The sequence below is a fragment of the Mercurialis annua genome, linkage group LG5, assembly GCF_937616625.2.
Source record: "Mercurialis annua linkage group LG5, ddMerAnnu1.2, whole genome shotgun sequence".
Lineage (NCBI taxonomy): Eukaryota > Viridiplantae > Streptophyta > Magnoliopsida > Malpighiales > Euphorbiaceae > Mercurialis > Mercurialis annua.
The window spans coordinates 47,580,875-47,641,822 of NC_065574.1; the positions used below are offsets into that span (position 1 = coordinate 47,580,875).

The following is a 60,948-nucleotide window of genomic DNA, read 5'->3' on the forward strand; positions in this document are numbered from 1 at the left end:
CCCATACCTAAAGAAGAGAAAGAAGTCCTCGAGAGAAATAAAAGAAGCCATACCATTGGCAGGAGGAACCAACAGGGCAAAATCCCTTGAAAAGAAGAAGACATAGAGCGATGTTGATCTGGAGAAAGATGAAGGCAGAAGCAAGAGGCGGGAGAAAGAAGCAAAAATTAATTCTGAGAGACGATGCAGATGACACAGATGACGCGGATGACGCAGATGACATAAATGACGCGGATGACGCAGATGACGCGAATGATGCAGATGATACAGATGGCGCGAATGACGCGGATGACGCAGATGACGCGAATGATGCAGATGATATAGATGACGCGGATGACCCAAAAAAACTCCCAAAAGGTATGTTTGCTATACATGCCGCCAAAGCTGACATTTGTTTTTTTTTTTTAAAGAAGAAATGGATCCATAAATAGAAAGTGTTCTAAGACTGCGGGCTAGTTCAAATCAAACATAAGTGCCCCAACCACGAAAGAACACTAGAAGTTGTGCCTCAATGGGCATATACAGTATAAAGAAAGCTAGCTAAAGGAAAATAGAAGGTATACGCAACCATGTATATCAAGTATAGTATCATTAAAAGAAGGATCTTTTCAGAAGGAAAGGTCCAATTAACGAAATAGAAAGGTCGTTCCATATGAAGGAACGATCTGATTGATTAGAAGAATTGTTCCAGTTGAGCGATCCATTTGATGAGCAGGAAGGATTATATCCATTTGGCCAATAAAAAGAAATGATGATGCTGTTAGAATATTCACTCTATGAGAAGGAGAAGCTATACCAGACATCATTTCATTAGAAGAAATGATAATCTTGTCATAAGAAGGAGATATAGGTACCAGGCATCAATCCACTGGAACAAAAGAATGGCGCTTTATTAAGAAACTACTATACTAGAAGTCATATCAATAGAAGATATGGACACTACCTCAACGAGAGCATATCGCAATGTACCAGAAATACTGAAGTTGATTGCACAATTCAACAACCATAAATAAGTGAAGCAAGCATTGATGAATGGAATACATCTCTCCTAGAAACATACGTAAAGCCTCCAAGATCAGACTTTGAATACGAAACATGATCTTCTTTATATTAGACACAAGGGCCATAGAATTTGAAGAACCCGTATTCTCCAAAGGCAGTTTAAAAGTAGAAGACATAACGTCTACGCCCTTTGAGGTCGTTATAGTATGGATACAGAAGCATAAGAAGCAATACATTTTAAATTTTTGAATAAGAAGTAGCAAGTGGCGATATTTTATAAGACAACAAGGCAAAGTTTGCCATGTACATCTGGAACCATCCTCTCTCAAATCACACAAGTATCGGATACCAGGCAAACAACCATAAATAGTTGTACAAAGGTTGAATGGAGGGGAGGGACTAATGATGGATACGCAAGTAATCAGACAGCAGACAAATAGACTCAGACACAGATACGCAGACACAGACACCTTATCTGAAGATTAAGCTGTTGTAACTAACTTATTGCCAAAATCCCTATCTTATAGGGATCATCATTATAACTGAATAAGAAGAGTTTAAACAGAACTCTACTACATGAGACCTGAAGCTAAGTCAATATCAAAGTCTATACTTATAAATAGACATGGAAGTTAAGGTAAAAACCCTAATTCATTCTCTTGAAACTATATCATTTATCTTGAACCTCACAAGGTATCTGACTTAAGCATCGGAGTGTAGTCGGACACAACACGTCCGACTCATTCTGACCTTTGTCCGTGATTGCAGGTCATCAAGAGAAGACATTACCGTTCGAAGAACCATCACATAGGTTACAAGAGTTAAAAAAGACTCCATGAATACAAACAGTTTTTGTGTTGTAAAGGATAAAATCAAAAGTTAATAATAGTGCTCGACCAAAACAAACCAAGCCAAGGCTAGCCTAGCCGAGCCAGCCAGCCAGATAGCGTGCGTATGTTGTTAATCGGGAAATTGATATTTTATTTTGAATTTATTAAAAGTTAAAAACACTAAAATCTTCATTAGTTCATTACAATAATCAAGGAGAGGGCTAATTATTGTCTTTTATATTAACTTAACTTAGAAAAGTAGAATTTATCTAATTTTGTTTTAAAAAGATTATGTCATAGTCAAATGAAAATTGGACACTCAATTGTTAGAAAAATAAAATGTAAAAAACGAACAGAAAAATTAAGGCTTAAATAAAATAAAGACAAAAAATAAGACTATATAAGATGTTAGATGTGCCATGAATAAATAGACACAGTATGCTCAATAATTCAATTTTCCATAAATAAAATAATTATGACCATATTTTTCAAAAAATAATAATTATATTAATGATCAGATGCTTTTTGTACATGTATTCATAATCTAAAAGTTAATTATCATATGTGCCATATTATTCACTGATAATAATTATCATTATTTTGGCACATATGATAATAAATTTATAGATTACGAATAAATGGCCAAAATGCATCTGATTATTTTTTTTGATAATTGGAGAAGGGGAGCGCTTGTGGGAGGAATTGAACCCACGACCTTAACAGTTTGCTGTCTAGCGCTTATACCATTTAAACTACAGCTCGTTGGTAAATGCATCTGATTATATATTAGTATATATAATTATTATTATTTTTTAAAAAATGCTTTATAATTAACTCATCTTTTTAATTCAAATATCCATCTTACGTGTTAAGGCTTTATTCGTCCAATTCCCACTTGAAAGTGTATAATACAAAAAAATAAAATTTGATCAATCGATTCTTTGATTGCCACATTAAAAAGTGGATTAAAAATATTAAATTATATATCATTATTTTTTAAAATTTGGAAAATATGATCATAATTATTTTATTTATGGAAAACTGAACTATTGAGCATAAAATCTTGACGTTAGTGTGAGGATTAGTGATTAATTACGACTAATTCAAAACAAATGATAGGTTTAAGTACCAACAGACTCCATCTTTTCTTGCCACGCAAGTAACCGAGTGCTCTGTAACCTTTGACCGTTCTTGCTTTGAACATATAGATTTAAATATTACCCTGCCTAGAAAAAGAAAATCAGGATCGACGGACTTTTTTTATCTGGTCTTTACTCTTTAGTCATTAGTAAGTGATAATGTAAAATAATCTATAATTATAAAATCAGTTTGATGAGTTTTTGTTTTAAAGGAAATTAAAATACAAATGCAGATTAAAATATTATAAAGCAATATAATAGGAAAAAGGTTTGTCTATGACTCTAACGTTTACTTCAAGGCCGAGATTTGCCATCACGTTTGATTTTGGCTGAAATATATTTCTAGTGTTTCAAAACTAGCCTATTTATGCCTTTATTTTTAATGGAATTAAATAATTTAAATTTTCCGTTATTTTTTTCTTACGTGGATGCTGACATTGCTGACATGTCTAGTACACATAAGCATATGTTTATTTATGCTCTTAATGTTTCTCTTAAAGCCCGAATTTGCCCTTAAATTAAATACTAATTTAACTTATTTTTATTTTTTCAATAAAAATTAATAGATTTAAAAAAAAAAAATTACGCTCTGTAGTTCCTGCGAATTTATCGGAAAAAAATTGGATCAAACTAACTCGTATGTTGTGTTTCCGTTTTAAAAAGGCTGTGAATTTTCTAATTTTATTTAATTAATCATAATTAATTCTAATTTAATCTATAATTATAGCCTAATTGAAATACTAATTAATAAAAAAATTATTTTAGTCCCGCCACCACTGCACTCTCGCAATCCGTCCACCACCGCATTTTCTCTCGTACTCCGACTGATTACCACCTACTCCGGACACAACGACAAATACTGAACGGGCACTGATTCTTCCAAAGAGGATGAACAGCTGATTGTTCATGAACAGTCAGTTGTTCATCCGATTGTTCATCGATCCTCTTTGGATGAACAAACAACTCTTTATCCAAAGAGGGATGAATGGTGTTCGTCATTATGACCTGAATAGGTGGTAAGGCTGGAGTGCGAGAGAGAAAGTGACGGTGGTCGGAATGCGGTGGTGGCGGAATAAAAATTAAATTTTTTTGTTAATTAGAATTTCAACTAGGTTAAAATTATAGATTAGAATAGAATTAATAATGATTAATTATATTAATTAAATGAAATTAAATGAAATTAAGAAACTCACATTCTTTGTAATACGAAAACGCAAAATACAGGTTACTTTGATCCAATTTTTATTCCGATGAATTCGCCGGAATTATGGAGTGTAAATATTATTAAAAAAATCTATTAATTGTTATTGCCAAAATAAAAATAAGTTAAATTAGTATTTAATTTAAGGACAAATTCAGGTTATGAGAGAAACATTAAAGGCATAAATAAATCTGTGCTTATGTGTACTAGGCATGTCAGCATCCATATAAGAAAAGATAACGGAAAATTGAATTATTTAACCCCTTAAAAAATAAGAGTATAAATAGGCCAATTTTGAAATGTTAAGGGTACATTTCAGCCAAAATTAAATGTAAGGGCAAATTCCGGCCTTGGGATAAATATGAGGGGCATAATAAACTATGTTTTTTACTAATAATTAATTTCTCTCTTGATGCATCTTTTGTATTGGTATGAATGATAATCATACTTATTTTATATTAAAATTTGGAACAATTAATTTGTTTGAAAATAATTATTTATTTTTATTAGGGATAAAACACTTTTAATTTTAAAATTATTTAGTAAAATAAAAATGACCTATAACTTAAAGCGTGTATTTGTTGGTCTATTAATTTGAGACATTTATAAAGCAACTGCAGGAAATTCCTGGAAATGAAAGATTTTTATAAACTAACACATGGCAGAGACATGTATGCTTCTAGAGTAAATGTCATAGCAACATTGACTAATTGCTGCTTCTATCAAATTTTAATCCTGATTTGATTTGTTGTGACCAGGTTAGTTTATTAATCAATTCTTTCTTACAGTCATTATTCAATTATTTTAATACATGATTATTTTCCAGCAAAAACATTACGTAATTAAATGTAAACATTAACAAAATTAATTTTCTTAACACAATTTATCTTTTACAGTTGGATAAGGAACAAATTATCATTGGGTAAATTACTCTGAATTTCAGCATTTAACATAGTTTATATTTTTATCTCTTCTATTTGGAAATCGCAAGATATAATTTTTCACTTTTATTTTTATCAGTAGTTAATTATTTTTGTTTATTTTTTTACATTAATCAACTAAACCAAAAGACTAAACTAATCAAAAATAAAATTTTAATTTAGTACTTAAACTTATATTTTTAATATGTCTAAATTAGATTCATATTATAATGATATTTGGTGAGTTAACGACTTCAATTAATTTTTGTAATATTTATTTATATTTTTCTTTAAAATAACTTTTTTGGTTTTAATATATTTTAAGTTCTAAAAAATAAGTGAAGTAAGAAAATTAAAACAATTAAAAAAATTTAGAAGTAAAAGATATAAAATAAATAAATTGAATTAGTTACAGGCTTAATATTTTAAAAACTCATGACCTTTTAACCCCTTCTCGATCCCACCCCGACATTAAAAAACTATTAATTTTACCCCAAATATTATTGGTCTAAAAAATAAGTGAAGTAAAAAAACTAAAACAATTAAAGAAATTTAAAAGTAAAAAAATGAAAATAAATAAATTGAATTAATTAAAAGTTTAATATCTTAAAAACTCATGACCTTTTACCCTCTTTTTGATCCCACCCCGACATTGAAAAATCATCAATTATACCGAAAAAATTATTGGTCTGTATTTGTTGCCTACATGGCAGCCATGTCACCTAATTTTTGTGCAATTACTGTTATACATATGCCCAGTCATCATCATCATCTTCACTTCCAATCTCACTCAAAATGTCCACCTCAAATTGTGTTTTGATCTAAAAAGATACATAAAGGATTTCTTTCTTTTTTATTGGTCAATAAATAAAAGAATTCAAAATTCCAGTGTTGCACCAGGAGCCGTTGCACCCGGTGCTCAGGACTCGCCAAAAAATAATAAATCAAAGAGAATTAAGTTCGAGCTGAAGAAGACTGAGTCCTACGAGGCTGATCCACTTAAAGTATAATATATACGGATTTTCCCAAACAAGATGAATATCGACAAACAACTGAAATTGCAAGCCAGTAAAATAACTAATTATACAGAAATAAGAGGTTTATTAGAGGAGAGAAAATTAAAAAAAAAGATGAATATGTAAACATGTAAACATGTAAGTATTTTTAGATTGTTTTCCCTTATCCAAGCAATTATTCACAAATTAAGAGAGTTAAAAAATATTAAAAAACACAAGAAATAGTTATCAAAAGCTTACGCACAATAAAGTCAAGAGTTTAATATTTTTTATATAATTAACTTTAAAGTGTTTTAGATGAGTTTTGATTATGGAACACTATTTTTACTCTTTTTATATTAGTTAATGTTTATTAATTCATATAGATCGTTTACGAAAAATAAAAGTTTAATTCTAAATTTTAACATGAATATGGTTTAAACCGTGACATCATTTAAATTTAAAAATATCTTGCCAATACATACGTCTTCAAGATAAAAAAAAACTACTTTTCTTTAAAAAGATCAAGAAAAATATTCAAGTTGAGGCAGGAGCGGTAATACTTTTAAACATTTTATATTTGAATTAACTTTTTTTTAATTTATATAGACCAATATTTGAATACAAAATTTTAAATTATTATATAAATAAATACGATTTGAACTACAAACCAATCAAAATGAAGGTAATATTTTGCAATTCATATACCCTGTCGAGTTGAAACTACTTTTCTTTAAGGAGGGCGGGTGGGATCAACTATTTCTATTTTTTTATAGTCTAAAAAGGAGGGTGGAAGTTTTTCTGTGGAAGTTAATGCACCCCAGTCGTCATGAAAAAGAAAGAAACAAATAATTGAAATGACTCATTAAAAGAAGAAGAAGAAACGTAATAATTTAAAATTTGACTTGTATTCTTGCTTTTTATTCTTATGAATTCTCTTTCTTTTACTTTGACCCATGAAAATCTGGCCAGTCACTCATTAGTCATTAGTTAATTATAAATCGCTAAAAAAAAAAGGCTTGGATTTGTTTCATAACGTTCGTAAACGTTTGACTTCAATCGTTAAGAAGGACATTGAAGACTATTCACAAAAAAATTCACCTTTCAACCCTTTTCACTTGCACCCTTACGTTATACAATAATCAATCTCGTCTAAATTCATATTTTTTGTTTTTAATTACACCTCAAACTCAATATCTATATATTTTGATTTTAAACACACTTTTAAATATTAAATTAATCTTTTTTCAATACTTCATATATTTTAAATAGTTCTTAATGTCATAATTAAAATAAAAAAACTATCTTTCTTAAAATTTCAAAAACCCCGTCATATTGATTGATAAAAAATAAATTTAAAATATTTATATCAAAACTTTATACTTATCCCGTAAAAAATTAATTCCGAAATTTTGGATGTTTAATTAATATTTTTTAGTTAATTATAATTATAGATTAATTCTAAGTTTTATTAAAAAAAATTAAATTAAATAATCTAAACCCTCGGAATCCACTGTCTCCGTTGAACCCTCACCGACAACCTTCCTCTCCCACCACTTTAATATTTTAAGCGCTAGTTAATGTTAAAATATAAAATATTGATTTAATCTTTTAAGTGAAAAGAGATCAATTTAATGGTTAAGGATAGAATTGAAAATAAAAAATATAAATTTGGATGAAATTGATAATTTTTACAAGGTTAGGGTGCAAGTTAAAAAGTGCAGGTTTATCATACCATTAGCCCTTATAAAAAAAAAGAAGCAATTAGAAAGAAGTTCAAGTGTTTGCTTATACTCCCTCCGGTTCATAATATTTGTCGCATTTGGCCATTTCACATAGATTAAGAAAATAATAAATATGTCTTGATTTGTGTATAATTTTACTAAATTGTCCATATTAATTAACACTAGTTTTATATTTGACTAATTTTTTTAACTTTAAAAGTATTTATTAATAGGGATAATTTTGGAAAAATAGCAATTAATGCTTTCTTAAAACTCTAATGTGACAAATATTATGGATCAAAAGAAATTCTCAAATGCGACAAATATTATGGACCGGAGAAAGTATGCTTTAAAAACAAAGTCCACTTTATTACAACTCATTTTCCTTTAGGTATATGAATATACATAACTAACATTTAATAAAATGCTATGCATGTAAGTAATGTTTATAAGACATGCTATATATATATAATAAGAATAAAAATATTAAATGAAACATTTTATTTTTTTTAATAAATTATTATTAATTATTTTTATTTAAATTGAAATTTCTTTTTAGCTTTCATGATTTTTTTTAAAAAATTAATTGTTTACTTTAGATATTTAAAAAAATTGTTAGTAATTGTTATTAAAATTTATTAATTTTATAGTCACCAATATATAAAAGAGTTAGAAATAATTTATAAAAATCTCATAAATCAAGGTCTACTTAACTAAATTTATCTTCATGTTTTTAAGATATAAACTTTCTTACCTAATGTTTGATCTTAATCACTAATACTCTTCTATCTGTTAAATTTTAATCTGTTGGTTAATTTATCAAATGGTTAAATTATAAAAAAACACAATTTATTTTAAGGTAATAACTAATTTGTTTTTTCTTTCTTACAAAAACTACATAAAAAATTAATACATATTTAAAAAAAAATTATAATAAGCTATAAAACTATAAATTATTTACAATTATTTTAAATTAGACAATTTTAGTAATAATATATTTTATTCTACTATGATACAAGAAATTTTTTAAAAAAATATAACAAAACAAAAAAATTCAATTCATTCAGTCGGTTCGATTAATTTAAATAATTCAAATCTCAATCTAACTGATAACGAAAAATTGAAGTTTTCAAATTTTAAAATCAAACTGGCCGAAGTCATATCTTTCACCAAACCGAACCGATTAAAAATATCAGTCCGATGTCGGATATTTTTCTCACCCCTACAAACTGGAAGACTCTAAGAACAAACTTGAACCATAGGTTAGGGTCTATAGTGATAGGCTTGATCGAGTGAGTTGAATTTTTGACTTATGGAGTGAATGAAATCACTTGGTTTTTGTTTTGATTTGCGCAACATAAAATATGAAGGACTTAAAATGCATTTTCTTCATATATTTCTGGAAGTATACAAGTCCAATCCGACAGAAAAAAAAAAGTATATAAGTCCAATATTTATTCCTTCATCTACACAATTTATTGGTTCAATTCTCACTAGCCAAACAAACTTTTATATCATGTCTCTTCTAACCACAAATGTTCTTACATTGGCAAGTGAACGGAAAATATATCCATTGTTACGTAAGTAATTATCTTATTTAAGTGCATTTTTTTTTTGCTTATTGATCGAGTGAGGAATAGAACTTCAGTTAAGTCAAAGGTTATCGAATTAACATGTTTTCTTGTCAAAAAAATAATTTTTTTTATGAATAATATGTATATTAGCCAAAAATGATAAAAGAATTCAAAACAAAACTTTCACACAAGAAGTGACACAATTTTAATGGCACACTAAAAGTTACGACTTTGAAAGAGGTTTATAAAGAGTCACAATCCATTGAACAAGATTTCATCTACAACTATAGCTCGTTTCGTAATTTATGGATTATATTTTGGATTATAATTATTTTTAAAAGCGAGAAATAGAAGAATATTTTAGGTTGAATATCTTTAGAATTGAATTTTTTAGGTTGAATATATTTAGGAATTCTGATTATATTATATTCTGATGATTTCGTACTCTCCTTTTTTAGAGCTGTAATTTTAAGTGTACATAATCTCTTTAAGTAGTGGAGATTCCTATTTATCTTGTGATATATATATATATATATATATATATATATATATATATATATATATATATATATATTCATCAAAAGAAAAAGATAGCTCATTTCATATATATTACGATCTTTAAATTTTATTAATTTTGTTTTTTTAACACTGGTAAATATATCAATAATCATTGGCAGTTGGTGTGTCGTGATGTTTACGCCAAATAGAATCATTTTTATATATGTAGACGTACACAATATTGCGTCACGTCGTCTCAAAACGAATATTATACACAGAAAAAAGAAATCGTACCGTTAAATGTACAACATCATATCATGTCAGCTCTAAATAAATTTTAAATATATTTGATAATGATCGAAAAGATACTGAACTAAATTTAATTTTTTTTAAGATCATGATATGACAAATAATACGGTATAACTGTTGTTTGATTATAGACGCAAAGTAGAAGTGTCGATAATTTTTTTTAAATTAGATAGTAATTAGTATAATTTATAATTAACTTCCATTTCGTATTTGATATTTTGTTGTAAGCAGAAAAACCTTATAAGTCCGCACGATGTGAGAGAATTGATACAATTCCTTGGGTAAGTTTTAGAATTATATAATTACAGTTATATCAAATATAATTACAATTAAATCTCTCTTACTAACATGATGTTAAATTATTCAGGATGAACCGGAAAAGGCAAGAGAAAGAAGAAGCAAAGTTCTTGAAAAAGCCAAACTATCGGTTTCATCTAATGATACGGCATGGGTGGCTGTGGCCCCTTCTAAAGAATCAAAGGAGAAGCCATTATTTCCAAAATGTTTGGAATGGGTTATGGAAAATCAGCAGCATAATGGATCATGGTGCCGTTATCCATACCACCCATTGCTTTTTAAAGATTATCTCTCTACTACTTTGGCTTGTGTTCTAGCTCTTCACAAATGGAATCTTGGCCCTTCACTCATCAAAAAAGGTAAATATATCTATTTGATTAAATGGTTATTGTTACTGTATATTCTCATCTTTAACGGGTTTTTTCGATTTAAATCAAAAAAACCATTTACCTTACATCTTAACCTTTTAAAACTTTTCAGCTTATAGCCGACTCTGTGAAAATGATTTCGTTTTTAGCCATGTAAATGACTAAAACGATATCATATAAGACACTTAAGCTATATATACCATAAAATAAAAGGTTGGTATATATGGTGTCACGTATTTTAGGTTGTGCTTAGATCCGAAAAAAAAGGTAGGAAATATATAAAAACAGTAACTCTTAATTAAAGAGCGAATTTGCATGCGTCTTTAATCATATTTTTATTTTTAAAGCATTTTATAATAATTTATGAGAGAGAGAGAGAGAGAGAAAATCAAACATGGGATGAAGAGAGTATTTATTTTTTAAATATAAATTTTTCTTATAAATACATTGATTTATATAAGGATTATTTTAATATTATAAGTTATTTACTTGATTTTGATTTGTTATTATTTTTTCATTTATAATTACTTGTTATGTTAATTAAACTTACTATTTATAGTTACATTAAATAATATAGAGAAATATTATAATTTTTATGTTATTTATTTAGCTGTAATTGAAATTAAAAAAATTGAAAAAAATATTTTTCAATATTTTTTTCTAATCAAATTAGTTTTGAAAAATTATTTATTTATGTTATAGCTATCTCTTTCGCATGACTATAAATAAATCTATTGACTTCAATTATAGTTACATAGTTTTATTTTATTTTATTTTTTGTCAAAGAGCTATACAATTTTAAACTTATTAAATTTGTCATATAAAATAATTCAATAACAACCTCATGCTAATTTAAATTAAGTTTAATTAGTTAAATTTTTTACTTTAATTTAATACAAGCTTAATCACTAATATTTTCATGTAAACTTAAATTTCTTTTTAATATGAGCATCATTCTCACCATTGAAAACCATCACACTTCAAAGACTTTAATGCCCTTAGAAAAAAATTCATGGTTTGATTTAAATTTCTACAAGAGATAATCTGAAAATACTAGGAATAATTTAAATGTCTCTTTAAAAAAAAATATTAGATGTCTCACGTCTTACACATTTATAATTCTACCTTAAAAATCATATAGCATGAGTATAGTGAACAATAATTGTTCATGTAGAATTACTAGTATTAATTCTAATTGAATTATACCTTCTAATTGATAAAACTAATTAAATTTTAAATATTTTCAAATAAAATAATAGACATTATTCAAGAAGAAAATGAAAAAAAAATTATGTGTTGATTAAACTCAATTTATATTTCTTCACTTAACTTGATACAGTTATTTGTGATTATATGCATATATGTATTACCTTTTCATATGAATATACATAAATAAATTAATATCAACCTAAATAATTTAAATCTTATAAAAGTTCCACGATAACATAACTTAACAATTAACTCGTGCTAATTGTAACTTAATAATTTTAATTACTAAAAACCTTATTCTAAGAGAGAAACTAACTATTTTACTTTAAAAATAAGTTTCCAATTCTATTAACACTATAAAGTAAACTTTCATTCATTTTGCAGGTTTAGAATTTATTGAGAGTAATTGCCGGGCTGCTATTGATGAGAGACAACTACCACTATTTGGGTTTGATATTACATTTCCTCAAATGATAGAACGTGCAATTGAAAATGGTTTAGAACTTCATTTACCTCATGAGGTACTTGATGTATTGTTACATAATAGAAAAAAAGAAATAATAAGGTATCGTTCGACAAACTTTATAAATTTTTATGTATTATAAACTTTTATTTTACTTAGTATTTAATAAATATTTTGTATTTAAATAGTCATTTGATTATTTATTTTGTATATTCATAGTCTTTTTATGGACGGAATTACAGAAAACAATATCGTTTTGATGTGTTTCATGGGAAAAAAATCACTATAAAAATAAATAATTGAAGGACACTTTAAATATAAAATATGCGTTAAAGATCAAATGAAATAAAATCTAATAGTACATAAATTTTAGAATGAGTTTAGCTTTGTTTGAGATGTAGCATCACATGCATTATATATTTTTGTTTCCGACATAAATATTTTTTAACTCTTTTGCTTAATGATATGAAAATTCACAAGTACACGGAGTCACAAATTTCGCAAGAATTATATTTAGAATCAAATTAAACTAGTTTTCTTATTATTCTAACAATAAATCAACAATAATTTAATTGATTTATTATAACATTTAATTTATTATTTCCTATAAAATAGCTTTCTTATAATTCTAACAGTCAAGTTATAGTTTATGATAAATTGTAATCTAAACTAAAGAAAAAAAATTAAGGATATGGATAAGACAACAATAATTTTATTGATTTAATATATCATTTAATTTATCTATTTCCTATCAATTAAGTAATTTAATCAATAGAGAATGATTCTATGATACTAATATTCCCAAGTTATATTAGCCTATTATTTATAATCATAACATAATTGACAATTTATAATCAGTGTTTTAAGATCTAGATAACATGATTTTTTATAACCACGATCAATTTTTAAAATATAATTTGGACATTCTGATACGATTTTACGAATTAGTACAAATATAAAATTCCCATTTTTGGTATTTTTATAAAAAAAAATTATCTAATGAATGATTATTTCACATAGTTGACTTTTAATTTCAATTTAGGAAGGGTTATTTTGATTTAAAATGAAGATTATGTGCTTAAAGTAGGTTTAAATTGATGATTAAATATATTTGTTCCAATTCATAAAATAATAGACGAAAAGCTTTAAATTATTATTTAATAATAAATTTAATAAAATAATCAAAATTATGAATAAAAAAAACATTTTGCCTAACATCTAAATATAATTAACAAACATTTCCTTATTGCGACTCCTCTTGAGTACTCAGACAATTTTTATCATTGATGTTGCATTTGAAAAGTGCAATACATCTTCTTGATATTTTAACGCAAATTTTTTATTTAATAATTGTGCAGATGTGAATTGGAAGGAAGCAAACCTCATCAAGCATACATAGCAGAAGAAAATAAATATAAATGGGAAGAGATAATTAAATATCAAAGAAATAATATGTCATTTTGCAATTCACCAACAGCAATTGCAGGTGCTTTATTTTACAACCATAATGAACAATCTTATGATTACTTGACCTCCCTCTTACAACATTCTGAAACTACAGGTAAAAAAAATTATATGTTCATTGAGAAAATTGATAATTCCTGTCATTTTAATAATTAATTATTTCTATATTGTAATTTTTCAGTTTCGGAAATGTATCCCTTGGAAATCTATGGCCAGCTTTGTGTAGTAGATAATCTCCAGAAATTAGGAATTGACGACAGATATTGCAGAGCTGAAATAGATAATGTTTTGGATAATATATACAGGTTTTTAATTAATATCATTTTAAAGCCCTTAAATATATTAATGTCGAGTAAATGAATTTGAGAGCTATCGTACTCTTCTCAATTTGCATTTTGGTTACAGAATTTAAAACGTTTTAAATTTATTACCATGGTATTCTTGTAGCGATTCGGCAAGTTTTTAACAAAATGCTGCCAACTTATGTCTATGTGGCAACCATTTTGTACTTCAATTTTCTCTCATCTGATCCGTATCAGCCACGTAAGCATAAAGTGGCCGAATTTTATTTAAAAACCAGTCGGATCGCTAAAAAACTTAATATGGCAACCAATTTATAACGTTTGAAATTCGGTAATCAAACTGCAAATTTAAAAGTGTACGATAATCCTCACGATCAACTGTCTGATAATTCATACTTGTAAATATAAATATTTCTTTTTGTAGTTTATGGATGCAGAGAGATGAAGAGATATATTTAGATGTCAGATGTTGCGCTTTGGGATTTCGTCTACTGCGATTAAATGGATATGATGTTTCTTCTGGTACATACTTGATGTCTAATCTTTAATTTTGCTAATAAATTTAAGAACAATACTAAAAATATTGACTCTCTTGTAGATGCACTAGCAAAAATTTCGGAAGAAAAATATTTTTTCAATTTTGTGAGTCCACAATTCAGAGGTACAAGTACAATTTTAGAATTGTTCAAGGCCTCAAAGCTGATGATATACGAAAATGAACATGTTCTTGAAAAGTTAGAAGTTTGGACAAGCTCTTTCTTGAAACAACAACTACTCACTTGTGCTGTTAAAGATCTTAAACTCCGTGAAGAGGTAAGTACAATATTTAATAATAGCCAATTAATATAAATTTTAATAAGTATATGGCATACTTTAATCCAAATTTTGAAATTTTACCCATTTTTATGAAACGTAGGCTATCGAAGCAATTTGTTGTAAAGGAACTTTATTTTTTTAATTTGATTAATATATGAAATGATGCAGGTTGGTCGTGCTCTAAGATATAATTATGATAATTTGGATTTTGTTGAGATGAGGTGGGAAATACAACAACAAAAAGAAAATAATGTTCAACTTCTAAAAACATCTTATAGGTAAGTAAAAGTTGTTAATTAATAATAGGCTAATTAATACTTAAAAAAGTCAAACCTTTCCAAATTTTCATACATATATTCAAATTTTAGAAGTTTACAAATCTATTTCAATTTGATAATTTTTCCATGATTTTATCCATTTTTTCAATCAATTTAATTATTCAAATTTATAATTGAATTTCTATGCTAACTCCTTAGTTATTAAACCCCGTTTTTTAAAATTATAAAAATTTAAGTCGCAATCCAAAAAAATAGTAATTGTATTTTTTAAATTAAATTCCTTTCAGTGGTTTAAGTAAGAAATAAGAAAGTTTAAAGCTCAAAGACATGAAAAAAGGCAAACTTATTGAGGCGCAAAAATTTATATTGTTAAATTGATTAAGAACATTAGATAGCTTTTCAACAAAATTATCAAATTGGAATACATTTACAAATTTTGAAATCTTTGGATAAATTTATAAAAAGTTGAAAAGATTTGACTTTTTAGTACCAACAGGCCTCTGAAGATATCATGTTAAGGATATCAATCTAACACATCTGCAACAATCTTAATGATAATAATAGAGATTTATTGGTGCTGGCAATTCAAGAATATAACATATGTCAAACGTTATATCAAAAAGAATACAAAAATCTTGAGAGGTACATACTTACTTAAAGGTTCATGAAACTTTCTTGAAAAAATGACGATTGTATTTGTTGATACATCTAAATATTATGTGCAGATGGGTTAAGATTTGCAGATTTGATGAACTGAAATTTGCAAGGGTTAAACTACATTTTTCCTATTTCCTCAACACTGCAGTTCTTATTGAGCCTGAATTGGCAGATGCTCGACTATCGTTCACTAAAAATTGTATTTTAGCTACTGTAGTCGATGACTTCTTTGACATTGATGGTTCGAAGGAAGAATTGGAAAACCTAGTTCAGTTAGTTGAAAGGTACCCGTTTTACTTCATTTAGTTTTCTCTTTAATTTCTTGTTTAACAATTTATTGATAAGTGATTAAATTAAGCAAACTGTATTTATTAACCCATAATGTTTGACCTATTTTCCATATGTACAATGATTTCTAAATTTTGTCATGTATACCGTTATCTTTTTGGCCTTACAGATTTAGAGTTGACATGGGGCGGTGTTAGATGTATGTGTGTACAAAATTAGTCCTTCTTATATACATTGTGTCACATCTGGCCTTACAGATTTAGAGTTGACATGGGGCGGTGTTAGATGTATGTGTGTACAAAATTAGTCCTTCTTATATACATTGTGTCACATCACCTCTAAACAGATTATGGGTGTATTAAGCAAATGTTTAAAAAAAATGGTACATATAATATAGTTGAAAGAAGATGGTGTATTTGGCTAAGGTTGTGGATAAATAAATGTATTTTTCCTTTTATATATATTTAAAGTAGCTTAATTTAATATTTTATAATTGGATCACTAATTACAGGTGGGGGGAAACTTCAACCATTGAATACATTTCAGAGAAAGTTGAAATCATTTTTTCAGCTCTTGCAGACATGATAAAAGAGCTTGACGACATTGCTTTCAAACATCATGGAAGAAGTATTGAGCATCATTTGGTCCAAATAGTAAGATATATTTTGATTTGTAAAATTTCAGTTTGGGTTAAATACTTTGCGTTTAGTGAATGATGGCTTTTTAATAAAATTGTTATCGAATTATAAAAATTATAAACCATTATCAAACAATAGTTTTTTACAAAACGATTATCAAATTATAAAAAATTATAAAACTTTTACCGCTCTATAGCTTTTCCACAAAATGATTACTAACTTGCTTGTAGACTGTATATCTTTCTCTTGTCCATATTTATAATTAGGTAAGTTCTTTTGTAAAAAAAACAATAGTTTGGAACTGTTTTGTAACGTTTTATAATTTTGATAACCATTTTGCGGAAATACTATAATTCAATTACTAATTTGTAATTTTATATAATTGGTAACCGTTTTGTCAAAAAATTATAGTTCGATAACTACAAAAATATTTTGCCCATTTTAGTTTATATATAACAAATCTTGTGATTTTATTGGCGTTTCAGTGGCAAGAATTAGTCAAATCTATGATGAAAGAAGCTGAATGGGCTCGAGAAAATGTAAAACCATCGCTAAATGAATACATGGAACATGGATGCATTTCTTTAGCCTTAGGACCACTTTGTCACATAACAACATATTTTCTTGGGATAACATTACCTGAGGAAGTAATGGCAGGGCCACAAATATGTAATTTGTTAAAGCATGTCAATTTGGTAGGACGACTTCTCAATGATATGATGTCTTTCAAGGTAAAACAAAACATTTCCTTGCTCTTTCTTTTTTAATCTTAGAGTCTAATGCGGTTTAAAAAATAATTAAATTTTCAATTTTTTCATTTTGACAATCCAATATTTATTTTTTCAACAATAGAAGCTAACTAAACAATTTCGGTGATATATTGCTTGTGCCAACAATGTAAAAACTTTATCTTTTTTTATTTTATCATATCATTTAAATTTCGATATTTATCATGAAATAATATTTATAGTTTGATGACTTTAAGTAAATTAAAGGGTTAATTGCAAATGCATACACGAACTTTACCCTAATTTACAATTACAACATAAACTTTGAAACTTGGCAATGTCAGTAACCAACTTTCATTTTTTGGCAAATTGGTATACCGACCAATCATGCAACGACATATGGCGGTATATTACAATGTCCACGTTAGTGTTTTTCGTGTTTGGTATATCGATTTGCCAAAAGTGTAAAGTTGGTTACTAACATTGTCAAGTTTCAAAGTTTATATTGTAATTGCAAATTAGGGTAAAGTTCGTGTATGAATTTACAATTAACCCTAAATTAAATAGGCAAAATATTTTTTTAAATTCATATTCTGATCATTTTATTAAATATATCCTTAAAAAATAATTTGGATATTCTACTCTGTTAATTTTACAAATTGAAACAAGTCTATTTAACCTTTAATTTAAATCAATTCTCAAATACATTATTCTTATTTGAAACCCAAATAATTATTCTTAAGCTGAAACAAATATCAATTATGTAAAATAATTATTTTTAAGTTAAAAATTTATAAAAATATATTTCAAAAGTAGGCTTAAATTGAGTTGAATATATTTATCATACTTTATAAAATTGACAGACCAAAATGTCCGAAGTATGTTTTAGGGATATATTTGAACAAATGGTCAAAGTTGTGGATATAAAAAGCACTACGCCAATAAATACGGTAAATATTCTATTTTTATTGACCAAATACGCTGAAATGCACCAAAAATTATTTGGTAATCTCAAATTATTAGAAAAGTAGATGTATGACTTACTAAAATAAAAAATCACCGTTTGTAAAAATACTATATTTTGATTACCGCACAAAAATCTAATCTAGTATAATGCAAATGCATGTTACATTTGCAGAGAGAGCGCGAACAAGGCAAACATAATAGTGTATCGTTACGGATACTTCATAGTGAAGGGAGTATGACGGAGGAAGAAGCTATTAAAGCCACACAAAAAGAAATTGACAGATATAGAAAAGAATTACTACAATTGGTTTTGCAAAACAAAGAGAGTTTGCTTCCAAAACCGTTAAGGGACTACTTCTGGAAGACCAGCAAAATGATGCATTATGTCTACAAGGATAATGATGGCTATTCAAATACAAAAAATGAAATGGCGAATGATGCAAAACTTTTATTATGGGAACCACTTTCTCTTTCTTAATCTAGTACTCGGTTAACTAAGGGTTAGATCACTTGTGTTAAAGAAATAATACTGATTGTGTTTTACTTCTTACATAACTTTACAATTCATACTTTTAACTAGTTATTACATATTTATTTAGGAAAAATACATTTTTCTATCTAAATTATGTCTTATTTGCTAACTATAAGGTTAAAACATTTTGTGAATAATGAACTATAGGCTTTTTACACTTTGACAGTTTCATTTGTTATATTTTGGTGATCTAACTTTTATTTTTTTTAAAACAGAACGTTACTCATCAATTTCAGGTGAAGTTTTGCTTACACGACAACGTAAAATTGTTTTCTAACCCAATTATGCCATGTAAGAACGCCACATTAGCAAAACTATAAAAGTTTGACACACAAAAGATCTTACCATTGAAAAAAAATGCACACAGAGGATTATAAATTAAAAAAAAAACTCATGAAGGATCATATATTAAAAACAAATGTCATACAAAGGATCATATTGCAGTTCTTCTTACGAAACAAATGAAAACGTCCTTTAAATTTAAGTCTGATCTTATATGTATAATCATTACATATTACAATAAAAACGTTAGCACGACAAAAACAAAATCTGAGTCTTGGAAGTTCAGGTGAAAGTTTATTAGACTAGTTCTGTTAAGATGTTGGGGAAACTTACTTCCGAGAGAGTTGGGTTTTCTTTATCATGTAAGAAAAATTTCGCCCGGAGTGAATGATTAACCTCTTGTTAACGGAAATAAAAGTTGGATGACTAAAATATAACAAATAAAACATTTGTTACCAAAATGTAAAAATTCTATTTTTGGTAATCGCAAAATATTTTGGCCTCTAAATTTACCATGATTTCAAATATTTTATCAGTTCGGCCTATCAGATTTTTGACTTTTCAACATGTTTAGAGATGATATGGCACAATATTAAGCGTCCACGTATAGATAATTTATCTTGTTTGGTATATACAACATAACATCACCTCATCTAAAAACTAAATATAAACATATTTGGAACATAAGAAAAAATGATGGACCAAACTAATAAACTTCTAAAATTATATATTTATTTGGAAAATTAGGCATAGTTATAGATAGATGAGTTTATTTTTGCCAATTATTTATGACGTTTGTGGTAAAATGGTTCCACCTTGTAATACCCCGTACTTTTCTGGCTAGTTTCGATGAACTTTCGGATGTCGTTGTGCTTGATTTTGTGTTCTAAAGTCTCGGGTGACTTATTTTCCTTATGGTTTGAATCCTCAAAATTGTGGTTGAACCGTGTGACCTTCTGTGTGTTTCTTTGGTCTTATTTTATGTGCCTTGCGCCAAGGGGAAGGAGGAACCCAGGTGGCACGTCGCGCCAGCCTCCGCCGTCTGTTTTAGTAGGGGTCCATAAATAGAGCCCCTATCACGTGGTATTCCGCCTCCATTCGACTCTAAACCCTAAAAACAACCTAACACACTAAAAATACATCATTTCACCTTTCTCTCATGTCCATGTGTGATTCAATCAATGAAAACGTGATTTTACATTCCTTTTGCAAGATCTAAGTGATTTCTACGTACGTGTTCTTCACGGTTGCTTTGTGGTTGTCACGGCCCAAATTCACAGATCACGAACGGCGCTAGGGTGTGGGTATGGTTATGGTTGTATCGAAATTCGTAGTTAGCCTCGCGGACAACCAAACACACATATAAACCTGCAAGAAAACCACTGCTCGAGGGGCAAACGAGACTCCAACCTAAGTCTAACTTATTAACAGTATATAATAAAATGCTCGGCTCAAACCCGAGACTCCAAAAACATACGTAATGTAAATATAATAGAATTCAAGGTATAAATTGCCATCAATATAAATAAACAGTTAGACTAATCCGACAAATCAAAGTATAACTAATCATAAAAGACTAACTAGTTCTACTGCGGTTTAAAAGTATAAAACAGTTGACTAGTTTTATTTAAAACAGATGAACCTTCAAGGAAATCAAGAAAATCAAAGATCAACCAACGTTTTCAAATCATAGACCTAGAAAATTGGTGTAATACCCCGTATTTTATAAGCTACCTGTAAGCTTTTATTAGCCGGGAATACGTAAATTAAATTTAAGCGTAAATTTAATTTATAAGTATTCCTAAAAATATATTGTAATAATAGAAGTTTAAAATTTAAATCAGGGATTTAAATTTTAATAAAAGAATATGAACGGGACTAATCGAATAAGCAATACGACTGGAGTCGTAAGATAAACATATATTGATAATTAATATATCAATATACCACTCTAAGTGGAGAGTTTAATATTTCGGAATAAACCCCGAAATTAAAATGTTGAAACTCGGAAGTTTTGACGTGTAATTAACGAATATAAATTAAGATATATATAAATATATATATATATATATATATAAATATATATATATATATATATTAAAAAGAAAAAAAAGAGATGATAAGAGGAAGGATGAGCGGTGAGAAGTGGAGGGCAAGTTTGAAAAAGGGCAATTTTTATCCCTAAACTTTTACTTCAATTAGTTTTCAATTATTAACTAATTAAGTATAATTCGTTAGTCCAAATTAAAATAAAATAATTTATAAGTCCCGAGCGAATAATTTTGGTGTCATTATTCGCGAAATAATTTGACGAAGCTATCGTCAAAGTTTCATGAAATTTGGACGTAAAAAGTTTAATCAAGTGGGACTGATTTGGACCTAATAAATCTTGAGAGATTTATTAAGAATAAAATATAAGTCGGATAAGAATAAAAATTATATATTTATTCTTGTTATATTTTATTAGATTTTTGGGTAAATTTTCACAAAATTTGAAAGTCGTTTCCGTTTGGACTACGGACGACTAGTTTAGAAGTTGGTTTAAAGTGCATGATTGAGCTAGTACTAAACGGCACTTTAATCAAACCTATATATATGTTATAACATGAATAGAAAACGGGCTCAGCAACCATTTTTATTCATTTGAAATTTTGATAGAGCTGCTTGTGCTCTCAGAGGTGCGAGGCATTAGGGTTTCGAGCGGTTCCGTCCGTTTTTCGATTCTAACTCCGTTTCTTCGACGATTACTCAAATAATTGAGGTACTAAACCCGTATTAAACGTTTATTTCAATATATTTGGAATATATATTCGTTTATAAACAGTTACCATATCGAACGATTAAAATATACGTTCAAATTGTGATTGGATTGTGTATATGTGAACTAGGACGTTAAAATAATGTTTTTGCAGCATTTTGAAATTCAATAGCACGTCGGAATGGCCCGGGAATCGATTTTCCCCGGGACTGGCCTGCTGTGCGCCCGCACAGCAGTGGCTGTGCGAATGCACAGCTGGCTGTGCGAACGCACAGCCAGTCACGTGCGGACGCACAGTGACTTAGCGGGACGTGTGCGTAGGGACTTTTCCGGACTTTTTCGGCGGACTTTCGAGGGGCGATTCTGAAATGTTTTCGCCTAGTAACTCGATGTGTTGTCTGACCGAAACTAAAATATTTTAAATAAATATTTTTAAACCTAAACTAAAGACTTTTAAAATATGATTTTAAAAGTAAAGTTAAACGTTTAAAAAGGACTTTAAAAGAGTTAAAGTCGACGTTTAACCGGTTTAAAAGATTTAGCAAACGATGTTGCTAAATAATTAGTAGTCGACTGTGAATGGCTTTGGCAATCAAATCTATACTATTAAATGATTTTAATTAGGCATTGTTATACCTAAAAGGACTTCTAGAGTGAAGTCTAAACGTTTTCTCGAGGTGAAAACGGTTTAAATAGTTTTTAAAGAGAAAGAGACCATACGTGTTATGTGTTATGTGAATTGCATGATTTGATTAAACATAGGTTTCAGGACATAGATATTTATACCAGAAATGGGTATTGATGTGTTGTCTTGTGTGTTTTGTATGTTTGATCCGACTAGCTGTCCAGCAGTCAGACAAGGACTCCAGTGAGTCTGTCACACATACGGCAGGGCTAAGTAGTTACTTAGCAGTACTGTGAGTTTACGTGCTTACTTTTGAATATCATTATTCAACTGTTTTAAATCCATAAATCTCAGTAGTATAACGTAGCCAAGAAAGGTCCATTGGAACGAGCTACCTATTGGGCAGCAATAGGGTTGCATGATCACCAACACCGATTTTTAGATGTACTTTTGTCGAGGTATAGAGGTATGCATGTCGTGTAAGTCATTGGGAAAGTAGATGCCCTGACTTCACGGGTAAACCCTGAGACGGCAGTAATACAGTTACGGTCCCGGAATAAGCCGCGAAGGCAGTTTCTGATTACGGTCCAGGTACCAGAGATACAGAATTGGACGGCAGTGATTCAGTTCACGGTCTTTATTCTGTTGTCCATAAGCTCGTAAGATGAGTGTGTCTGTTAGGACATTTGTGAACTAGGGTTTCATATGGATCGACGTAATTGGTCATATTTTATATATAACTGTTTTATATATATAATGCGATTTTGGTATTTATCTGTAAACTGTTTACTCACTCAGAAATATTTATATTTCTGACCCCGTTGTTATCCCATTTTCAGGAAACGAACTTTGAGGTCAGTCGAGCTTCCACATCCCTACTTCAGGAAAGCTCTTCTTTGGTAATGTACATAGGATTTTGTACTCTTAGTATGCTGCAATAGTATAAGTGTGATGTGCCAGCTGCCGTGCCACTAGTCCTCTGTTTAGACACTCTGATAGGATCTTGTGCAGGTGTATACCTATTGGGTGGCTGCTTAGTGGCATATTGTATCTAGTTACCGAGTCGGCCTCGTGTGTTTTTGTGAGGGTCAAAAACAGTATGTTTTATATTCACCGGCTATGTGTAACCGGTCCGCAGTGTATTTTAATATGTTCAATACCACCGTTGCGAGACGCAAAGGTGTCCGCATTATTTTATTAAACATATTAATGTGGCGTGTGGTCTGGAACATGGATGCCTATGTGTTAAGGCAAGCGAAAGATAAGTCCCTGGTTTCCAGTAATCACCACACCAGGTTTTCAGAAGGAAGCGAGGGTTGAGATAACGAGGTTATCCAACCAGTACTTCTAAAACCAGATTTCGCCTATATGTGTGTTTTCAGAAATGTGTTTGGTTAAAAGAGAAAAGTTTTAACGGTATTTTCTGAAAACGGATCGTACGCGAGGTGCGATCTTTTAATAATATTTGCGAAAAATTTCTAGAGGTTCTAGGCTTGCTACGGGTTTCGGAACAACCATTCCCATTCCCTAGCGTCGGTCGTGACTTGGATTAGGGTGGAATTCGGGTCGTGACAAACGTGGTATCAGAGCAACATTTTGAGTACTCGACCATCCGAAGTATTGTTGCTGATACTGTTAAGTAAGTTGTGTTAGAAATTATGGGGATTCCTAGTAGACTATTGCAGCAATATAGGATTCGAGTCATGTCTTGATCAGTTTTCAGTTGTTGAAATCATTCAGCTATAAGTAGCAATCTGTATACTTGTATAGTGTATATGTGATGTTTGATGAGGAACATATGAGATGTTCTTGTGTTTGAAACACGATACTAACAAGGGAACATGTGAGATGTTCCTGTGTTCGAGACGCTCTATTAGAGTAGTACGCAATGGTCAGATCAATTGACCAGTATTCAAGGAAGTTGATTATGTTCGAATACAGAACGAGGCGAAGATTCCAGAAGAATCGTTTGTTCGAGAAAATAGTTAGATTTTCTCTGAACTATATGTGTGATTGCTATGTGTTTTATTTTATATGTTTTTATAAGGTGTTATTTGTTATATGAAAATGTATTTTTCTATAACTGTTATATCGGCTACTTGCGTTATGGCCACATGTGTTTCAGCATGTCTGGGCCTAGTCGAGCTCAGCCGCATGTCGTGCCTGATAATCCATTAGAGGCTGAAGATTTTGCTTCAGTTGATGAGATTAATACAGACGATGATGTTATCGAATTAGAGGATCTTGATAGATCAATAGGAGACATAGATTTTATTGATGACAGTTATGATTCAGTGTTTGAATATACTGTTATATCAGCCTATATAAGGTTTAGGCTGGGGGAGGATTTAGAAAAGATAAACTATCTAAGGATAGTTCAACAAAGGATGAGTCATTCCCCATGTCAAAGGGGGGAGAATGTGTATGCTAATGAGGAGAAAGAGGAACAAAGTTTGAATAGAGTGAGACGCTATGTGAGAATGTTCACGAGGAAGGTAAAGGAACGCTTATACGCCGATACGGACGAGGAAAAAGGTCCGATGATTCGAGAGGCATTACCGCCTCAACAATCATCCTCAGGTATCAGTTAGATATGTGTCTTACGTTTAAGTAAGTACATTTATGTGTTTTAGTATGAGATACTAAAACTAGAAAACATAAAGTACAGATAGAGAATATCCTTAAACAAGAACACACATACTAATGAACAATAACTGTTAATAAACAGCCTGATGATGAATAATAACATAAAAGATAAATATTAAATAAAGAACTATAAATCCTAATGTCAGGATTAGGAAAACCTTGAAATGGCACAGAGAAGTAGTTTGAAAAGAAACTTGTTAAAGTTTTGTTTTACAATTGAACGTATAATTGTGCTCAGATGCATTAAAGGTGCATGTTGCGAAAATCACTATAGAAGAAGCATACTTGAATTTTATATATATCATATATATACATAAAATGATTTTGGATTAGGGCATGCATCATATATCTTGATATATCAGTATATCAAAGGAAAGTGAATTGAGATAGCAACTCTTTGGGGATGAGAGATGTCATCACCCTGAAGCACAATTGTACGAAAAAGGTTTTGAACCGTGAATTTGAGAATTCACAATTTGTTTGAAAAGAGGGATTTAAAAGGCCTGCGCATGCAGGACGAATAATAATTGTCTCAGACGAGATAAATTATATTTGTCTACCAAATTGATTTGAAATTGTTGAGCGTCAGTGTACGCGAGACAAAACTGTATTTGTTTAAACGAAAACTCTGTGATAGTGACAAGGTAGATGGGAAAAAGGGGTTAAAGAATAACAGTTTTTATTATAAAAATAAATAATAAAGACCTAATTCTAATGTTTCATACCGAGACATTAGAGATTAACGAAAGCATGGGAAGATTAGAGGAAGTGAGAATCTATATTCTTACTCAGGAATAGATTGTTATAAGTCTAGTGATGAACTTTTATGGTAAATAAAAGTTCGAGGGTAGACAATAGAAGGTTGTCACGATTAAGATAAGAGAGTAGGATATACTTAAACACAATTCGGTTAGTTTGACTTCAAGTAACTATATGTGAACAAAGTCATACGCACGTGTTTAATTAAACGGATTGGAGATCAGTCTTACAGACAGAACAGATGTCAGTAATGGACATATCTCTTAAATCCATACGAGTGGTTAGATAAAATCAAAATTCATAAGTCTGAGAGGAGTAACCTCAGCAGTTAAATAATAAACAACAACGAAACATCTACAAGAAAGATGGTAAAAGAAAGTGTGAGTATTCTCAGAACCGAGTAGGTACGCTACTAGTTCTGAAATGAATAAAAACGATCAATGAATATGTTAACGCTAACGGAGTTGTTAAGTCGTGTTAACAGATATTCATTAATGAAAATGATTATTAAACCATAAAACGAATAAATAATATACTTAAAAAGTATATCAAACCTTGAACCAAGATAAAATAAAGATATTATCAAGGTATAAATGAGATGAAGATAGTGAATTGGACAAATGAATTTCAGATATTGTCGGGAAACTAACAGCGTATAGTAAAACCCTAATAACTTATGATTGAACCATTAGATCGGTTTGATATTGGGATATGACAACCCCATGACGGTTATCTAAGTTTTAACCGTTGCGATCGTCGAACGGAGAGGTAAACAATGCTCGATGATGAAGATATTGTCGTGGGACTTGCACGAAATTTTGGCGGTAAGCCAAAAGTGCAAGTGACAATGATGAGAAGTGTAAACTTTAATTAACTTGAAATTATCAACATAAGCTCCATATATGTATATAAATGAATTTGAAAACTGTGATGAGACAGTAATTTCAAAAGATGAAAATTCCGAGAACCGAGCCTTATGACTGTGAGGTCTAGGCTGGCTGGTGACGGAATATACATGTGATGTACATGTATTTTCAATGACGGGCTAGAAATACGTTAAGTATGGCCGACTAAAAGTGGAAAATGTTTAATGAACATTTTTGTTTCCAAAGTGAAATGTTTTGAAACCGGAGCTAGAGTTGATAGTCAGTTAATTAAACACGATAGTAACAGCTATAGTACAGTTATGATAATTGTTAGCTGTGAACAAGGAGAGTATGTGTATAGAAAAGAGGTTAAGAAGTCTAGTTAACCTTGGAAATACCGAAAACTAGTAACGAGTATAGTTTTGTGTGATTGTGGAGTAAGTGAGAAGGTGTTTCACGGTGAGATAATTAGGTTATAACCTACCCTTACACCTGTACAACCACATCATTAATGAGAGGAAACCAGTAATTCAATCTGTAACAAGAAGTTACTATAGATTGATAAGGAATTAGTAGACATTCTATACAAGATATAGAATCATGAGAAGATAAAAGACATTCTACACAAGATATAGAATCATAAGAAAGTGTAAAGGATGTTAAGGAAGAGTAGTCTGTTTATGGAACAGGAGTTCCAACAGATGAAGAGGGTAAGGTTAGAGATTGAAAATACTTAACCAATATTACCCTAAAACGAGTAAAGATGTGAAACAAATTTATAATAAGATTAAAAATCTTAATTATAAAAGGTATTATAAAATGTACAACCAATAATTAACATTGAACTAGAAAGTTCAAAGAGTAAAAGAAAAGTGAATTCAAAGGTGATATCATAAAACTTAGTAATAAGTTGATATCACAGAGGTGAGTTCAAATTTTGTACTGTCTATAAAGAAGTACAACGAAAAGAAAAAATAATAAGATGTATAAAGAATACAAATATGGCTAGTAGCCAACTTAAAGGGCGATTTTGGAAACCGAAAAGAGGTCGGATTGAGTTCGACTCTTCATGAAAGTTGTAGATTTGATGTCAAAATATAAGAATATGAAATAATATTTGGAAAAAGACTGGTTTAAATGCTTGGTTCATTGGCTTTAATAACAGCCATGGCATCAGTTTTGCAGTCTTTCAAAATTAGCTCAAAGAGGTAACTTTGAGGTCGATTTCCGATACCTTCGAGAAAGAATCTCAACTCGAAGTCTAAACGGAAGTTGTAGAACGCATTTCCGAGTATACGAATATTAAATCTATTTGGTAAACGGACGCTTCGATATAAGCGATCCGGGTAACCGAAGTAGGCTCAAAGAGAGGTAACATAAAGGAATAACACGAGGTGATAGAGTACCAAGATTTCTGATAACAGAAATCAAGGTTATAGGTTGAGAACCTATAAGTGAAAGTACAGTGAGATAAGATAAAAAGAAATTGAGAGATATAAGATGCAGTCAGAAGAGAACTGCAATATGCTGATATAAGCATCTGTATACTAATAACGGAAAGTATACGGTCTATTAGGACAAGTAAATACGAGATGAAGAGTTAAAATACAAGAAGATAGTACACAACTGTGCAATTGTGTCACAGACAACAGCAATAATGTTTATGTTGTAGAAAGCATAGAACAAGGAAATAGAAAAAGTATGGTTGTCTGTATAAATAAAAGAAAAAGTGTATGTAAATTCGAGGACGAATTTATATAAGGGGGAGAGAATGTAATACCCCGTATTTTATAAGCTACATGTAAGCTTTTATTAGCCGGGAATACGTAAATTAAATTTAAGCGTAAATTTAATTTATAAGTATTCCTAAAAATATATTGTAATAATAGAAGTTTAAAATTTAAATCAGGGATTTAAATTTTAATAAAAGAATATGAACGGGACTAATCGAATAAGAAATACGACTGGAGTCGTAAGATAAACATATAATGATAATTAATATATCAATATACCACTCTAAGTGGAGAGTTTAATATTTCGGAATAAACCCCGAAATTAAAATGTTGAAACTCGGAAGTTTTGACGTGTAATTAACGAATATAAATTAAGATATATATATATATATATATATATATATATATATATATATATATATATATATATATATATATATATATATTAAAAAGAAAAAAAAGAGATGATAAGAGGAAGGATGAGCGGTGAGAAGTGTAGGGCAAGTTTGAAAAAGGGCAATTTTAATCCCTAAATTTTTACTTCAATTAGTTTTCAATTATTAACTAATTAAGTATAATTTGTTAGTCCAAATTAAAATAAAATAATTTATAAGTCCCGAGCGAATAATTTTGGTGTCATTATTCGCGAAATAATTTGACGAAGCTATCGTCAAAGTTTCATGAAATTTGGACGTAAAAAGTTTAATCAAGTGGGACTGATTTGGACCTAATAAATCTTCAGAGATTTATTAAGAATAAAATATAAGTCGGATAAGAATAAAAATTATATATTTATTCTTGTTATATTTTATTAGATTTTTGGGTAAATTTTCACGAAATTTGAAAGTTGTTTCCGTTTGGACTACGGACGACTAGTTTAGAAGTTGGTTTAAAGTGCATGATTGAGCTAGTACTAAACGGCACTTTAACCAAACCTATATATATATGTTATAACATGAATAGAAAATGGGCACAGCAACCAATTTTATTCATTTGAAATTTTGATAGAGCTGCTTGTGCTCTCAGAGGTGCGAGGCATTAGGGTTTCGAGCGGTTCCGTCCGTTTTTCGATTCTAACTCCGTTTCTTCGACGATTACTCAAGTAATTGAGGTACTAAACCCGTATTAAATGTTTATTTCAATATATTTCGATATATTTCGAATATATATTCGTTTATAAACGGTTACCGTATCGAACGATTAAAATATATGTTCAAATTGTGATTGGATTGTGTATATGTGAACTAGGACGTTAAAATAGTGTTTTGCAGTATTTTGAAATTCAATAGCACGTCGGAATGGCCCGGGGTTCGATTTTCCCCGGGACTGGCCTGCTGTGCGAACGCATAGCACAGCTGGCTGTGCGAACGCACAGCCAGTCACGTGCGGACGCACAGTGACTTAGCGGGACGTGTGCGTAGGGACTTTTCCGGACTTTTTCGGCGGACTTTCGAGGGGCGATTCTGAAATGTTTTCGCCTAGTAACTCGATGTGTTGTCTGACCGAAACTAAAATATTTTAAATAAATATTTTTAAACCTAAACTAAAGACTTTTAAAATATGATTTTAAAAGTAAAGTTAAACGTTTAAAAAGGACTTTAAAAGAGTTAAAGTCGACGTTTAACCGGTTTAAAAGATTTAGCAAACGATGTTGCTAAATAATTAGTAGTCGACTGTGAATGGCTTTGGCAATCAAATCTATACTATTAAATGATTTTAATTAGGCATTGTTATACCTAAAAGGACTTCTAGAGTGAAGTCTAAACGTTTTCTCGAGGTGAAAACGGTTTAAATAGTTTTTAAAGAGAAAGAGACCATACGTGCTATGTGTTATGTGAATTGCATGATTTGATTAAACATAGGTTTCAGAACATAGATATTTATACCAGAAATGGGTATTGATGTGTTGTCTTGTGTGTTTTGTATGTTTGATCCGACTAGCTGTCCAGCAGTCAGACAAGGACTCCAGTGAGTCTGTCACACATACGGCAGGGCTAAGTAGTTACTTAGCAGTACTGTGAGTTTACGTGTTTACTTTTGAATATCATTATTCAACTGTTTTAAATCCATAAATCGCAGTAGTATAACGTAGCCAAGAAAGGTCCATTGGAACGAGCTACCTATTGGGCAGCAATAGGGTTGCGTGATCACCAACACCGATTTTTAGATGTACTTCTGTCGAGGTATAGAGGTATGCATGTCGTGTAAGTCATTGGGAAAGTAGATGCCCTGACTTCACGGGTAAACCCTGAGACGGCAGTAATACAGTTACGGTCCCGGGATAAGCCGCGAAGGCAGTTTCTGATTACGGTCCAGGTACCAGAGATACAGAATTGGACGGCAGTGATTCAGTTCACGGTCTTTATTCTGTTGTCCATAAGCTCGTAAGATGAGTGTGTCTGTTAGGACATTTGTGAACTAGGGTTTCATATGGATCGACGTAATTGGTCATATTTTATATATAACTGTTTTATATATACAATGCGATTTTGGTATTTATCTGTAAACTGTTTACTCACTCAGAAATATTTATATTTCTGACCCCGTTGTTGTTATCCCATTTTCAGGAAACGAACTTTGAGGTCAGTCGAGCTTCCACATCCCTACTTCAGGAAAGCTCTTCTTTGGTAATGTACATAGGATTTTGTACTCTTAGTATGCTGCAATAGTATAAGTGTGATGTGCCAGCTGTCATGCCACTAGTCCTCTGTTTAGACACTCTGATAGGATCTTGTGCAGGTGTATACCTATTGGGTGGCTGCTTAGTGGCATATTGTATCTAGTTACCGAGTCGGCCTCGTGTGTTTTTGTGAGGGTCAAAAACAGTATGTTTTATATTCGCCAGCTATGTGTAACCGGTCCGCTGTGTATTTTAATATGTTTAATACCACCGTTGCGAGACGCAAAGGTGTCCGCATTATTTTATTAAACATATTAATGTGGCGTGTGGTCTGGAACATGGATGCCTATGTGTTAAGGCAAGCGAAAGATAAGTCCCTGGTTTCCAGTAATCACCACGCCAGGTTTTCAGAAGGAAGCGAGGGTTGAGATAACGAGGTTATCCAACCAGTACTTCTAAAACCAGATTTCGCCTATATGTGTGTTTTCAGAAATGTGTTTGGTTAAAAGAGAAAAGTTTTAACGGTATTTTCTGAAAACGGATCGTATGCGAGGTGCGATCTTTTAATAATATTTGCAAAAATATTTTAGAGGTTCTAGGCTTGCTACGGGTTTCGGAACAACCATTCTCATTCCCTAGCGCCGGTCGTGACTTGGATTAGGGTGGAATTCGGGTCGTGACAATTGGGAAAACAACGGGGTCAAATATACTGAGATAAGTTCATAATACTATCTACATTTATTAAGTTAAAAGCCTTTGAAACCTGAAATTCTTCTATATATACACGATTATGGAATAACAGTATTGAAATGAAACCCAAAGTATAATCCCAAAGTAAATGAGAACAAATCCTCATCAATCCCAAAGTAAGCCAGACATTTAGTCAGCCAATCCCAAAATACTTACCGGTGTACACAGTCTCGATACAAGCCTATCGAGTAGCTCGTTCCAATCCAGTTCCATAATTATTAAAATAGTTCGAAAAAATTTATGATATTAAAATGATATGCATTACTTAATAAAGCGGTAAGTAGCACTACAAACTCACTGCTTGCGAAATCAGGTGATAAATCCTGGTAAGCAACTAACCATGCGCATATTCTGAATCACGAGCTAACGATAAATCTAAAAATAAGGCACAAGTTAAAATCCATACAACCCTAACTCTAAGAATACTAGACACCACAAAGGACTGGCATTTTGAAACACAACCAATGTACAAGCCAAAGAATCCATACAATCCATATCCACTAAATAAAAACAAGTTAAGCTTAGATGAGTTCTTACTTTTGAAACAAAATTTGAAGTTCTTACATAACTTAAATAATCATCTAAACCAATCGAATTTTCCAAAGTAGTGTGTTAGCTTTAACCGCATTATAGCTCAACACAACATGTCAGGCGACCCAAGTCTAACCCGACCCAACATAAGCCAAAGTGTAATCCAATATTATTATCGATATTATCGAAAGTATACTGAACTATACCAACATTAAACCAAATACTGTTTTCAAATTCTCTGGTTCATAGTTTTAATATACTGACATTATACCGACATTATACACACCGTATTTTTTATAAATAATTTTTATTTTTGGTATTTTTCTAAATATTTTTAAGTCAATTTATATTTTTATAAATGAAAAAATTCAAAGGATAGTTTTGTTAATATTTTCAAAAGTCAACGGATAGTTTTGTTCTCGTATTATGTAAAGAACCCAAGATTGAAGATAAAAAATCATATGTACCCATACGGTTGGTAAATAATCCCAGATATACGGTTTGATCGTCCCTCTTTCATACAATACCATTTGACTCTACTTATTTGGAAAATTAAACTTTACAGGTTGAAGAATACGGCAACTGAAACCATGCAAGAAAAATCTTTTAAATTCAAAAATCCAAAACAAATTCTATCAACAAGTTCTTGAAATTTTGTTATCTAAAAACTTAATCAATCAGCTTGTAAAGAAATTTGTGAAAGTTTTGTAATTGGTTATGTGGGTTTGATCGTGGATCTAACTTCACGACGTCCGGAAGTGAAGAGATTTTCAACATGTATCAGCTGGGTTAGATCTTCGAATTTGTTGTGACATGGTCGGTTTTGATTATAAGCTTAATTGCTGGGTGGTTTTGTTTGTATCTATTTCTTGAGATAATTTTTATAAATTGTGAATTAATAATTTAACTCATTTTGTTTATTTTTTTAAATTAATAATTTTACAACAAAAGCATCTAGAGACTATAAACTATAGATATTGTGGTGGTTTATAATGCATGTGAAATGGTTAGTACCATATACATATAATGTGCCCTCAAGGTGTTTGTCAAAATTATTGAATGAACATTGTTATACTGCTATGTTGCAGGCACACTTCATTTTTCGGTTTATTCCTACCACTGTTAAGTGGAGGTGTTGCTGCTGACTACATATTTAGATGACGATCTTAGAAGCTCAAGAGCGATGCTGACATCATGTTTGCTTTCCTCAAGAAAGGAAGCCTATTGTTGACAAACTTCACAAGTTAAAAGACTTTATTTCCCTTTCTTTATTGTAAAAGACATCCTTTTATTATTCAATGTTATATAAGTATTGAGTTATAAAATGTGACAGTAATACTCAAAATTCATATATTTTATATTTATTTATACTACAATAAATTTTATAAAAATTTAATTTGCCAAACTATACCTATGGTAAAGACATGATAAACCTATGGTTAAATTATTTTACACAATAATAAATTTATTATAGTTTATTACAAGTAAAACCATAAAAAGTACTTTCATAAAAAAAAGTTGACCAAAGGTTTCTTAACACTTAACTAAAGGTTTACTAATTTATAAAATTGTTTTTAATCAGGTGGTTTGCCAAATATTACCTATCTTTTTACAATATTTTACTATAATAAATGGTTTACCAAATGTTTATTTAAAGTTGCCGATCAGTTTACCTCGATTATAATTATACTAAAATATTTCATTGGCATTACAATATGCATACGTTTCCTTTAAAAAGGTTTACTATTTTTTTCAAAAATATTAAATAATGAAAGAGAAATATATCTAAAAAAAGGTTTATCTAAGGTTTACTAACTATTTTTAAAGGTTTATCAAAGATTTACTAACTATTTTTTGAAGGTTGTTTAAAGATTTATATGATTTTTTAAATAAAAAAACCAATACTATATAGTTTGCTTTTTAAAGAGTTTACTAAAAGATCATCAAATTTATAAACAGCATATGAGAAAGAAAAAAACATTACTAGGATAACAAAAACTATATACAAGTAAAATCATAAAAAGTATTTTCATAAAAAAAAGTTTAACAAAGGTTTCTTAACACTTAACTAAAAGTTTACCAATTCATAAAATTGTATTTAGTCAGGTGGTTTACTAAATATTATCTATCTGTTTACAATATTTTACTATAATAAATGGTTCACTACTGATAATAAACCGGTAGGGAACCAGTAGTAAACCGCCGGTAGTGAACCAACAGTAAACCGATAGTCAACAGATAGTAAACCGTCCGTTAACCGATAGTCAACCAATAGTCAAACAAAATTAATAATTTAGTTATGTGGTTTTAAACATTGCTACATGTTTCACTTTGATTTTACAAAACAACAAGTACAAAAATTGATTTCAATAACCAAATATAACTTTGATTTTTTCCTTCACTTCTTTCATTACATAATTCTGAATATCTCCACATAAACCAGGATTTTCAAGAAAGCTGCTTTTATACATTCTTTTAACGATGAAGATCATCAACTAATTGTGGAAGCTTGTGATAAGATGCAACATTATCTTCAGCAATACCCACATCTCTTGTCTTCATATGCACATTTTTTCTGAAAGTACACTTCTCAACATTGCAAAAAGGCATGGTACTGTTATTGCCAAAAGTTTCAATTTGATCCAAAGTTACCCCAACAAATTACTTAGGAGCATTCGTAATACCATTGTCCTACATATCCAATATCAAGCAATATAAAGTTAAACAAGACCAAGCCATGGGAATTGACCATATTAATCCTAATTGAGCAACAAACCTTTGATTTATGATGCCAACCACAAGATTATGTCAATCTAAGCTCCATAAATTACACCAACAAAAAGATTTTAACCATCATAAAATCGACATATATAACTGTCCAAAACCTTATTCGACCTCAGTTATCCATCATTTATTATTCTATATGACAACATAACATCAACAATAGAAATCTTATTAACTGACAATAGCATGTGAAAGTAAGAGTTATGCACTGAATAAGACTTTTCAAGTGCCAAATTACAAAACTTTTTCGCATAGGCATTTTAATAAACACATAAAAATGCAACTTTTAAATCAACTAATCTAAACCAAATAACACCAAAATTCTAATTAATTACAACTCCAAACACTACCACCACCACAAACAAAGAAAGACAACATAGCAAAATTAAGTAACAAATATATAGTAAACAAAATATATAGCTTACCTCACAAAATCATCACCGACACGAGCACTCCTCCTCGGCGCCGTTCTTTATGTAAAGTAACACCTGCTCATTTTACAGCCGCTACCTACTCTCCTCGCCGATATCGTTCTTTGAGAAATAGAATAAGACCGTTGCCCGCTCGTGCAATTGTTGTTGTTGATGTTGACGGTGGTGAATGTGGTAGTCAAAGATTGAATCAGGATTTAGTTTAAGTTTAAAGATCTCTTGATTCTTAAAGAAAAGTATTTTCAATTTTTTGAACAGTAAAAATATAAAATAAAAGAAAAAAAATAAAAACAGCTTAAAGTGTACAGTAATTTTACAGGTGGAATGGCCGGATGGTATAATTGAGATTATTTTGGACTTCCACAGTGCTGGGCCAAATTTCCTCAAGATTGAAGGACTTAAAGCCCAGCTCTATTACACTTATTTCCTGACCTCCACGACAAGTCGTTCAAATGCATCATCCTCAGTATCAGAACTAATGCTCCAACAGTGTATTTCTGCTACTTTCACCTTCAAAATCCTCAAAACTCCTAAAAAAAATCTATCTTTTTCCTCAAAATAAACAACAAAAATGGTAATAGCATCAGCTATTACATCTCCTATTAGCTTCTCTGTCTCTTCTCAATCTTCCATTTCCTTATCATCTTACAGGTACTCATACAAAATTACTTAGTTTCTTTTTTGTTTCCTAATTAATTGTTTGTTCTTGCTGATGCCCATTTTTTTATGATTGCAGACACCCATCAAAGTTTATAGTTTCCTCGTTGAATAGTTCCTCCAGTGATTCTTTGTTAAGTGGTTAGTTAGTTAGTTAAATTATGCCTTAATTTGGGGTTAAAGTCTCTATCTTTATCCTAATTTTCGTGTTTTTCTTTTTTATTTTGTATGAAAGGTTCACGAATTTGAAGTATAAATTATTTAGTTTTGTTAATGATGGACTTAGGTAGCACGGATGCTTCATTCAACTAACGTGTTCCGTTTCGGGAACTTTTCGGACACGGAACTTTATGTTTTACATAGAAACCTAAATAATACTGTGTCGCCGAGCCTATCTGTGTCCAAGTGTCCTGTGTCCGTGTCCGTGTCCGTGCTACCTAGATGATTGACCCAGTTTTCTTGAGTTTAATTAAGATAGTATCCACCGAGGTAGCACGGACACTTCATTCAATCAATTTGTCCCTTTACGGAAACATTTCAGACATGAAACTTCATTTTTTACATAGGAAACCTCAGAATAATACTGTTTCCCCGTGTCTGTGTCCAAGTATACTGTTTTCCCTGTCCGTTCTGTGCTACCTAGGCATCTATTAATCGAATATGAAATCTCCAGTTTGTCCTAATACTATGTTTTTATTTCAAGTTCACAGGAACGCTTGAAAAATTGTTCGGTGAATATGATTATTGTTTTTTACTTTGTGTATTTAGTTAGACCAAGTTCATTTACAGGCATTGATGTATGTATGTAGTTAAATTACAATGTGTAAGTTTCTTCTCTTTGTTTAATGGTCTTGAAATTTTCAGGACTATCAAGTAAAACTGGTGGGTTTCCTCTAAGGTTTGACGAGAAGGATTTTCGAAATGCTAACCAAAGGTTCGTTGCTTTTGTTGTTGCTTGTAGTTCTCCACTTGCTTTTTTTTTTATATCATTTCTTTTTCTGATCATATTTTTATGAATTGAGCATTTATTATGGTGCGGCGGTCTATATTTGAGCTTTTAAATCCCTAGCACATTTAGTGAACCATAATTTTGGCATAATGTAATTTTTGAGAGCAATGTAACCCTTACATTTCTGAGATAAAATTCTTGCAAAGAACCTATTGGCTATTGCTCATGTTGCATCCCGCAGAAGTTCTAGGTCTTATAATCAAGCGCCAGTACTTTTTCGTTAGAAAAATCATGGATTAGTTTGTGTTCCACTAATTCAATATTCATTTCTACTTTTCTGGTTATACAAGGTAGTGGATATGTGACACAATTCTATATACAGTTATATTACCATTGAAGCCAAAAAGGGAAATCCTCCAATTATGCCTGCAGTGATGACTCCAGGAGGACCTTTGGATCTTCAATCTGTACTATTTAGAAATCGGATAATCTTTATTGGGAAACCAATAAATTCAGAGGTGGCTCAGCGCGTTATAACACAACTTGTGACTCTAGCAGCTGTTGATGAGAAGTCCGATATTCTGGTATTGTTACATGCTTAGCTTACAGCTTCTTGTTATCTCTTTTGTTTTTCTCTTTTGTGCTCAGCTTTTGGGAGCTTCTGGTATGAATTTTTCCTGAATCTTGTCAGATATACCTGAACTGCCCTGGTGGAAGCACTTACTCTGTGTTGGCGATTTATGATTGCATGTCCTCGGTAAATTAGAACTTTCTCTTTCTTATTATTTTTTTTACCATTATTGGTTGGTATGCTTTGGCATACTTGTCATTTCATGATTGCATGTCCAGAATTTTTAAGTTTTTTTGTATCCTTACTATTTTCTTATGTTATCACTGCATGCACTATGTTGGCATAATGGCAACATTGTTACGATAGCCATATGCGCTATGAACCTCCACAAGGCAGAAACAGTAAAACCTTTAGACATTATTTGAAAACTACTTTAGCTTTAATTACTGTGATCTCTTTTGTTCGGAAACATTGTCATTGTTTGAAGGTAAGAGAATTAGATGCATTATTAGAAACTTGTGCTAATAAATAAATTATACCTTTAAACAAGTAGCCTCTAGTCATCATCAAATAATTGTCATCTCATGTTTAATGGTGTAAACAAAAAATTATTACAATCTTTATATTTGTCAACTCAATTCCTCTCGTTCGTGTTTTTATTTATGTGCTACAATTAATAATAAGTCTCAATTTCTCAGATAAAGCCGAAAGTTGGCACCGTATGTTTTGGAGTAGCTGCAAGTCAAGGAGCACTACTTCTTGCTGGTGGCGAAAAGGGAATGCGATATGCAATGCCTAATGCACGTATTATGATACATCAACCACAGGGTGGATGTGGGGTAATGTCTATTTCTTACTTAATTTACTTCTGCTAAAGACAAAATTGCTCGAGCAAATGTTAGGCAATCTGAGAAATTTGTTTCCTCTTTACTAGCATTGCTTGCATAGAAGTTTGATGATCATTATGACGCAGTTTGTGTTTTTGAGGAAGTTTTAGAGGAATTCTTTAACATAATACTGGTTTATTCCCATCAACACACTGCTAGTTTTTTTTATGTCTGTTTCATTTAGCATTCCGGGGCAAAGTAAGGACTTGATAGTAGTATTGATCTTTTCACTCGCTCTTTTTCTTCTCAGCCAGCAAGTTATTGTCTGAAATGGATGAATGTACTGCTTTTCATGCAGCTTTGTTGAGTGAATATCATTATATGAAGTATAATTCATTCAATATCGTAGTTTGATGTGTAAATAATTGGTAAATTGAATGAAAAATAACTTAAACTTCTATGACATTTTTTCAACTAGGTTTTCGTGGTATAGTACTGCGAGATTATATCTATTTGCATAGCATTCGACACTTCTGACTTGTTGAGTGTTGAGTGTCTGTTGTTATTATTCTGCTTTGCTGGACAGGGAAGTCTAAGAAATTTTCTTAACCTGCCGAATGCTTCATATGCCAGAGGCAATTGATGTTTATGCTTTATTTGCTTGCAGGGTCATGTGGAGGATGTGAGACGCCAAGTAAATGAAGCAGTTCAATCTCGCCATGTCAGTTTTTTTATTTTTGCACTCGGTCTCAATCTACCTATTTTTGCTTCTATTAAGCTGAAATTTTGATGAATTTTTGCTATAAATTCGCAGTCTTGTTGAGATAGTTGAAACCCATTCCTTTTCTCTTGACTTTAATTTAAGCTTTTAGCATAGATAGCCGTGTTTGTGAAATTGCACTTCTGGTTCGGGTCAAGTTGGATGAAGGGTCCATGTTGTACACGGAAAAGAGTACGTAAATAGAAGTCTTTCTTATCACCATTTTAGTGGAAGGGATCGATTAGTGTCTCTAGTCGACTTTACAATAAATTGCATTTCAAGTCTAAGTAAGCACCCTGACCGTTGCTAATCTTTCATTTCTGTGGCGGTCCTATTAGTTATTGACATATATAAATATTACATCTGCAAGTCCTTAATGAGTCTCCATGTCCTTTTTGGCTAATTTCAGTCCCTAACATCAGCTGATCTATGTTTTGCTCATGCAAGAATTTATAAATGGATGTGTGCTACTGTTCTATTACTCATTTTTCTCGGTACTTTGGTGCAGAAAATTGATAAAATGTACACTGCGTTTACTGGCCAACCTCTTGAAAAAGTGCAGCAGTATACTGAGAGGGATCGTTTCTTATCAACATCAGAGGTACGTACGTATGTTATATCTTGGTTCTGATAATATCATCTATCGGAAAACGTGAAGCCAACAGCAACTTCGGCTATAAGATGAAAACGTTATACGGAAACAAGTAAAAAATAAGAAAATAGAGAGTTAGGGATCAGGATGCACTTTATGTAAATTGCGTCGTGTGACGGTTCTTGTATTGAGTTGCTTCAAATGATTTTGGTCTAAGAGATGATTTTGTTAAACACCTTCTGAATATCACATGTATAATAACCATGCTGCTGCCATTGCTGTAATTCGATTGCAGGCTATGGAGTTTGGACTTATCGACGGAATCTTGGAAACGGAATACTGAGTTCATTGATGCAAGGTCATTGGACATTGATGGAAGTTTTGATTCTGAAATTGGAGTGCACTTGTGTTGATTGCCATTTATAATCATTGGTTTTCTCATACTACTATTCTGAAGAAGAAATGTATACCCTTTCTAATTGTTTAGACATTAAGCTGTAGAGTTGAGCTATCCTTTCTGTTGCATTTTAAGCTAGATTCTTATCAATTTACTCCCTCCGTCTCAATAAAGTTGTCCACTTTGAGAATTTTTTTTGTCCCAAAAATCTTATCCACTTTCAAAAAGTAACAAATTTTTAGATTCAATTTTTCTATATTACCCCTATTTAAAATCTAGGCTTAATCACCAAAAAATGCCAAACCTATACGTCTTGTGTCAGTTATAGCCAAACCTTTAAAAACCACCAGATTTAGCCAAACCTTATATGTTATGTTTCTTTTTTAGCCATTTTTGAATCGAACCGGTTTTTTGACACCTTGTCGTCCACGTCACTGCCAACTAAACAATTGGTTGGCATGACAATTGAGATAATTAAATTAGGTTTGGCTATAACTGACATAAAATACATAGTTTTGGTATTTTTTGGTGATTAGAGCTAATTTTAAAATCAAACTAATTTTTAAATTTAATAATTAGTCAATTAATTATATCATTTATAAAATTCATATATATTTAAAAATAATTAATATTTTCTGTTTAATACTATTTAAAATTAATCCATTTTTTTACTAAATCTAATTAAATCTAATAAATTTATTTTATAATATATTTTAATAAATATGTAATTAATTTAATTAATAATGAAAATTAAAATTAAAGGATAATTTAAAAAAAATAGCCATATTTGATTAAAAAAAGTAAATTAATGTATTACTTAAGAATTAATGTTGAGTTAAATTTGGTGAAAGTGTTTAATGTTCATGATGATTCCGATCTTGATTTATTGTTTTCAATGTTGTGGAGATTTTGTTATGACTAAGATTACGTAATAAAAAAGTGGTTATGTATAAATTAAAGTAAGTTTTTGCTATGCAGAATAAAATGATATATGCGTCCATACTTTATAAACATCATGATATATATTGATTACATCACAATGGGCTTCACTTTATAGAGAAAAAAATGAGAAAAATATTACACTCGTCCATAAAATAAGTAGTGATCTATTGAGTAATTCTTTTTATGTTTATGTGTGTGTAGTTGAATTATGAACACTGTCGTATGTTTGTTGTATATATTACTCTCAGGTTGTTCGTCAGAAGACGGACAACTGGGTTTCAAACGACTGCGGTGTCAACTGGCAACCGAAATTTTGAAAACATAAATTTTAAAATGAATATGACATTTTTGTTTTTAATAAAATTTAAATTAATTATATATCTATCAAATATTATAAAATAAATTTATTAGAATCAATTAAGTTTAGTAAAAAGATTAGATTACTTTTAATTAACGTTAAATAAAAAATATTATTTTGTTAAATATATATGAATTTTATTATAATATAATTAGTTTATTAATTATTGAATTGAAAAATTAGTTTAATTTTAAAATTAGCTCTAATCACCAAAAAATACCAAAACTATGTATTTTGTGTCAGTTATAGCCAAACCTAATTTAGTTATCTCAGTTGTCATGCTAGCCAATTGCTTAGTTGGCAGTGACGTGGACGACAAGGTGTCAAAAAAACGGTTCGATTCAAAAATTGCTAAAAAAGAAACAAAACATGTAAGGTTTGGCTAAATCTGGTGGTTTTTAAAGGTTTGGCTATAACTGACACAAGACGCATAGGTTTGGCATTTTTTGGTGATTAAGCCTAAAATCTACTAATGAGTAAATTAAAAGTAAATTGCAAGTGTATCCTATATTAAATAAGGGTATGGTAAGAAAAGTAAGGAAAAATTTACAAAATCCATAAATAGTAATTGTTTTTTTAAACTATGTGATAAAAGACAAAGTGAACAGTTCTATTGGGCGGAGGGAGTATAACTTATTGCTTTCAAACCAAATCCAAATTGGGAAACTGTCTTGAGTGGAAATACTTTACCCGTCCTCTTGTTTCTTCAAGGACCTCAACACGAGGAAGACAATTGGTGGAGGTCATGAAAAAGATGGGTTTTACTGTACATGTCTAAGTCCGTGGAAGAGTGAAAGGGTCACCACTACTGAGGATTTCCCCTCTAATCTTATTCTTATTTCTTCTAAAATTGTTAGAACTTGAATTTTTTTTTATAATTAAAATAATACTTTTTTAAAAAAAAGTAAAAAGTAAAAATAGATAAATATGAATAAAGTATAAATAGAACAATAAAGACATGGAGAATGAGGCTCTTTACCCAGACAAATTCGATAGAGGTAAGAATCTATAGACCTTTTTCGGAGAAGGTGCTTGGAGAAGCCCTAAACGTAGGGTTTTTTTTTAACCAAATTTAACAATTGAATAAAAAATATCTTCATATTCCCATTTTTCTTTACTTTTTAAAACTTGTTTTCAATCATTTTAAAGATTATTTGTTCAAGTTCAAAAAAGGAGATCTATTTTGAGATTTAAATACCAATTGAAGAAAGGGTGAACGCATCCCCCTGAACTTGTAATACGGGGTCATCTAATTCAATTTATATTTTTTGAGCAACTAACCCCATAACTCTTCATTTTTTTGTCAAATGACCTCATGAATATATTTTTATTCAAAAAATAGATTTAGGATAATTATATCGCAACAATTAGGGCAATATTTAATTACTTTTTTACATTTCTCACCTCTTATTTGTATTTTACGCGTTTTAAAACTACAATTATGGGATTATTTGACCCAAAAATGAAGTGTTTTGGGGTTAATAATTCAAAAAAGTATAAATTGGTTTACATGACCCCGTGTCACAAGTTTAGGGGGCGCGTTGGCTCTTTCTTCAATATCAATTTGTCATGAGTATATTAATTTTATCATCAGATTAATTAAAAATTATCAATTTATCTCTTAAATATAATAATGCATGAATTAATTTTCCAAAAATCTGAATTTGAGAAAAAAAAGTTACAAACTACACAGAAGTTGCCCATATTTCTTGGGGATCTACCCATCAAAGAGCTTCACCTCATCGAACTATAATATTACTCCCTCCGGTTTATAGTATTGGTCTTTTTTTTAGAAATTCTTTTGATCTAATTTTTATCGCTTTATAATATCGAAAAGCATTTAATACTATTTTTTTCAAATTTATCAAGTGAATAGCCAAATACAATCAGTATTATGTATTGGAGACTAGTAACTAACCAACCAATAACATATACAAGACAAAAATGGTTAACTTCAAGCTTCAACTACATGCCAGAATTTAGATGAGGAAATAGATAATAAAAGGAGAAGAATAATGCAGAGGGATATAAAAAGAGATGACAATTTATAGGATTTATTACATTTAATTCAGCCAAATATTAGGCATATATAACCTGCTTGTTTATATTGATTATAAGTTGCATAAGCAATTATATACCTATCAGCAATACAATTTTATATAGGCAGTAAGAGATACCCTCTCTCGACCACTTTCCCGGTACAACAATCTCTAAACTCTCAACACGGACGCTCATTTACCTGTAAAGGAAGCGATTAAATGGTGATGAAAAGCCAAACTAATAAATTCCATCACAAATTTATTATTAGCCATCCTACTAATGTACCAAAATTGATCTTACTTTCCCTCTAACAAAACAAGGGTCAATATTATCTTGACCTCTACAAATATACCCAGTAATCGACACAGAAGCTCATTGATTAAAATGGTCGTTAAGTTAAGTTTGTTAGTTCCTAATATATTTTGTATTCGTTCTTCCAGCGTCTGGACGATAGTTCACAGACAAGTATCAAAAGTTGTTATATACTCAAAAGGAAAATCTTACCGTAGTTTTGGCGGACTGTAGTAAACTTGTGAATGGCCTTTATTAAGGAACCGTATCTCATGGATTTCAATGGTCCCATATGCCTGTGATAGAAAATAGAGAACAAATCAAGATAGGGAAATGCAAAATTGCCATGAATAACAGTGAAGTAGCGCAGCATGTGTTCGTGAAAGAAAGGGTGCTCCGCAAATATCAATTTGATTAAGACTGAAGGCATTCAAGTAAAAGTTTCAGTTATCGATAATAATATCTGAAAGCAGGAAACTAGAATAAATTCTTCTCAAGTTCTCTACAATCTTTGCAAGAACAGTCAGAATTCTCCAGTGGTGATGCTCCAAACTTAGCCTCTCTCGCCATGCGCACAGACATATGTATGTGTGTGCATAAAGCTAAAAGTGCCAAAATATGAAAATTTCAAGACACAATTAAATAGCAAATACCAACTGATTATTAAGTTTCAACTTTCAAAGCCTATGAATGCTCGAAATCCAGAATCCCAGTAATGATAACATCTGATAACACATTTAAACCAACTTAACTTGGAGTAGAACTTTGATAGATTCACAAGAGGACAGCAGCTACCGATAAAAGCCATATACATAGACCACATTCGGCCCATCCAATTACGTATCAAAAAATCAAATTTAATCAAGACCCGACTTTCATATCACTGTTGTCAGCTAAGTAAAAAATAGAAACATGATATAAAATTGATTGATTTCAAACTAAAACAGTTTGAACGCCCTTTGCATTCTGCAAACTAAGTAAAAAGTAGAGTTACAAGAATGCAAGAGTATAGGTGCTATCCAGTAAAGGAGAAGCATAAACCACAAAGAACTAAACTTATCAAAGCATTTTAATAATAATCTGAACTAACCATGAAAAGTTCCAGCCAAATGGAAAAGCAAGGACAATCAGCAGCAACTAATTCAATTTCTCATTGTGTGAGAAAACTTACACTATCTCGGTGTATCGAATTCGCCAAGCTGGGAATCCCAGGTAGCATCTTACTGGTGCATAAACTAATAGGAGGTCAGGCTCAGGCCCTATATAACCTGATGGTATAAAAAAACATCAAGTCCCAATTGACTGCAAAATTAAAATTTGAAAAGAAATCAAGATTTATATTATTCAAGAGATGCAAGTTAAACTGACCTAAATCTCTTAATGCCTCATTCACGTGAGTTTCTGTAATGGCTTCTTCATGTCCTGCATTGGAACTAACCAAATTTGTATACTTCGTTAAGAGCAGGTTTGCTGCCTTGGCTACTGCTTCCTTTCCATCAGAGGCGGAAACAAATTCCAGAGTCATTTGTTTATCTTCTGATGGAAGATTCTTTTGAACTGCTTCCTGCAAAACCAGGCGGGAAGTTAAGTGTGAGTTCGGGAATTGTTGGTTGCATTCTAAGGATATTTCTATGGCATTGGAATTTTGATCACATCGTTTCCGCGTAGGAGAATAAAGTAACAACATGGACAGGTTTCTTAAGCACGTTTTGAAAGGGCAAAATTTAGAAGCATCTAAAAGAATATGAATAAACAAATCAGTGTAATTTTATCAAATAATTCCATAGTCCTCTCTTTCGTCCCCGCTCAAGAAAAGAGAACAAATTATTTCTTTGATCTCCAAAAATCTTTTCCCGAAATGCTGATTTCTACCAATTCAAATAAAGCTTCAACAGTAAGAAAATCAATCCAAAAAGTGATGTAATTGTGGATATGGAAGTACCAGTAAGGACAGCCTACTCACAATCACGAGTCCGATAAACAATGATATTCCAGAGCAAAACTGTTAATTGACGCCAATATAGGTAAAAGATAATTAGAACACAGAGATCAGATACTACCTCAATGTCTACTGCATTATTCAACCTTTGTATAATGAATTTCTTGGATTTCTTGAGAACTCCTAGAGAAAGAAGATTAAAATGATATTTAAAACCAAATATTCTAAATTTATTGATTTTGTTTAAGTTTACCATATTTTTTACATGGAAAAAAAAGACACTCTCATCTGCTCAGATTCACTGTTTATAAAACAATTTTACCTTCAGAATCGTATATGCATAAATGTTTAACGCCAATAGCTTTCAACCATAGCAACAGCTGAAAAACTTTAGAATATTGACAAGCATCTTCGCTTTCTATCACAATGGCAAGGTATTGGATCTTGCCAACATCAAGGGACTTATAACAGTCCCACAGTCCCCTAGAGATTAAATAACTTTCAGTCCCTTGGACGATACCAACTCCAGCGTACCATAAACTGACAAGAAGATGAACAAAATGCCACAGAAGTCGAAGACAGAGGTCACCAATCTGCACAAATTTATACATTCAGCTCAACAAAAGCAACTAATATGACCACATGCACAACAATGTCAAAAATTATTGTCTAATCCAACGCAATTAATGTCAAACTAAACCAGTTTATAAGGCGCATTGCTATAGTTGATTCTGATTCAGCAATTCATGGAATGTTATAAAAAAAGAAAATTACGCCCTCGCCATATGAAATATTGACATATAAATGGAATGTTATAAAAAAAGAAAATTACGCCCTCGCCATATGAAATATTGATACATAAATATTAAATAATAATAGCATGGCAGCTCGAATTCGATATAGATATAATATTTTCTCTTTTTAACGTTAGATTATGTATCAAAAGAGTAGTATGAGACATTTATTTATGATTTTATTCTATCACAAAACTTTTTTGTTTTGTGTTGCTTCTCAAACTAAATATATGTGATTTGATTGCTTATTTATTATATATAGCAATGAAAGGGCACCAATAAAATCCATTAAATTTCAATCTCAAGGACAAACACAATAACTAATTTACAGATAAAAAATGTTTTTCTAACGAAATCTAAATGCACATCACCATACTAATAATAGAAGGAATTACAGAACTTAGCAAAAATGTGGCAAAAAAACTAAGAGACAAACCTGATGAATCCAACACTGAACTCTGTGAACTTCAACTTTAAAATTCATAATTCTAGCAAAACATAAAATCAAACAACAATAAAACCCCATTAATTTATAAAAACATGCAGTCACAAAATCAACACATGAAAAAAAAGTCAATTAAAAATCCAAAAAAGTAAGCGTTTTTAAGCTTAATATGAAAAAGCAAAGATACCCAGTTAAAGGAAATTGGTAGAAACAATTTTCATGTGATTAAAAAGATAAATGTTCTTCAGTTTTTGCTGTTTAAAGTTGGGTTTGTTTGAAATTTTAGGAGTGAAAAAAGGGAAGGGTGCAGTCTGTGTGGACTTGCAGACAGTTTTTTTTATTTCCTTCCCAATTTTCGACGTAACTGTGCATAATCTATTCAATAGTCTTACCATACAATTTTTAATTTTTTTTTTTGTCATAGGCAAACTTAACTCGGTGAAGTGTCAAAACAAACGAAACCATTTCTCATCACGAATGAGTCAACCGTTCAAAAATGTAATAATAATAGTGTCAAGTGGTCATCATTAGAGCTTTTTAGTCACTTGATGGGTCGCCCAAATACGTTTATAGTGTATAAATTAAGATTTAAATTTTCTTAACCGGAAAATTAGGTTAAAAGAAAAATCCATTTCATCAAAAAAATTGTACATTATGAAATTGGAGATGTCATTCTTAACACGTGTGTTAAATCGGATAGTTTAGTACGTTTTGTATTATATTAGTCGCATTTTAAATATTTATGCCTTACTCCAAGACATCATACATTAGGAATGGAGGGAGTAACTTAATTTTCATATTTGAAGAGAGATAAAATTTCAGTTTTTGTTTAAGATCCGTCAACTGATATATTTTTTCAGTAAATGATTTACGATTAGAAAAAGAAAATCTAAAAAGAATTGCTGTAATTTACATTATAAAAAAAAATGGAAAGACCAGCTAGATAAAGAACACAAATTCTCAACAAGGCAAGAATTTAAATTCCTTGGATCCAGGAGATAAGAAAACAAAATCAAACTGGCAGCAAGTTAAGAATAGAACAGTATAGGTCAGCCATTTCTCCATCACAGTCCCTAGTCCACCACATTCTCTAACCGTCTTCCACACCGACGCCGTTATTGCATCCCCATCCGAGTGGAAGCAATTAAAGGATAGAACCTCCGGTAATGGGTATCGAAACTCACGATAGTTTGCTCATAGAAGAGTTGCCGCCACAAAATTTCCTCCATTGAATCTTGATCCTTCTTCTTTCCCTGTATTTTCATTCAGAATAACAAAAAACTGTCATTAAACCATAATGAACAAACCCTTTCATTTCATGCAACAAAACTACATTGGATAAAATGGATAACCACAAAGATTAGGCCGATGGGTAATCCAAGTTATAAAAGTATCTGCTTACACTACATGTGTTCTAATTTTCATTGTTGCCGTAAACATAATATGGCATGATAAAGGAACGAATTAAATTTTCTACATGAGCAATTAAAAACATAGACACGTGGAGTTAAAAAAGATGTGAAAACGTATTTGCGGAACAAAAATGTTCAGTACAAAACTAAAATCAGAAACTCTGAATGATTTCTATGATTACTTATTAGTATATCATATTATGCTAGGGGTACTCAACTGCACAAGCATTTTAGGTTGTCTAAGAAATTTGAGCAGATTAATCTCTATGAACTTCAAATCCTTATTTTGTTGCAAGTTACAACGAGTGATCCTAGAACAAGCAAACATCTAGAGCTCAAACCAATAGTTATGCTGGCATAATCCCATGCAGCCATGACCATCAGGTATACACAATGAGATAAAATCTTCTAAGCTTAAAAAATTGATGTTGTACTTGTTTTAACATACATAGCAAACAACAAGGGAATATAAGAAAGTAGAGAGAGAGGAAAACATTTTTTGTTGCTTTCTTATAAAGAAAAGTGAGGAATTTTGAGAACAATTCCTTAATAGAGTGCCATGTCTCAAGATGAAATGTAAATATGTCTGTATTGTGCCTCCAAACCTCAACTATCATGAGCAGAAAATTCCAATGAAAAAAGAAGAGTTGCACTTTTACATGTTCCTCACTCTTGTATTATTATGAACCAAAACCAGAAAATGGCAAGAGCTGCGAAGTACCAAATCAGGGAATAAGCACAGTCTACCAATGGACCATAGTTGTTAAAAGCACTAGGCACACCTAAAGCACAAAGGCCTCATATAGCGCGAGGCGCTAGGAACAAAAAAAAAAGGGTGAGAAACATGTAAAACAAATATAAAAAAGATGGGGTTTCTTTAACCTCAAATTGCAGCATTTTGCGCCTAAGCGCACCTGGATGAAAGGGGTCGCCTGAAGTGTTTTTCAGGCGCACCACCTTCACCTAGGCGCCTCGGGCGCGCTTTTGACAACTATTTAATGGACTACTCTCACTAAAACTCCACTATCCTGAAATAGTAGAGTTCACTCATATAAGAGTCGTCCACCGTGAATCCGATCTAGGTAATCCGATCTAGGTAAGAATTTCCCAACAAACCACCCTTTCCTCTCATTCCCTTGTTTCCAAAAGAGACTACCCCAGAAAAAAAAATCAATCAGTGCAGAGTCAGCATCTTCTGAGGATCCTATACATAAGAATACACTATCAACTACAATAACACCATAAGCATTGTACTGAAAATTGCACAAGTAACAGCATAGATGTCACTTAAACTTCCAATAACTGCCACAAATAGATAGTGATCTTTTTTTCGATAATTGGGAAGGAGAGCAGTTTGCTGCCCGTAAATAGATAGTAAATTATATCCGAATGCATTAATAAAAAGGGATAAACAACTCTATCACACACACACTAAAGATCAACTAGGTATCCCAATTCTGTTCCATCAATTCAATTAATCATACAACAAATAAACATAATACCGAAAACAAACTTCGATAAGCACTATACCTACTGAGCCGCATCCTCCGAAAACCGAGCATCAAAAGGAGCAGAAATATGAGCATGCCCAGAACCACCACTAGCAGCTCCAGAGCCATGTTGCAACTCAATCACAAGCCACCGAACAGCCTTACTCATCTGCTCCAACCGAACAGCACTAATAGGAGGAAGACCCGTCGTCGCCTTCCCCGTCATAGAACCCGTAGCCTCATCGACCAGACACTCCGACCCAATTCTTTGCTTGACAGACTCCACAAACTCCTCCGCTTGATCACAGGCTACCCTAAATAATTCCCACCGCTGCTTAAAATTTTCTAATGCGGCGTCTGTTGCTGGGGTTTCCTCGGCGCCGGAAATTTCTTTGACTTCGAGAACTGTAGCTGCTGCTGCTACAAATTCTTGATACGCGTTGTTTAGAGAGTCTACGAGATTGTCCATTGCATAAAATAAAACCCTAGAAATGATTGTAACTGTGAAATCAATTACAAAATTGGATCACGTGACCTAATTTTTTTTTGTTAAAAGATGACAGAATTCAAGACTCAAAAATGGGTATATTAAGAAAAAAGTTTTTCGATTTGAATCTTAAAAAGACTGTAGCATTGCAATTTAATTTGGCCAAATGTCGTCCCCCTTTCAAGAGATGTTAAAGCTGTTAACATATGGGACTAGACTCTCGTATAGAAGAAGAGACCAAACTTTTCACAAAAATCATGACCTTTCAATTTTGTCGATTTTGGCCAAAAACTGATTATTTGGTTTCACAAAAGTCCTGATATTTCCATTTTGTCGATTTTGGCCAAAAATGAATTATTTGGTTTCACAAAAGTCCTGACCTTTCAATATATGTGCATGTCATGTAGGCGCCACATAGGTAAATTGAAATCGAATTGAGAGTTGGCCACAATTGAAACCAAATAATCTGTTTTTGGCCAAAATCGAAAATTGAAAGGTCAGGACTTTTGTGAAACTTTTATGAAAAATTTGGCCATTTAATTTTGAAGAATAGAGACGAAGCTTGCGTTTTGCTAGTGGCCCATTTTTCTTTTAAACAAAAGATCACTTTACCCCATCTATTTGGCACGAAATATTAAAAATGTTCAAACCTGGAAAACCGAATCACTTATACTTTAAACTTGTCAAAACGGCTAAAAGATCTCCATATGATGACGTGCCACCTTAATTGGAGAGTGAGTTTCTAACTAATCACAATTTATTATAATTAATCATAATTAAATACTAATTGATCATAATTACACTTTAATTAACTCGGAGTCTTTTTGAATCTTTTTTTTTAAAATCAATTTTTTTTCAATTTCCGGCGAGGAGGAGCTCCTCCTCCTCGTCGGAAAAGAGGAGTTGTTGCTCCTCGCCGGAGAAGAGGAGTTGCTGCTCCTCAGAATAGTTTTGCTCCCCAGACACCTCGCTTGAGGAGCTGTTCTTGACGAAGAATAGTTCTTCGTCAAGAATAGGTCTTGTGTTCTTCACGAATCATGAAGAACAAGTCTGTCTCTTCTTCACGGATCTTGAAGAATAGATTCTTTAAGATTTGTGAAAATCTGTTCATCACGAACAGTTCGTGAAGAACATATTTGGGTTTTCTTCTTAGGGGTGGCCGAAATAAATGGTAGCCGGAAATAAGTTGTTGAGTTAGAATGTTTTTTTTTTTCAAACACAATAATTTTGACAAAGAACTTCTAATTTTTTAAAAAAAAAACATTTTATTTTTGTTGTTAAAATTTTAAAATTTGGGGGTTAATTTGTTATTTTAAGTTTTAAATTAAATGAATTAAAATATTATTTTTTTTAATTATTGGGTACTAATTTGAAATGTTAAAAAAATTAGGATCATTTTAAACTTTTTGCCATTAAAAATCACCTAGAAAAAAAAACTATACTATCAAAACCAGAGAGTGTCTCACTCTCTTGGGTGAGAATGGGAAGGGGGGTTTTGACCCGATTTTGTCAAATTCAGGGTAAAAGTTACTTTTGACCCGTTTTTGTCAAGTTCGGGGTAAAAGTGACTTCTTTTGACGTTTTGATACTTTATGCCAAATTGAGGGGGTAAAATGATCATGTAATACCCCGGGTTTTTTCGGCTTGTTCCGACGAACTTTCCGATGTGTTTTGTTTGATCTTTGGTGGTTTGGTTTTTTGAAACTTTGTTTTGATATGCACAACCTTTATTATGATGTTTTATCTTATTTCTAGTGTGGATCGGACCTTTTGGAGCGACCTTGGGCTTAAGGCCCAAAACTAATTTTTTTTGTGAACATAGGCTCTGTCACGGGCGTGAGAAAACACTATTATGTTCGTCGTTTTCTATGAATATACCCCTTATCTAGACGTAAATTGTTTTCACTCATTTCTAAAACCCTAGAACGGCTGAGAACTCTAATAAACTCATTTTTTTCACTCATCCCTCTCATCTTTTGGTCTTCGATAGGTGATTTGTTCACTTTTTTCATGGTTTAATCGGTAGTTTATCGTTTCGTACGATTCTTGATTCATTAGCTCCTCGTATTTCATTGTTGTAGGGATTATGACTCATCTTTAATCTGGATATCTCTTTTCTTTTGAATTCAAGTGGTATGTTTTCCTTATCTTCCTTTTGTTATGCGTAGAGATTCGTCCATTGTTGTGGTAAATCGATTCTTGGTTGTTGTGATGTTTGGCTACTATTTTGGTGATTATTATTGCTATTTATTCATGTTATTTAATGAACTATATGATTGGGAATGTTATGGTATGTTATGTCCGATTGTTGAATCGAAATGGGGATTGGTTGCCTTGGGTTTCGGTTATGTGTTTTGTTTGGATATAAACTGTTTTGATAATGTTTTAAGGCTAATCATAATTGAATAGTTTTGTTGATCTTGAAATTGCTATCTTGATGTTGAAGCATGTTAGATTGATTATGAATAATGCTGGTGACGTGTTAGAATTGCCATTTCTTGTTTGAGCTATAAGCATGGGTATTTAGTTGTTGGTTTTGAATCTGAAATTGTACCTTGAAATGATGTATTATAAACTGAGTTGGATGGTATGTTAGAGTTATATCATAGTTATTATGTTGTTGGCTCGTTTTACAGTTTAGGTCAAATATTAATATTGTTGTGGTAATGCCATAATATGATCCTTGTTTGCTTAATCATGTTAAAGGACTTGTTTATCATTGTTGTATGTGTTTTAATGTTGGGTTTTATGCGACGATGTTGGTGTGGCTTGTGTTAGCCTTTATTCGGTCACTTTTGGTGCATGATATTATGTCGGTTGATTGAGTTCTTTGAGTTCCATTGTTTTCAAATGAATATGATGATTTATCAAATTGTTTTTCGGACTCTAAATTTTGGCTATGTTGGGCCGGGTTAGATTTGGATCGCCCGACATGTGATGTTGAGCTTGAAAGTTGATAACTTGTCTAACTCACTACTTTGAGATTTTAAACTTGGTTTTATGAATTTAACTTTCTTAATCAGAATGGTTTTCCAGATTTGTATTAAATGGAACTCAATAAGACTTAATTGTTTGTTGACTTTGGTTGTTTATGGTTTAGGTATATTTGAATTATGCTTCTTGAATTATGCTTTGAATTGTTGGTTATACTAGTCTTATGTGCTGTTTAGTATTCTTAGAGTTAGGGTTAGTATTGATTATAACTTGTGCTTTGTTTCTTAGACCTATCGACTGCTCGTGCTTCAGAGTCAAACTAGACTTAGTTGCTTGTCAGGCTATGTTGTATTAGCAAGCAGTGAGTTTATTATACTACTATCTACCACTTTATTAAGTAAATCGTGTATTTTATTATATAAGTGTTTTCGAACTGGTTTTCGAATCGTTATAGATCTAGATTGAAACGAGCATTAAGGTTGGAGTCTTGATTTTTCCTGAACATTGGTTTTTTTGCAGGTTATGTATGTTGTATATTATCCGCGAGACCAGCTACGAGTTTCAGAGCTACCACTCCATATTCTAGCGCCGGTCACGATCTATGAATTTGGGTCGTGATAGATCCTTTGTTCTTTTTCTTTTTGAGAGATTCTTATTAGGAAAAAGGTCAAATGAGCCCTTCATGTTTGGCATGAGGAGAAAATTGGCTCTCTATGTTTGAAAAGGTGCTAAAACACATTTAATGTTTAAAAAACAGGTCAAATGAGCCCCTCCTTCTAACACTGTTTTAAAAACCATTAATTCTTACTTAGGTGGAATCTGACGTGGCTTATTGAACTTGAGGTGGTTCAGATCTGCCCTCAATGTCTGACATATGGTTCAAGCATGCATTTCATGTATAAAAATGTTCAAATATGTCCTTCATGTAGTAAAAGTTTCAAATATGCCCTTTATGTATAAAAAGATTCAAATATGTCCTTCATGTATAAAAAGGTTCAAATTGAATTTGAGCATCAAAATATTCCGCTTGGTAAGCCCGCGAGCCTAGTCGAGATTTAGTAAAAAAAATTATTCTTTATTATTATATATACAAACACAATAATATCTTTATTTTTCATAAAATTTAGTTTTTAAATATTTATTCAAATAATCAAGTCGAATCGAGTTCGGAGTCAAATTATTCTAGCGAGTTCGAACTCGAGTTTCTAAAATGAAATTTTGTCGAGTTTGAATTTAGTTTCAAATTTTAAAATTTAAAATCGAATCGATCTCGAATAATTGTATTTTTTTAAAGGAGATTGTATTTTTTTTAGAATCTACTCGATTACATTGTTAATATCAATTGATAATAATGTCTTTTGATATGAGACAAATTGTTCAAGGCTTTAATATGTCATCTCATTCTGTTAATTTAAATATAATAATTGAAACTCGAGAACGACAGAAACACAATAAAAAGGTAAAAAAAAAAAATCAAAATTTGCACTACAAAAAAACTGCTTTTTAACCACGAAAGTTTAACGAGAGTAAATAAAACTCCTAATTAAAGGCCCAATGGTTATAATTTTTTATAAGAATATGTAATTCCCCTAGTTAAAAACGTAATTATTAATTAGGAAATTTTTACTCTCTAGTAAATGATAATATTCTGTGGGTAAATGTAAAACATTTTGCGCCAAAATTTCCCACCAATTTTTTTGGAAGTTTCCTACTCCATGTTTAACTCCTTTTATCTTCTAATTAAAATAACCCCTAATTTCGTTTTTAGAAAACACGCTTAATTATCATTCAAAGAAACACGCCAGGTATATCTCTAAGAATCTCTAATCCCTAGAAAAATCACTAAGAAAAATCCCTAATTATTTCATACATGCCTCTATTCTAATCACAACTGATGTTTTCTTTTTATTCTGTACAATTTGAAGCAGGTGATTATCAAGAGGGAGTGAAAAATTGCTTAAGGTATTATTTAATTTGGGTAATCCTTGCTTTAATGTTTAGTTTGCCGCTATTTTGAAATTTGATAGTTTTATAGAACGTGATTGGATTGTTGGCACATCATTTTACTTATAATTTGTTTTTGCTTACTATATTTAGTTTGTTTCTTAGTGGCCCTGCGAATTATTTTTGGTAAAATTGTTGGGTTCATCTTGATTATCCAGTAATGTTTGGTTTCATTGGCAATTTGGGTCTACTTTTCAAGTTTAATTAGGGTCTGTTGTGAATTTTTTTTATATTTTTCAATTTTAATTTTCTTTTCTTTCTCTCGATTTTTCAGTTTTTTTGTTTTCTAAAATAAAAATTAAAAAATGAAAATTGTGTTTGCTTAATCTAATTTTTATTTTGTTTTTGTTTTTTATTTACAAAAAATAAATATTTACTTCAGAAGTAATCATATATAATTTATCTATTCAATTTCTAATATATCGATAACGAGAATAAATAAATTTAATGAATAATTAAGGAATAAGATTACACTATTTTTAAAAACAAATTATATAAATTTTAATAATAACACAAATTATAAATTCGAACTTAAAATCTTGTAGTTGTAAATAAACATTAAGTTAGATTTTTTTTGTTTGAGGAAAAACACTTCTTAAGATAATATGATGTCCAGTTAGAATAATTTTTTGTATTAATTTGAATAAACTTACATAGCCAATCAGGACTAAAACAATACTATTTAGTAATATAGTATAACCACTTGTATAAAACTCATATGGTTAAGACACTCAACCATGGAGTGTATGAAAACACTAGCTAGTAATTGAACTTCAATTAACATCTGATTATAATTGGACTATAACTATTTTAAAGCTTTGACAAATGAATTCGGCCATTTACAACAGTAGGTTCTGCTATGAAACTAAAGAGATGCAATGAAGAGAATTGAAGTTTTTGTTTTGGACTATTTTAAGTTTAAGTGCTGCAATTGTACTTAAACACATTAAAATCATCCTAACAAATAGTTGAGTATATAGGGTGTGGTTTGCAATTTGCTGCTGGTGTATTTTCTTCTAAAAGATCATTTAAGTTCTACTCTATTGTGCTTTGTTATTATTTTTTATGTCTAGTGTTTGGAATGTCGTTTTGCGTCAGGGCTACTACTATGTGTTATGTTCTTCGTGTAGTCTTGTTTAATTTATAGTTAGCTGGTCTGGTTTCAGTTTATAATTTTGTAGTAAGGCTAGTGTCTTCTTTTGCAGTCATGACAACATTATCATAATCCAGAAATTTGAACGATGAAATTTGTCATGAGAATGAATAATTAATTGAGAAAATTAGATGTATAATACAAGGGAAATGATGCATGCTTTATAGTTGAATTTGTCGAGATATGATTAACATACAAAAGGCACTACTATTAGAATTTAAAGTGCTCAAACTAGAACAGATCAAAAATTTAAATTAGTGGAAAATTTCTTAAGCTGTATATATTAGTGTTATTTAAGTTGATTTGGACTGTTTGTTTAACTCAAAGCTGCCATAGATTATATAGAATTTATGAGGCTTACCATACAATAGGTTGTCAACAAGATTTGTCACTGTATAATATGACTGCAAATGAGCCAAATAATTTGTTGGGTCTTACTTTGTCCATGCTTGCTTTGGTAAAAGTTTTGAATTTGAATTAATGTTAGCTTGAATATTAATTTAGCTAATGCTAGTTTGAGCTGCTAATTTAGATAATACTACTTATGTAAGGCTATAAATAAAGTTATAAAGCTACACACACTAGTAATAATATAAATAACCTTGGCATCGCAGTGCTATTACAACATAAAATAAAATATCATTAGAGATTAATTCATATTTTTTATTTTATTTTCAATTTCCAGGTTATTACACAATTTTGATATTTAGCTGTTGATGAAAATGGTACCTAGTAAAGAATGGATGAATTTCTATAAAGACCGATTAAATGAAAAATATATAGATGGTGTCGAACAATTTTTGAATTATGCTTTTAATCGAATTGGCGAAGAGAGTAAAATTCGATGCCCTTGTGTTAAGTGTAATAACACAAACTCTTCCGCTCGAGAAGTGGTTAAGACGCATCTATTCGTACATGGGATAATGCCTAATTATAGAACCTGGTACCACCATGGTGAACGATTTGGTGAATCTTCATCTCAGTCCTATGGGAAGGAAATTGAAGATTATGAGAGTGATGATGATGATGTTCAAGACATTTTAAAGGATCTTTATCCTAATATCGCTGATTTTGACACGAGTGACGGCATTAGTACCTCAAGTCAAAGGGAGGGTCAAAGGGAGGGTCATGAACCAAATGATGATGCTAAGACATTTTACAAATTGTTAAAAGACTCTGAACAACCAATTTACAACAACTGTAAAACATCTAAGTTATCTGCACTTGTTAATCTCTTGTACATCAAGAGTGTTGGTCGGTGGAGCAATGAGTCATTTGACATGTTATTGAAGTTGTTGAAAGATAAAATTCTTCCTATTGATTCAACCTTGCCCGAATCATATTATGAAGCTAAAAAGATCATTGCAGATTTGGGTCTCTCTTATGAAAAAATTGATGTTTGCGAGAATGATTGTATGCTGTATTGGAAGGAAGAACAAGAGTCTGATATATGCAAAATATGTGGTGAATCTAGATGGAAAGAGGATAAACGTAATGGAGAAGTCAAGGTCCGAAAAAATGGTAAAAGGCTGCCAAAGAAGATACTGCGCTACTTTCCTTTAAAGCCTAGGTTGCAAAGATTATTCATGTCTAGAAAGACAGCTTCTTTAATGAGATGGCATCATGAAAACGCAAAGAGAAAGAATGATGGGGTTATGAGACATCCATCAGATTCTATGGCTTGGAAATCCTTTAATGAGCTTCATAAGAAATTTTCGCTAGAGCCTCGCAATGTAAGACTTGGTCTTGCCAGTGATGGTTTCCAACCATTTAGTCACTCCAAAACTCCTTATAGCATTTGGCCAGTGATACTCATTCCATACAACTTGCCTCCCTGGTTATGCATGAAAGACACTAACTTTATTCTTTCAATGCTTATACCAGGTCCTCATGGTCCTGGAGATGCAATCGATGTTTATTTGCAACCTTTGATAGAAGAGCTAAAGGAATTATGGGAAATGGGTGTTCAAACATTTGATGCTTCAACTCATACGAATTTTCAATTGCATGCATCCTTGTTGTGGACGATTAATGATTTCCCTGCTTATGCAAATTTATCCGGTTGGAGTACAAAGGGTAAATTGGCAAGTCCTTGCTGCAATAAAGAAACTTGTTCTAAGAGGTTGTATAATGGTAATAAACAATGTTACATGGGTCATAGACGTTATCTTCCGAGAAAGCACAAATGGAGAAATGATAAAACCTCTTTTGATGGAACAACAGAGCTAAGATCATCACCAATTTTACTTTCTGGGAGTGATGTTCTTGCCCAAGTGAATGACCTTGAAGGAATGAGCTTGACTAAAGCTATCGGGAAAAGAATTAAAATATCACATGAAAAAAGAGGCGACAACTGGAACAAGAAGAGTATATTTTTTGAACTTCCATACTGGAGTACTCTTTTATTACGCCATAATTTGGATGTGATGCATATTGAGAAGAATATATGTGATAATGTGGTTGGGACAATTATGGATCTAAAAGGAAAGATTAAGGATAATGTTCAAGCTCGTCTTGATTTGGTAGTTATGAAAATTAGACCAGAGTTGCATCCTATTCAGAAGGGAGATAAACTTGAGTTGCCTATTGCATCTTACACATTGTCTCCAAAGGAAAAACATTTATTTTGCTTATTTTTAAAGCAATTAAGAGTTCCAGATGGATTTTCTTCTAATATTTCACAATGTGTAAACATGAAAGATCATAAAATCACATCCTTAAAAAGCCATGATTGTCATGTTCTTTTACAACATCTACTTCCTCTTGGAATACGTGGCCTTCTCCCAAAAGCTGTGTGTGAACCCCTCATTGAGTTATCTTTGTTCTTCAATAGTTTGTGCGGTAAATCTCTAAGAGTAGATGAGCTCGAGCAAATTGATTCTCAAATTCCCATAACTTTATGCAAGTTAGAGCAAGTTTTTGTTCCCTCATTTTTTGATATAATGGAGCATTTACCTATTCATTTGGCAAATGAGGCTAAAATTGGTGGACCTGTGCAATATCGATGGATGTATCCTATTGAGCGTGAAATGTATGAGTTGAAACAGCTTATCCGCAATACAGCTCATCCAGAAGGCTCAATTGCAGAGGGATATATTGCTAAAGAGTGCATGATTCTTTGTTCAAGATACTTGAAAGGAATGAAAAAAAAATTCAATAGGCTTGAGCGAAATTATGATGGCTGCCCTCAAAGAGTTGAAGGTGAAATATCATTGTTTTCACAAATTGGACGGGCATTTGGAGCTGGTTTGCCTCGTGATCTTGACAATAATGAGTGGAATCAATAGCGCATAGTTACATTTTAAGAAATTTCGATGCAATTCAGCCTTTCCTTGAGTAAGCATTCTTCTTAGTAGTATTTTTTTTTTTAATTATATTCTCATTTAAAGAATTATTCTTAGTAAGCATTCTTCTTAGTAGAAATTCTGATGCAATTCAGCCTTTCCTTATGCAGTGAATACTCAACATTTCAACAAGATGATATACCACAATTCTCGAGTTATGAATGGAATACAAAGTTTATGAAATAGTTTAAACATAAAGTGAGTGACTAGGTTGTTAGAACTTTTTCACTATTAGATAAAATATGTTCAAGTTGATATATTTATAAATTAATTTATGCAGGTTGCAAAAATGCAATTTCAAGATGACAATATCAAATTTGAGGAATTATTGTCATTATCTCGTGGTCCTTCCAAATACGCTACCTCTTACGGTGGCTATGTTGTCAATGGATATAGGTTTCGAATAGAAGACCGTGACATGGGATGTAAGACGCAAAATAGTGGAGTGTGCGTAACAGGCGATGTTGGTTCTGGGACAAACTATATTGATTATTACGGCGTTTTAACCGAGATTCTAGAGTTACAATATCTTGGAGGAAGGAGAGTTGTATTATTTCGATGTAGATGGTTTGATGTACA

At 31.2% G+C, this 60,948-nt stretch overlaps 5 protein-coding genes and 1 long non-coding RNA gene across 7 annotated transcripts; 3 read left to right on the top strand and 3 right to left on the bottom strand.

Annotated features, from left to right (window-relative positions):
- The first annotated feature begins 9,276 nt into the window (after positions 1–9,276).
- On the top strand, positions 9,277–19,289 carry LOC126682807 (ent-kaur-16-ene synthase, chloroplastic-like). Its single transcript, XM_056105997.1, has 14 exons — positions 9,277–9,391; positions 10,424–10,473; positions 10,560–10,848; positions 12,451–12,631; positions 13,888–14,090; positions 14,175–14,298; positions 14,720–14,817; positions 14,894–15,108; positions 15,280–15,389; positions 15,954–16,031; positions 16,115–16,330; positions 16,846–16,987; positions 17,458–17,703; positions 18,839–19,289. Exons 1-14 carry the CDS (start codon positions 9,328–9,330, stop codon positions 19,142–19,144), a joined length of 2,322 nt encoding a protein of 773 aa, XP_055961972.1. The 5' UTR covers positions 9,277–9,327; the 3' UTR covers positions 19,145–19,289.
- Positions 19,290–35,128: 15,839 nt separating this feature from the next.
- Positions 35,129–36,112, bottom strand: LOC126680437 (uncharacterized). Its single transcript, XR_007641158.2, has 2 exons — positions 35,978–36,112; positions 35,129–35,459 (listed from the first exon to the last, which is right to left on the bottom strand). It is a non-coding gene; the product is annotated as an uncharacterized LOC126680437 (long non-coding RNA).
- Positions 36,113–36,459: 347 nt separating this feature from the next.
- LOC126682986 (ATP-dependent Clp protease proteolytic subunit 6, chloroplastic) lies at positions 36,460–40,850 on the top strand. Its single transcript, XM_050378794.2, has 9 exons — positions 36,460–36,634; positions 36,720–36,781; positions 37,505–37,574; positions 37,972–38,173; positions 38,281–38,346; positions 38,859–38,999; positions 39,655–39,708; positions 40,256–40,348; positions 40,635–40,850. Exons 1-9 carry the CDS (start codon positions 36,555–36,557, stop codon positions 40,680–40,682), a joined length of 816 nt encoding a protein of 271 aa, XP_050234751.1. The 5' UTR covers positions 36,460–36,554; the 3' UTR covers positions 40,683–40,850.
- A 3,212-nt stretch (positions 40,851–44,062) lies between these two features.
- LOC126683172 (uncharacterized) lies at positions 44,063–47,913 on the bottom strand. Of its 2 annotated transcripts, XM_050379012.2 has the most exons (8): positions 47,733–47,913; positions 47,537–47,588; positions 46,629–46,899; positions 46,428–46,489; positions 45,736–45,931; positions 45,539–45,635; positions 44,581–44,663; positions 44,063–44,275 (listed from the first exon to the last, which is right to left on the bottom strand). In XM_050379012.2, exons 2-8 carry the CDS (start codon positions 47,582–47,584, stop codon positions 44,268–44,270), a joined length of 765 nt encoding a protein of 254 aa, XP_050234969.1. In that variant the 5' UTR covers positions 47,585–47,588; positions 47,733–47,913; the 3' UTR covers positions 44,063–44,267. The 2 variants fall into 2 exon arrangements, with proteins under 2 accessions (XP_050234969.1, XP_050234968.1); XM_050379011.2 differs by lacking the exon at positions 47,733–47,913 and having other exon boundaries at positions 47,537–47,697.
- A 481-nt stretch (positions 47,914–48,394) lies between these two features.
- LOC126680775 (mediator of RNA polymerase II transcription subunit 32) lies at positions 48,395–51,139 on the bottom strand. Its single transcript, XM_050375958.2, has 2 exons — positions 50,488–51,139; positions 48,395–48,798 (listed from the first exon to the last, which is right to left on the bottom strand). Exon 1 carries the CDS (start codon positions 50,914–50,916, stop codon positions 50,488–50,490), a length of 429 nt encoding a protein of 142 aa, XP_050231915.1. The 5' UTR covers positions 50,917–51,139; the 3' UTR covers positions 48,395–48,798.
- Positions 51,140–57,747: 6,608 nt separating this feature from the next.
- On the top strand, positions 57,748–60,312 carry LOC130015557 (uncharacterized). Its single transcript, XM_056105914.1, has one exon. The coding sequence runs from the start codon at positions 57,748–57,750 to the stop codon at positions 60,310–60,312; it is 2,565 nt and encodes an 854-aa protein (XP_055961889.1).
- The last annotated feature ends 636 nt before the right edge of the window (positions 60,313–60,948 follow it).

What these genes read in the sequence shown, in the direction of transcription:
- LOC126682986 (XM_050378794.2), top strand. Translation starts at nt 36,555, where the DNA reads ATGGTAATAGCATCAGCTATTACATCTCCTATTAGCTTCTCTGTCTCT. An exon ending in AACCACAGGGTGGATGTGGG is followed by an intron (nt 39,000 to 39,654) that starts GTAATGTCTATT and finishes ATTTGCTTGCAG; the next exon opens with GGTCATGTGGAGGATGTGAG. An exon ending in AAGCAGTTCAATCTCGCCAT is followed by an intron (nt 39,709 to 40,255) that starts GTCAGTTTTTTT and finishes ACTTTGGTGCAG; the next exon opens with AAAATTGATAAAATGTACAC.
- LOC126682807 (XM_056105997.1), top strand. Translation starts at nt 9,328, where the DNA reads ATGTCTCTTCTAACCACAAATGTTCTTACATTGGCAAGTGAACGGAAA. An exon ending in GAAAATATATCCATTGTTAC is followed by an intron (nt 9,392 to 10,423) that starts GTAAGTAATTAT and finishes TGTTGTAAGCAG; the next exon opens with AAAAACCTTATAAGTCCGCA. An exon ending in GTTTTGGATAATATATACAG is followed by an intron (nt 14,299 to 14,719) that starts GTTTTTAATTAA and finishes TTCTTTTTGTAG; the next exon opens with TTTATGGATGCAGAGAGATG.
- LOC130015557 (XM_056105914.1), top strand. Translation starts at nt 57,748, where the DNA reads ATGGTACCTAGTAAAGAATGGATGAATTTCTATAAAGACCGATTAAAT.
- LOC126680775 (XM_050375958.2), bottom strand. Translation starts at nt 50,916, where the DNA reads ATGGACAATCTCGTAGACTCTCTAAACAACGCGTATCAAGAATTTGTA.
- LOC126683172 (XM_050379011.2), bottom strand. Translation starts at nt 47,626, where the DNA reads ATGGGGTTTTATTGTTGTTTGATTTTATGTTTTGCTAGAATTATGAAT. An exon ending in TGAGGCATTAAGAGATTTAG is followed by an intron (nt 45,636 to 45,735) that starts GTCAGTTTAACT and finishes TTATACCATCAG; the next exon opens with GTTATATAGGGCCTGAGCCT. An exon ending in ATTCGATACACCGAGATAGT is followed by an intron (nt 44,664 to 45,538) that starts GTAAGTTTTCTC and finishes TTTCTATCACAG; the next exon opens with GCATATGGGACCATTGAAAT.